The sequence below is a fragment of the Aethalodelphis obliquidens genome, unplaced genomic scaffold (genome assembly GCF_003676395.1).
Source record: "Aethalodelphis obliquidens isolate GAN/ISIS:26980383/991018 unplaced genomic scaffold, ASM367639v1 scaffold127, whole genome shotgun sequence".
NCBI lineage: Eukaryota > Metazoa > Chordata > Mammalia > Artiodactyla > Delphinidae > Aethalodelphis > Aethalodelphis obliquidens.
The window spans coordinates 916,091-988,179 of NW_020838071.1; positions in this window are offsets into that span (position 1 = coordinate 916,091).

A 72,089-nucleotide genomic window follows, 5' to 3' on the forward strand; every position below is an offset into this window, starting at 1 on the left:
CGCTTGGTGTACTGCTGGATGCCATTGCTCGCTTTCCTCCCTGAAGATGAAAATTCCACATGGTTGCTCACCCTCAGGACTCCAGGAGGCTCTCTGTGTCTGAAATCAAGGCTCTCTGACTACTAGGATTTTGTATTTATCTTCTTTGAGATGTTCCTATCTTTCCTGTGCTCTGAGGAAATATCCTTCACCTTGGGGCAGTGTTCCTTTAGTAGTGGAGTCATGCAGAAGAGTAGAGACTTCCCTTCCCTCCTGAGGCTTCCGTTATTTATCTTGTCAAAAGGAGAGCGTAGAGGTATTCCTACTGTTTGACTATGTGACATTAAAACTGCAATTCAAGCTCAGCTCTCTCATCTTCAGAAAATAGAGAATCGATCTTAATTAGTAAATCATTCAGAAACTACTTACTGAGTACCCACTGTATACATTTGATTTTTCTAGAAGCTAAATCTTCCAGTGAAATTTCAGTCCAGGAGGGGATATAACTAAAAGCACATGGAAGCAGTTATATGTGTGTGTGTTCATGTATGTGTGTATAATATGGTTTAAACGTATTTGATATAAATAATTTATAAAGTACTTTTATATAGTTTCATTTGGTGAAATCTGGTCTTTCAGCTCCTCCTGCCCTCCTGCCCCTGACTCTTTTCTTTAATACTGAATTTTGGCAAAGCAGAGAATCTAGGTCCTTGTGGCTGATGCCTGCTGTCTCCTTTGATACCAGGGGCAATGCCCTCTACCCACCTGGCTGCAGCTTACCTGCTGTAGCTATTGTGGCTCCTGAGTTGTTCTCTCTTGCCTTGGTCAGGTCTTGTTGGTTCTCCCTGGCTGAATTGACCTCATCAGAGCTGGGGCTGGCCATATACCCATAAGGGTTAAGCTGTGATATCCATACAGTCCCTGTCCTGACTTTGGAGATCAGTCCCAGCCTCTGCTTAAGGGATCACCTCTCACTGCCTTCATGAACCACACACGAGACCAACCGGCCCTGAAGAAAATGCCCAAACCATACAAGGACCGAAAGTGGCTTGGAGAGATAAACTTGAGAACCTTATTCTGGTGAAAATTGATGCACAATACCTCTGCCCATTAAAATACCCATGAAATATATCTAGAGCCCCAAATTGACGACAGCAACTTAAGACAAAGATCAGAGAAGACATTGAAATAAAATCAAAGTACAGTTTCACTAACTGCATCTCCAAGGGGAATGAATTGAGAAACACATTAAAAAAATATAGAACAAGAGAGAGAACCCTAAGATGGTATTAACCTAATTCCAGAATTCCACGCTGCAGTGGCCAGAGTAATATGCCTGTTTCTCTACCACAAGGAAACTAAATCCTGAAGCAATCATAGCCCTCTCCTCTCCCTCCTTCTTTCATCTGTCACCTATTCTGAATTTAATCAAAATGGTACAATAGAAAAAGGACAGTTAAGGTGATGTCAGCAAAATGGAGGCCCCAGTACTTTTCTCCTCCAAAAAAGCAACAAAAACAATGAATAAACAAGCACAAACTAACGAAAATAGCTCTGGGAAAGGCTCTGGACTACAGTGAAGAAACAGCAGAAACACTGCAGGGCTAAAAACCAAGGATAGCCACATAGAAAAGCATAGGACACGTTTTGCCTCTGTCACCCCATCCCCCAGTCCCAAGTAGCTCAATGCCAAGAGGGATCCCTTTGGAGGGATTTCATTCTACAGGGAAAACAAGGGTAGGAGAAGCCCAGAAAGCCTCACCACTGTGGAAATTTGCAGCCTTTGCTACCAAGGACCACCCTCATAGTCTTCACCAGTGCTGATTCCAGCTGATGGAGCTGCTCAGGGTGTGGCTTCTACGTCTCTTCCCCAGGGTGGGAGTGATACCTGTGGTGATCCTATCCCTGGGGGGGGGGGGGGTTCCAGTTGCTTCTGTGCCCCTGCTTTCTGGGATTGGGATGCCGCAGCACCTCACCATTTAAGGGACCAAAGTTGCCACTGCTCTGTGCACCACCGCCAAGTCCCAAGTCGTAGATTTGACCTGCCATTACTAGGTCTGTGCTGCTGCTGCTCTGCACACCCCTGGGTCCTAAGCGACGACTTTGACTTCTCATCCCAGGGGCTGCACTGTTGCTGTTCTGCACCCTGCCCCTAGGTGCTAAGGCAAGATTTTACCCGCCATCACTGTCCACTCTGCTGCTGCTCTGCACACTGCCCCACCCCAGGGTCTAAATTGTGGCTTTGTCTCAACAACCCTGTAATGGAACCTTTGCTGTTCTACGAATGTCCCCTGAGGCTAGAGTCAGGACTTAGACTCACCATCCCCAGGGTGTGCTGTTACTACAACCAGCACCCAAACAGACATATACAAAACATTCCATCTACAGCAGCAGAACACACATTCTTTTCAAGTGCACATGGACGCTCTGCAGGGTAGATCATATGTTAGGTTATAAAACAAGTCTCAATAAATTTTTAAAAATTAAAATCACAGAAAATGTCTTTTCTGGCCACAATGGAATGACACTAGCAATCAGTAACAAAAGAAAAACTGGAAAATTCATAAATGTGTGGAAATTAAGCAATACATTTAAGCAAAGGATCAAAAACCTTACAAGTAAAACTAGAAAATACTTTGAGATAAATAAAAATAAAAACACAGCATCCTAAAACATATGGGATAGAGTGAAAGCAGTGCTGGGAGGGAAATTCATAGCTGCAAACACCTACATTAAAAAAGAAAAAAAGACCTAAAATCAGTAACCCAAGTTTACTTTGTAAGGACCTATTCTCTCTTTATTCAGAAATTACACATCCTAACATGCAATTCAGAACAAAGTGTAGAGTAACTAGAAATGATCTTTTTCATATAAATATGTTTGGTTGCCTAAGAAGCAGCATTGTAAGCAAGGAAAGACATAGGGAAAGTTTGGGAGTAGTATAAGATAAAGAGTGTAATATTTTAGCTACTTCATTTTTTTCAAAAAAAGAATTGCAAATTGCATCTGAATCATTTGCTGATGTGTGGAACTTGAACATCAAAGTAGGAGAAGATCCAGCTTCTCTGAAGCATACTCTCACTAAGTGTCTGACTTCCTCACTAAATATCCCACTTCTGGACATTCCACGTTGACCCAGGTAGCATGTATATCATCCTGATCTTCAGGTTTGGGTCTTAGAAACTGAAATTGCCCAAGTGTGAAATCAGTGAGCCAAAGCTTTTCATCTCAATTGAGAAAATCAGGGAATGAATGGTTCTCTACTGATTCAAGGTTAAGAAAACTAAACAAAACAAATATGATTCAACACAGTGAATCCAATGCAAAAGATACTGCAGCTTAAGGAATAAGAAACAATGCATAGAAAATTTTGGAAAATAGTGTACTTCTGAAAATGTTTTTCTATAAGAAACAAAAAATAAGGATTCTGACTTTTTGTTCTGAAATATATGCAGGAGGATGTATCTTCTATGAAATAGAATGGGCAGGTGCCTTAATGAAGAAAAAATAGTACAAAAAGCTGGACCTACAATGCTACATAATGTATTTTTCCGTTTACATGACATGCTAGAAAAGAAAAAGCTAAGGGGACTGAAAAAAGACAGGTAGTTGCCCATTTTGTGGGGTGGGAAGAGGGTTTGAGTACAAATGAGCATAACAAGTGAAATTTTGAGGTGATGGAACTGTTCTGTGTTGTGAACACACAACTCTAATCATTTGTCCAAACTCATGTAACTATATACCACAAAGGATGAATTTTCATATGTAAATTAAAAATAATTAGGATATTATGGGAAACCAAAATGGAGTAGACTATGACAAATGAATCTCTATGTATTGTAAATGAGTGCTCTGACCACAGTGAATGAGACGGTGAAGAAATAAGCTGTACCACATAACTTTAAAAAACATTATGTTAACTGGTTACTGTAAGACTAAAGACAAAAAAATTGGTACACAAACTCTGTACCCTAATTTCCAAATTTAAGTATGTAGGTTAGCAATTCTGAAATGACCCTACGTGTATACCAGGTTTGAACAAATAAGTAAATATGTTCCAGCCAGAGTCAATTTCTCAGTCAAAAAGAGGGGAGATGAAGCTAGAATGAACCATGTGTTACTGAATTAGAGGTAAAGGTATCATTCTGAACTCACATATACATAGAGAGATAGATAAATAGATAGATAGATGGAAATGAATAGAGATATGTGTGTATATATGGGTTTCTGTGCAAACAAGTATGGCCCAGCTTTATCCATTGAGAGAACATAGAAGCAGTGACAACTTGGTAGCAATGAGCATACCTAGTTCCCAGGTCTTTGCTTCTAAATGCCATTCTTTTTTTTTTTAATTGAAATATAGTTGATTTACAATGTTGTGTTAGTTTCAAGTGTACAGTAAAGTAATTCAGTTATATATATATATATATAATATTTACAGATACATATTATATATATATTCTTTTCAGATTCTTTTCTATTATAGGTTATTACAAGATATTGAGTAGAGTTCCCTGTGCTATACTGTAGGTCTTTGTTTTTTACCTATTTTATATATAGTAGTGTATATATGTTAATCCCAAACTCCTAAATGCCATTCTTTAATAACAGGAATGAGGGCTCCTTGGATCCCTGATCTAGGGCTGGTCTAGGACTGGGAATGGAAAATGCAAGTCAAGCATAGAGCTTCTGGGGGTATTAGAGGGATGGGAAGTGCTAAACAACTAGATTGGGAGCATGGCAAAAGGACAAGAGGAATCAAATAAAAAGAGTTCCCAGTGGCCAAATCTAGAACAGTTTGTCACAAAATAAATAATGAGTGTCAGACTCTTAACTCTGTGATGGTTAGTTTTATGTGTCAAAGTCATAAAAGACAAGGAAAGACTGAGGAACTATCTATCATCACAGATCGGAAGAGACTTGGGAAACAGAACTAAATGTAATCAGTGTGGTATTCAACATTAGATCCTGAAACAGAAAAAAGGACATTAGTGGAAAGAGTGGTGAATATGCACAAGATGTAGCTTATTTAGATGTAATTTAATGTCTTTTGTTAATTTCTTACTTTTGACAATCATGTTATGGTTGAGTGGGATGTTATCATTGGGGGAAAGTGGGTGAAGGGTGTATGAGAGTTCTCTGTACTATTTTTGTAACTTCTCTGTAAGCCTAAAATTACTGCAGATAAAAACCTGAAAAAGTAACATGTACAATCTATGAGAATTTCAAAACATCTCTTGAAAAATTCTATTCAGATGAAGCCAAATCTGAGAATTCTGATTTCAGCCTCTCTTCTTCAGGTTAAATCATTTCATTTCTTTAAACTTTCTTCACTTTAGACATATCATTCATCTTTGTTTTTGTGGTCTGCATTCTCTTCAGATACTCATCTCTCTTAAGCTTTGGTGAAGCAGTATCCTGACTGACATAGGCCAGAGCATGCCATATTAGCATCAATATTCACTTTACTTTGACCCAGGCTGGGGCTGTGTGAGCCTGTCTTGAAATACTAATGAGAGGGATGTTGAAGGAAAAAGCCTCAGAGTTCTAAAGTTCACATAAATGTAAACTACACTAGAAAGGTTATAAGAAAAATAAAATTTAAGCCTGGACAGACTAAACTGTTAAAAGTATGAATTATAATTAAAATTGTTGTTTATGAATTATTTTTTAAAATTTATTTTTTTAATTAGTAAAGTTGAATTTAAAGTCAAAAGTAAACTTTCTAAACATTTAAAATTTTACATCTAATCCCCAATTACTTGCAAAAACTATCAGTAAAGGTATTACTCATTTAAAAAGATATTACTCATTTAAAATTGAATTTACACAATAGATACTGAAGGGATGACTTTACCTTGATGCAAAATCTGAAACTGTAAGAAAATTTTATATTTTAATATACTGTAAGTAGAAAGAGTTCTACCTTCTAGTTGGGTGCTGTGGTTAGCTGTATACATGCCTTTAGCTAAGTCACTTCAGCCTCTCCAAGACAGCTCCACGATGGTCACATAGGGACCTGCCACCTGTCATTGTACAATTCCAGCAAGGGCTGTTCACAAATTCACTTCAGAGTCTGTGGAATAGCACCCTTGGATTTTTACAAAAGAGTTCCTGGAGTGCAATTATTTGTCCTTTTAGATGAATAAATCAAGTTTCTGGGAGCTTCAGAAATGAATGGAAAAATGAGAAGGTGGCAGCTTGGATTCTAGAATTTGATAGGAAGGAGAATTTCTGGACAGGGATCACAGTTCTGATTAGGGAAGACCATTCCTGGCCTGCCATGGACCTGCTGATTATCTTGATATCTTTCTTATGGCTATTTTTTCATTGGGGTAGAATATATATACAGCCAAATGCCCTAATGTGAAATATACAGCTCAACATACTGTCTTTGAGATTCACCCTTATTGTTGCATATAGCAGTGTTTTTATGTTGCTGAATAGAATTTCAGTAAAGAAACATGCCACTCTGTTTATTCATTCCACCCCGATGAACTTTTAACTGAATTGTTTAAAGAAGCAGTTGTAACTGAACTAAGGCAATTTGGTGATACCCAAATATTAGGCTGTCATGGTAGATCTGGGTAGTCTCCAGCAGTTAGAGACAAGAAAAGGTCTCTAGGTCTCTGCTCTCAGTATCTCACTGCCGGTGATCTACGTCATACCATATTTATGAGAAAGTAGTCATTGCTTTGTCTTTTTAGGCATTTCAGTAAACATTTTGCTTCAAATCTTTATGCAAGGCAGATAAGGCACTATTCAGAATTCTCCAAAGTGGCTCCACACAAGATTCAGACATAACCAGAGACCTGGGGCTCCACTTGTAAAGGTCGTGGCCTCTCTAGACCTCTTATCCCAATTCATGCAAAGGCAGAAATAGAGACAATATTTCTAGCCAATCCACATATGTTGAAACCACTCAGGTCAGCAATTAAGATCAGTCCTTACATTATACTAATTAACAAACCATCTGGTGCTGATCAGAGATAAAGATAGTTGAAGGGCACTGGCAGAGCCTGAAATTTCTGAATACAAACTGTGAAATCCTAAGTAACAAGGCCCAGTAGCGAATGCTCTTGATTTAGGGGCTTCAAATGCTCACTGATGATCTCTAGGGTACAGATTGAAAGGCAACACACATATATATATATTACATAACATAGTATTTAATATTAACATATATATTACATAATATAATATATATTATATATATTACATTTTATATATATATATATATATTACACAAACCACATTTAAAACATTTTAAAGAAAATTGCAGACAATATTAGAAATTTTCTTATGAACACCCTAGTCTAACTTGTCAAACAGATCTAATCTCTACATGAAGGAGTTTGCTCAGGGAGGCTCCTCTTCTTGACAGATTGGTGAATGTCTCTGGCTGTTCAGTTGGTTGACTCTGTCCTAGCTTCTCAGCCTCAGGCCATCTCTGAGGTTTGACTCTCTTTAAAAAATTAAAGGGTGGAAGCTAGTGAGCAAATCGTAAACTGTTATTATAGCATATTGTTGAATTAGACATTTAACTCTGAAAATAATGGGAGCATCTGCTCTATTCATTAGCTCTACCACAACACTCAGTGGCTTTAACAGAAATTTTTATTTTACTGGATCTGCAGTTGGATCGGATGAGTCAAATAACTGAGAGTCACACAATCTAGGCTGGGCTGACTCAGCTCTACTTATGTCTCATTCGGGGCCCAGGCTGAAGGTGCAGCACCTGGCGAAAGCTCTTCTCATGCTGATGCTTGAGGTGCAAAAGGGCAAGAAGAAACACAAGAGGCCTTGTAGGGTCACCTCCACCTACATACCATAAGCCACAGCAAGCCTGTGGACCAAGCAGAAAGTCAAGGGTCAGGGAGGCGCACTCTGCCCATGATGAGGCCACTGTAAGGCAGTAGGTAAGGAGGGCTGCAACATTCGAGTCTGTTCTTCAGCTACCATAGTCTCCCCATGAAACAAAACACACCCCTACCCATCACTGAGTTAAATATTTCCCTTTTCATTTTACCTATTAAAACATTATTGACAAAGAAGGAAGAGGTTTTGTTTTATATATATACTTTTTGTGTACAAGCCTCCTACAAATATCAGTAACTGATGTTGATCCATTTTATAAAAATGTGTCCATTCATTTGATAAATAGTGAGCACCTACTATATACAGACCATTGAGTGAAGCAATATGAGAAATACAAAGATGGTTCAGATGTAGATTCTTTCTCAATGATCTTGGGGTTTGGGGCTTCAGGAAGGAAGCTTGGGGTTGGAGTAGCATCAAGTACTAAAATAGAATAGGGTGGTTAAAACAATTAGTTTTGAACTCAGGCAGACCTAGATTTGAGTCTCGGCCCCAACATTTCAGGCAAGCTATTTTCCTTCTCTTTTAGTTCTACCCATTGACAAATAGACAAAACAAGATCACATACATTATAGATGGAGGATTGAAAATATATAATTTATGCCTGGCATCTATAAATATTCAATTAATAGCTAGCATAGGGCATCACGTTACTTAGATCAGATTGGACACCACCTCCCTGCCAGGGAGCTCTAAATGCGTCTCCTCCTCCATTCTGTCGTCTCAACACTTCTGTGCTAATTTCTGTTTAACAGCTGGCTTTGGGGACAATTTTGTAGTAATGGGGTGTAAAACCCAAACCATGAGAAGTTAAATCTTTCCATGGATTCGTTCTGTACTGAAACCAATTATAAACTATACTCAATCACTTTCCCTAAAGCAATGATAAGGTAAATCCCGACTGGAACAGAACCAGGAAACCTGGATAGAATACTTATGTCACCAAACTGACCCTGTGTCATGTGATTCACAGCACAGTCCAGTTGGTTGTAAAACCATAGAGTTGATTTTCTGACAAGCAGTTGATTTTCTAGAATTTCACTGACTGAGAAAACACATTCTCAATATCAATCAACTAGGAGACATGATAGCTCCAAGCTGAAACAAAGCAAATAAGCAAGCAGCTCATGTGACTTTAGGCTGAGTTTGTATAAGCATTACTCCCTCTCTACACTAGTGAACCCTCTGGGGGCAATGGTCTGTCCCTGCTTGCCCCACCCTGTGAAGGGAATAGGAGGCGGGAGCAATGAAGCAGTTACTTACAAGGACGTTAGCATCATCAAGGGTGATGGAGGAGTTGGGATGGAAAAAAAGAAAAAAAGCTGGGTGGAAAAATCTTGGTAATTGGGCAGGATGAGCAGGAGAGTGAACGATGAGTGGTAGATAATGTTGTAGATGATCGAGATGAGGTTCAAAGAAGCAAAGGTGTTGTTGTTGTTGTTTATTCAAATCTAAGATTTTTTCTTCTCCAAGGATTGATATCCAAATCATTAAAAAAAATTGTGACTGGGCTTCCCTGGTGGCGCAGTGGTTGCGAGTCCGCCTGCTGATGCGGGGGACACGGGTTCGTGCCCTGGTCTGGGAAGATCCCACATGCCGCGGAGCGACTGGGCCCGTGAGCCATGGCCGCTGAGCCTGCGCGTCCGGAGCCTGTGCTCCGCAACGGGAGAGGCCACAACAGTGAGAGGCCCGTTTACGGCAAAAAAAAAAAAAAAAAAAAAAAAATTGTGACTGAGAAATAGTTTAACAACTTGACTTGTTCTGGAGATCTAATATACAGCAATGGTGATGATAGTTAACAATACTGTTATGTATACTCGTAATTTGCTAAAAGGATAGCTCCTAAATTAAATCTTCTTAACACACACAAACACACAAATGATAACTATATGAGTTGATAAATGTTACTAGCTTGATTGTGGTGATCGTTTCACAGTGTATACGTATATCAGAACAACAAGCATATACCTTAAATAAATATAATTTTTATATGTCAGTGATATCTCAACAAAACTGGTAAAAAAAAAAATGGCCTGTAGGAAAATGGCTTTCAGAGGAAACATCAGTGAATCTGGAAAGGTGGACTAGAGACCGGAGGACTTTGTGTAACGTGTTCAAAGATGTGTATGATCACAAATACATACATGTGGTCAAAACAAAAAAAGGAGGGGGTGAAAAATGACAATGTTCTGAGTTAGGATTTCCTGCTCTAGAAAGGAGTGAAGCCTGCTTCTGAAACTAAGCGTAGCTGATCTGAGAGAAATTATTCTCCAAATGTTTGTGTACATATCTATAAGAAATTAATAACTTTTTTATAACAAGGGATTTATAGTTTTCTTTTGGACATATAAAATGAAAATATCTGTATTATCAGATAAAATTTACTTATATAAGTGACCCCTATTTAGCATTAGGGACTCAAAAGGTTTAGCAAGGGACACACCTTCTGTCAAAGATTCAGGAACAGAGCTACTTCCTGGCATAGTTGAAAGTTCCATGGAAGTTAGTCTCCTACCCTGGCCCAAATATGGATCAAAGTGAACGGGAAAAGGACTTTCACTACTGTGTAGGAACATGGCATTTCTCTTTCAATTTTTTTAAATGGACAAAAAAGAGCATCCTTATGATTTCTACCCAGTAAATCTTTTGGTTGTTACTGTTAAGTTGGATGGCAAATACTCATGAAAGAAGCTGAGGACTGGAAAACATTCATGAAGAGGACTCTCTCTGTGCAAGGTGGGCTTTATGAGGAGCAAGCAACTCTTGGCCATAACTTTGTACTCTTTTATCGGTCCCCCCAAAGCCACAGAGTCTCCCTGAATGCTACATTTGTAGACTTCTTAGGAGCTGGCCTGGACATATTCCATCGGACATAAGCTTTTTATTTCTGCATTACCCAGGTCCTTTCCAAAGTTAAAGAAGGGATGTCCCTTTCCTTGATAAAGATGATTTCTACTGAGAGAGTCACTAACTATTTGTTTTTAAACTTAGTAGATTGCATCAATTGATTAGTTGAACCAATGGGTTGGAATTATCAAAGACAATGGCATTTCAGGAAAAGTAACTGAATGTGATAGAACTAGTCTTAGACACAACTGGAAAGTGTAAATTTAGAAAGTGTAAATTCAGTCCTTTCTTCATTTTCTTTCTTGCTTTCTCTTCTCAAATCTCAAGTCCCAAGACCTGAGTCTCCCACTGGCCTTCCAGAAAAACTCTATGCTCTCAACTCATTATTTTTCCCTTCACCCTCCTCACCCATCCACATTCTCAATGCATTTGTGCCTGTTTCTCACTGACTTTTATAGGAAAACCTTCCTGATGTACTAAATGACAGTGTGTTTATTATGTATCAAAAAAAGGCTTTCAAATTAAGGTTAAACTGTGGGATAAGGGGTTGGGGGTAGGACTTCATGAGGTTGTATCCTTCAAGTCAGAATTTCTCAAACAATAGCATGCATCAGAATCACCTGTGGGACTGGCTTACAACACAGATTTCTGGGCTCCACCTCCAGATTTTCTGATTTGTTAAGTCTCAGGTAGGGACTGAGATTCTGCATTGCTAAAAAGCTCCCAGGTGATGCCATTGCTGCTGATGATCCAGGAACCACACCTTGAGACCCACTGCTTTAAACAATCTGAGTGACTGCCTAAGTTTTCTAGACATCCAAATACCATCATGAGCAGGACGCTGGCACATTCTACCCAAACATCTTGCTCAAAATTTGGGATTTTATATCTCTATTCATTCAATAGTAGAGAGTCATAAGCTACTCTTAGGAGAAAAATATAGAATTTGGAATAAGATTTGTATGTTGTCTGCTCTGCCACTGGCTGGAAATTTCTTTAAAATATCCGAGCCTCCCTTTCATACTATAAAAAGTAGAACAGTAATAGATAACTAATGAGAACCTACTATATAGCACAGAGAACTCTACTTAATGCTCTGTGGTGACCTAAATGGGAAGGAAATCCAAAAAAGAGGGGACATATGTATATGTATAGCTGATTCACTTCGCTGTACAGTAGAAAGTAACACAGCATTGTAAAGCAACTACACTCCAATAAAAATTAATTTAAGAAAAAGTAGAACAATAAACCCAGTCTTTCAAGTTCATTGTGGGGCTCAAAACACAAAAATATATGAAGATGCTTGGTAAGTTATCAAGTGCTCTACGAATGGTACAATTGTTCTAAAGAAAGTGGCTTCTCTGAGGTAGCTATTAAAAATGAAATGATGTAGGACCAAACCCTGTTTTCTGAACACTAGAGCTACCTGTGTTCCCTGTGTCACTAACAAAGCTAGTTTCCTCAAAACCTTTATGTCATAGGTAAAAAGAAACACTGTACTAAGTTTTGACATAAGGCTTTTTATGCTCTGGAGAGTCACACATACAGTGCAGATCTTTTTAGAACAATGGGAAACTCTCTGGCATCCTATGCGTTCCAGGAGGGGCCCTAGACCCTGTCATGGAAGATCCATAAGAAAAACACCTGTACAATCTTTCTTAGAGTCGATATATTCAGAAAGCATCAGGATAGAGCTGCATGGACATGATTCATTGAATGTATCCCATTCCATTTTTTACTCCTCATCCTTCACGTGGCACTTAATAATTAGGGGGAAAATATCTCCTGTGAATACAGCACACTCTGCCAAGCATTCCATTTGTTAGACTCAAATCTCATTCTTAAAATCTCTATGCTGCCCCCTCCCCTAGCACCTGAAAATATGCAGCTCTCAAAAGATACGGTCCCAGATCCTGGAACAGCTAGGAGGAGCCATTATTGTGTCACCGTAACAATTCTCACACCCAGAGCTAAGACAGGAACAGATGGTGTCTGCAGGGGACCATTCTAACCCCTTGAAGTCATTCCTTGCTGGCAGCAACCCTTGAAGAAGGCATAAGAGCTGCATATCAGGGGCTGGCAGTTTTTTTTTTTCTCCTCAGCTGGTGAGGTCCCCAACACTCAAAATTTTTCTTTCGCTAACATAGGAGCAAGTGAACACTCAGGTGCTGAATAACGAGATACAGGATTCCATACAGAGCTGCAAAGAACTGAGATCGGGTAGTGAACTCAACTCATGTGATGCTATGGCTTCACCCACCTGTTGACACACCAAATGAGATTGTACGTCCCAACATGCATAGGGAAAGCTCAGAAAATAAGGGAGGAAGTGGGAGAGGAGAAAGCTACTATTTTGCTTCTTGTGTATTTCCTCATCAGAACCTCACCTTGCCCTCTGGAATTCTCTCTTTCAGAGGGGGCAACCCAAAGCGTCCAGGGTCAAACAGTGATGGGTGTCCAAGATTACAGTCACCCTAGATAGCTCTGTGAGGTCAGCAGAGTTGGGGGTGGGAAGTGGGATGGGGTCCACTATTCTTCCCAGCTTTTCTATATTGACAATTTTCTCTCCCTCCTGAAGTTCTAAAGTGATTTAGATTTTTCCTCTCTACTCCTGCCGCCACCCTCCTGTTCTCTGCAAATTCATCTGTAAATATTTTCTGATTATAACATGGCCTTAGAAGGTATGTTGGGAATGCAAGAGTAAGAGATATGATTTCTTTCCACCTTTAGTTCATTCATTAAGTCAACGAATAGTTTGTGTGCATCTACTATGTAAAAGCCATTCTTCCAGATACTAGGCATGTATCACTGAACAAAACAGAAAAAAAAATTACTCCTGTCCTCTCAGAGTTTCTATTCTAGTGGACTTATAATCTGAAATTAAATCCAATCCTCAAATCCTTCTTTTACGCCGAAGTATAAGAGTGAAATGTGTTTATTTTCAAGAGGAATAAATCCTAAGAAGGCCAGTATTTCTCAAAGTGCCTTTTAAGGTTCACCTCCATCAGAATCTCTTAACATAATTGTCCAAACAAACATTAATGGGCTCCACATCAGGCCCACTCAGTTAAATTCTAGAGGGTGGGGTGCAGTAACTTGAACATTCTTAGCATGAATGTCCTCTAACCTTTGAGAGGATCTATCAAACTAAAGGGATTACGTTCAAATAGTGCAGGAGATTCAGTTCTTTTGTTCAAGTTAAAGTTTGAGATCTGCGCAAAAGAGATAAGCTCAAATGGTGGAGTTTTAGGCACCACCAGCTACAGCAATGTTTCCTAAACTTCCTGATAAAATCATCCAGAGGCACCTGTTAATATTGGAGTTTCCCAGACTCATTTCACACAGATTCAGATCTAGTGGATGTGGGGTAGGGCCACAGGTGATTCTTGGGTTAACAGTAAAGTTTAGGAAATACAGAGTTTCAGGATAAGATTGCAAATCAGGGACATCAGACCGATTCCATGCTCAAGGAAAAATACCCGAGAGTGATATATTAGTCACTTTTATTTTTTCCTCCATTTAGTGACTGCTCTTCTAACATGGATTTGCCCTTTTTGCTTTTCCATTTTCTTTCTCTGCTGGATATGTCTTTAAAGCTCAGCTGTGTGAGCCCTGAGCTTGAAGGAACAAGCTTTTATCACAAGACTCGTCAATGTTTACACCTATTACCCTGGCCAGTCCCCTGCTAGATCATTAGATCTTCAAGGGTGGGGACTAACCTTGTCAACCCAGTACCCATCTAGGGCATCTCCTCAGTAGGTACTCAATAAATATTTACTCAATACTAGCCTGGTTAATAGTATTCTGAAGGATTAGAAGGTATTTGGATCTAATTTTTTAAAAATTTTTTTCGGTACGCGGGCCTCTCACTGTTGTGGCCTCTCCTGTTGCGGAGCACAGGCTCCGGACGCGCAGGCTCAGCGGCCATGGCTCACGGGCCCAGGCGCTCCGCGGCATGTGGGATCTTCCCGGACCGGGGCATGAACCCGTGTCCCCTGCATCGGCAGGCAGACTCTCAACCACTGCGCCACCAGGAAAGCCCTGGATCTAATTTAGACCACATTTTGCAATCCTCCTGTAGTCTCGCAGTCAGTTTTTCACCCTTCAGTAAATGAAGCACCAAGCATCAGTTTCTTTGCAGATCACCCTGATGTCTCCTCTCCTCCCTCCTCTCCAAGGACGACAGCAGAATAGAGCAATGTGGACTGATGAACAGAGATCAGAGCTGCACTTGAAAGAGATTACACCTTTTGATTTCTTTTTTGGCTGCTGACATCAAGCTGGGTAACTTCACCATTGCTGTGGCATTTTGGCATTAAATAAAAGTACAATGTATTTGTACTTTTGTACAAATGTATTTAAAGCAAATACATTTATTTTAAATTTTTCGACATTTGAATAAAATCTAATTACCATCCTTTTTTCATTTTTATCAGTATGGCCCATTGAGGTTTAAAACTAAAAAACAGATCATTTGTGGAAAAGATATATGATTAAAAATGGATTAAAATATGTTAAGTAGGTTTAAAGAAAGGAAATACCGAAGAAATGTGGTGTGAATATATCCTCTTTGAAAATCGCTCTGTATGTCTTTTCTGAGCAGAAACTGTGGCTGAGCATAGTGAGCCGAGAGGCAGCTCAGATAAGAAGATAAGAGCAAAGACAGTTTGCAAGATGGGGAAAGTGGAAAAGAGAACAGGCTTTAGAGGCAACTAAACCCAGGAAAGAATCCAGATTCTTACACAAAATGACCACATGATGCTGGGCAAGTCTCCAACCTCTTGAACAATAGCAAAATGTCCCTAAAGGGATTTTTTTAAAAGATTCATTGGAATAAATATGAACAAGACTTGGCAACCCAAGTTTCCTCCCTCTTCACTGATGTGATGTCAGATATCATGAGTTGTAAACTTGTCAACTGGCACAGAAAATACAGCTAATATGGGCCATTAACACTGATTTCAGCTAAGCAAGGTAAACAAATCCCTATCTCAGTTGAAACTAGTTCATCTATTAAAGTTATTATACATGTTAAAACAAAAAGCAGAATAGAAGAAACGAGGAAAAAAATTATATCACACAGGAGATTTTAAAATAGGTTCTTTGCAATTTCATTTTGAATTGAAGTTTAATTTGCATTTATCGCACTATTATGTCATTTGGAAACTGGGTCGACATTTCAATAACTTTTCCGTAGCTGTAAAGTAGGATTTCTTACATAGTCTTTGAAGAGTCTATTAATCGCTACTCTGTGCCTTTGGGGTAAAAACTTCCCTACCTTTTTTCACAGAAAAATCATTAATATTACCAACTACACAGTTTATTTAGATCTAGTGATGGCAACAAAATATTGCTAAATCCCATACTTCTGCCCCAAATCCAGTTTGATGCTTAGTTTATGTTAGTAGATGGGGGCAATAAATAGTCTACAAGTTGTTCAAAACCACACAGGAAATCTGTTTCAGTCCAATCATCTATTCCTGAATTTGTTACTTGGCAAAAAAAAAAAAAAAAATGAGAACATAATTCTACCCAGTTTCCCCCATTTCTGTCTTCCCCAATACAATGATAACATGTAGCATGGACAGAGGTGACTACTGATTTGCAAAGATGAATGCTGAGGTGCTATGGGATGTAGACTTCAAAGAATTCACATGGATGCAGGGTGTTCCTAACATAAATTCAATGAATGTTCAGCTCTAGTCTCTCTTTGGTAACAGATATATATTCCATCTTTGCGTGTAAAACAGACTTTAAACAAGATTAACTGATCTATTATGAAGATCATTCATCTTCTGAAAAGAGATCTCATCCTTCTGAAAGCAGCATGTACAAATATGAAGTCAAGGCATGCATCAGTTAAGAAAAAATATGTTAAAACATCCTACGTGCCATTGAAAAGTAAAATCTTCCAGAAATTGGCCACATTAGAAATTACCTAGTTTGTATATGAAACATAAGAGCTAATTTAGATGAAAGACTGATATCAACAGATGCAAAAGTATCTCTATATTCAAAATGTGATTTCTAACTTGATAATGAAGCAGTGTATCTGCCCGTTACGCTACAAGGAAATTTGAAGCATGTCCTTGCTGAGGAAAGTGACAAAGGAAGAAGGTAGAGACTTTTCAGCTAAATCTTTGCTTGATGTTATACTCTATTAAAAAGTAAAAATAAAGTATTTTCTTATTTGTTAATACTTTATAATGATAAGCACAGAGTTGTTAAGAACTAAAAATACTATTAGGGACCAAGTGGGCTTTTTTGGGGCTGCTTTCTTGTATGTGAATCTTCTATAATTAAGTAGGAGAGTGAGAGGGTCTTAAACGTGCCAGTTGCCCCATAGGCAGGGGGCAAATAATTAAGAATTCTAACCCTTGAGCCAGAAATCAGAAAATAGATTGAAGACTGCTTAATAAACAACTATTTTTTTTATTTCTTATTTTTATTTTTTTGTGGTACACGGGCCTCTCCCGTTGCGGAGCACAGGCTCCAGACACGCAGACTCAGCGGCCATGGCTCATGGGCCCAGCCGCTCCATGTGGGATCTTCCAGGACCAGGGCACGAACCCGTGTACCCTGCATCAGCAGGCGGACTCTCAACCACTGCGCCACCAGGGAAGCCCATAAACAACTATTTTAAGGATGGTACACCTATTTCTTACTCTCAATTTCCTCCAACTCTGAATTTATTGTATATCTTACCAAGGCAGATCTGGCTGTTGTTGATGGTGGCGGGCCAGGTTCCCTGCCTCTTTGGGGAGGCTCTGTGCTCATTATGTTGCTGCCTCTACTACCTCCTTACACGGATGATAAACCTGTATAAAGCTCTAACTGGGTAAACCCTAAATTCAATCCAGTAAAAAATGACAGTGGCTAACTTGGTGGTTATCTGCCCTTGTGGTCTCTGACCCTGTCACCCCAGATCCCTCAGGCAGAGAAATGGGTTAACTTCCCTCCCCCCTCCAGAAAGTGGCTGATGTGTGACTCCATGTAGCACACCTCAGCTTTGCCTTGGAAGCCAGAAAAAATCCTGGGAGGAAATTCATAAAACCATGGACAATAAAATAATTATATCATAACATTCTTCCTCTTTTCTTTCTTTTCTTGTTCCTATCAGTGCAGAATGAGGAATTTGTAGAAGTGACGGGCCTGGGCATTTGGAGTGTTGCAGCATGTGAAGTAGCATGCAGGATTTACGGTTTATTGATTTTACATGGGTGCTCCTGAAGGCAGGTGCCAGCTGTCACATCCCGTCCTCTGGCCCAGCAAAGTAGAAAAGGTGCCCAATTAGAGGGAAAGTTCACTTGGAGCAATCTGGGCACATTCATGAGTGACCGATGCCACAGCCACCTGTTGGGAAGCAGTTTTCCATGGACCACTCACGTTTCTGCCTGTCTTTTGAGCAGAGGCTCTGAGAGTTTTGCCCTGAACTCTCTTTTCAAGGATGTTTGTATAAGCAAATGGCCTTGGATGACAGAGAAAGTGTCTCATACCTTGGTCAGAAGGCAGATTTGTTAGCTCTCCAGGACCATATAGATAATGTCTTCCTTGGGGCAAAGCTTAGGCAGATTTGTTGGCAGTCCTCTGTAAAGGATTCGGGTTCCTCAGCTATGACACAGACCTACTGTGCGTGCACCATCCTCTGGGTCCCTCCATATAAATCCAGTGGGACTTGGGGAACAAGGGGAACCAATGCAACTATGAAGTTCATGCTGCCTGCTGTGCAGTGGGTAATAAAGTCCTTTGTCTCTGACCCAGAAGTAGTTTATCTTCTGCCAACATCCATGAAAATACGGCAGACTAACTTGTAAGCCTGTAAGTAGGGTAAAATCTCACCACTGTGCCACCCCCCCCAATATATTCCCTATGGGTTCCTCTTTTTTTTTTTACATCTTTACTGGAGTATAATTGCTTTACAATGGTGTGTTAGTTTCTGCTTTATAACAAAGTGAATCAGTTATACATACATATGTTCCCATATCTCTTCCCTCTTGCATCTCCCTCCCTCCCACCCTCCCTATCCCACCCCTCTAGATGGTCACAAAGCACCGAGCTGATTTCCCTGTGCTATGCGGCTGCTTCCCACTAGCTATCTATTTTACATTTGGTAGTGTATATACGTCCATGCCACTCTCTCGCTTTGTCACAGCTTACCCTTCCCCCTCCCCATATCCTCAAGTCCATTCTCTGGTAGGTCTGTGTCTTTATTCCTATCTTACCCCTAGGTTCTTCATGACATTTTTTTCTTAAATTCCATATATATGTTTTAGCATATGGTATTTGTCTTTCTCTTTCTGACTTACTTCACTCTGTATGACAAACTCTAGGTCCATCCACCTCATTACAAATAGCTCAATTTCATTTCTTTTTATGTCCGAGTAATATTCTATTGTATATATGTGCCACATCTTCTTTATCCATTCATCCAATGATGGGCACTTAGGTTGTTTCCACCTCAGGGCTATTGTAAATAGAGCTGCAGTGAACATCTTGGTACATGACTCTTTTTGAATTATGGTTTTCTCAGGGTATATGCCCAATAGTGGGATTGCTGGGTCATATGGTAGTTCTATTTTTAGTTTTTTAAGGAACCTCCATACTGTTCTCCATAGTGGCTGTACCAATTCACATTCCCACCAGCAGTGCAAGAGGGTTCCCTTTTCTCCACACCCTCTCCAGCATTTATTGTTTCTAGATTTTTTGATGATGGCCATTCTGACCAGTGTGAGATGATATCTCATTGTAGTTTTGATTTGCATTTCTCTAATGATTAATGATGTTGAGCATTCTTTCATGTGTTTGTTGGCACTCTGTATATCTTTGGAGAAATGTCTGTTTAGGTCTTCTGCCCATTTTTGGATTGGGTTGTTTGTTTTTTTGTTATTGAGCTGCATGAGCTGCTTATAAATTTTGGAGATTAATCCTTTGTCAGTTGCTTCATTTGCAAATATTTTCTCCCATTCTGAGGATTGTCTTTTCATCTTGTTTATGTTTTCCTTTGCTGTGCAAAAGCTTTTAAGTTTCATTAGGTCCCATTTGTTTATTTTTGTTTTTATTTCCATTTCTCTAGGAGGCGGGTCACAAAGGATCTTGCTGTGAGTTACGTCATAGAGTGTTCTGCCTATGTTTTCCTCTAAGAGTTGGATAGTTTCTGGCCTTATATTTAGGTCTTTAATCCATTTTGAGCTTATTTTTGTGTATGGTGTTAGGGAGTGATCTAATCTCATACTTTTACATGTACCTGTCCAGTTTTCCCAGCACCTCTTATTGAAGAGGCTATCCTTTCTCGACTGTACATTCCTGCCTCCTTTACCAAAGATAAGGTGACCATATGTGCGTGGGTTTATCTCTGGGCTTTCTATCCTGTTCCAGTGATCTATATTTCTGTTTTTTTTGCCGGTACCATACTGTCTTGATTACTGTAGCTTTGTAGTATAGTCTAAAGTCAGGGAGCCTGCTTCCTCCAGCTCCATTTTTTGTTCTCAAGATTGCTTTGGCTATTCGGGGTCTTTTGTGTTTCCATACAAATTGTGAACTTTTTTGTTCTAGTTCTGTGAAAAATGCCAATGGTAGTTTGATAGGGATTGCATTGAATCTGTAGATTGCTTTGGGTAGTAGAGTCATTTTCACAATGTTGATTCTTCCAATCCAAGAACATGGCACATCTCTCCATCTATTTGTATCATCTTTAATTTCTTTCATCAGTGTCTTATAATTTTCTGCATACAGGTCTTTTGACTCCTTAGGTAGGTTTATTCCTAGATATTTTATTATTTTTGTTGCAATGGTAAATGGGAGTGTTTTCTTGATTTCACTTTCAGATTTTTCATCATTAGTGTATAGGAATGCCAGAGATTTCTGTGCATTAATTTTGTATCCTGTTACTTTACCAGATTCATTGATTAGCTCTAGTAGTTTTCTGGTAGCATCTTTAGGATTCTCTATGTATAGTATCATGTCATCTGCAAACAGTGACAGCTTTACTACTTCTTTTCTGATTTGGATTCCTTTTATTTCCTTTTCTTCTCTGATTGCTGTGGCTAAAACTTCCAAAACTCTGTTGAATAAGAGTGGTGAGAGTGGGCAACCTTGTCTTGTTCCTGATCTTAGTGGAAATGCTTTCAGTTTTTCACCATTGAGGACGATGTTGGCTGTGGTTTTGTCATATATGGCCTTTATTATGTTGAGGAAAATTCCCTCTATGCCTACTTTCTGCAGGGTTTTTATCATAAAAGGGTGTTGAATTTTGTCGAAAGCTTTCTCTGCATCTATTGAGATGATCATATGCTTTTTCTCCTTCAATTTGTTAATATGGTGTATCACGTTGATTGATTTGCATATATTGAAGAATCCTGGCATTCCTGGAATAAACCCCACTTGATCGTGGTGTAAGATTCTTTTAATGTGCTGTTGGATTTTGTTTGCTAGTATTTTGTTGAGGATTTTTGCATCTATGTTCATCAATGATACTGACCTGTAGTTTTCTTTCTTTGTGACATCCTTGTCTGGTTTTGGTATCAAGGTGATGGTGGCCTCGTAGAATGAGTTTGGGAGTGTACATCCCTCTGCTATATTTTGGAAGAGCTTGAGAAGGATAGGTGTTAGCTCTTCTCTAAATGTTTGCTAAAATTCGCCTGTAAAGCCATCTGGGCTTTTGTTTGTTGGAAGATTTTTAATCACAGTTTCAATTTCAGTGCTTGTAATTGGTCTGTTCATAATTTCTATTTCTTCCTGATTCAGTCTTGGCAGGCTGTGCATTTCTAAGAATTTGTCCATTTCTTCCAGGTTGTCCATTTTATTGGCATAGAGTTGCTTGTAGGAATCTCTCATGATCTTTTTTATTTCTGCAGTGTCAGTTGTTGCTTCTCCTTTTTCATTTCTAATTCTATTGATTTGAGTCTTCTCCCTTTTTTTCTTGATGAGTCTGGCTAATGGTTTATCAATTTTGTTTATCTTCTCAAAGAACCAGCTTTTATTTTTATTTTATTTTTTAATTTTTTAAATTTTTAAATTTTTTTCGGTACACGGGCCTCTCACTGTTGTGGCCTCTCCTGTAGTGGAGCACAGGCTCCGGACGCACAGGCTCAGTGGCCATGGCCTACGGGCCCAGCCGCTCTGCTGCATGTGGGATCTTCCCAGACCAGGGCACGAACCCTTGTCTCCTGCATTGGCAGGCAGACTCTCAACCACTGTGCCATCAGGGAAGCCCCAGCTTTTAGTTTTATTGATCTTTGCTGTCGTTTCCTTCATTTCTTTTTAATTTATTTTTGATCTGATCTTTATGATTTCTTTCCTTCTTCTAATTTTGGGTTTTTTTTGTTCTTCTTTCTCTAATTGCTTTAGGTGCAAGGTTAGGTTGTTTATTGGAGATGTTTCCTGTTTCCTAAGGTAGGATTGTATTGCTATAATCTTCCCTCTTAGAACTGCTTCTGCTGCATCCCATAGGTTTTGGGTCGTTGTGTCTCCATTGTCATTCTAGGTATTTTTTGATTTCCTCTTTGATTTCTTCAGTGATCACTTCGTCATTAAGTAGTGTATTGTTTAGCCTCCATGTGTTTGTATTTTTTACAGATCTTTTCCTGTAATTGATAATCTATTCTCATAGCGTTGTGGTTGGAAAAGATATTTGATACAGTTTCCATTTTCTTAAGTTTACCAAGGCTTGATTTGTGACCCAAGATATGATCTATCCTGGAGAACGTTGCGTGAGCACTTGAGAAAAATTTGTATTCTGTTGTTTTTGGTTGGAATGTCCTATAAATATCAATTAAGTCCATCTTGTTTAATGTATCCTTTAAAACTTGTGTTTCCTTATTTATTTTCATTTTGCATGATCTGTCCATTGGTGAAAGTGGGGTGTTAAAGTCCCCTAATATGAATATGTTACTGTCGATTTCCCCTTTTATGGCTGTTAGTATTTGCCTTATGTATTGAGGTGCTCCTATGTTGGGTGCATAAATATTTACAATTGTTATATCTTCTTCTTGGATCGATCCCTTGATCATTATGTAGTGTCCTTCTTTGTCTCTTCGAATAGTCTTTATTTTAAAGTCTATTTTGTCTGATATGAGAATTGCTACTCCAGCTTTCTTTTGGTTTCCATTTGCATGAAATATCTTTTTCCATCCCCTCACTTTCAGTCTGTATGTGTCTCTAGGTCTGAAGTGGGTCTCTTGTAGACAGCATATATCTTGTTGTATCCATTCAGCCGGTCTGTGTTTTGGCGGGAGCATTTAATCCATTTACATTTAAGGTAATTATCGATATGTATGTTCTTATTCCCATTTTCTTAATTGTTTTGGGTTTGTTATTGTAGGTATTTTCCTTCTCTTGTGTTTCTTGCCTAGTGAAGTTCCTTTAGCAGTTGTTGTAAAGCTGGTTTGGTGGTGCTGAACTCTCTCAGCTTTTGCTTGTCTGTAAAGGTTTTAATTTCTCCATGAAATCTGAATGAGATCCTTGCTGGGTAGAGTAATCTTGGTTGTAGGTTTTTCTCCTTCATCACTTTAAATATGTCCTGCCAGTCCCTTCTGGCTTGCAGAGTTTCTGCTGAAAGGTCAGCTGTTAACCTTATGGGGATTCCCTTGTGTGTTATTTGTTGTTGTTCCCTTGCTGCTTTTAATATGTTTTCTTTGTATTTAAGTTTTAACAGTTTGATTAATATGTGTCTTGGCGTGTTTCTCCTTGGATTTATGCTGTATGGATCTCTCTGTGCTTCCTGGACTTGATTAACTATTTCCTTTCCCATATTAGGGAAGTTTTCAACTATAATCTCTTCAAATATTTTCTCAGTCCCTTTCTTTTTCTCTTCTTCTTCTGGGACCCCTATAATTCGAATGTTGGTGCGTTTAATGTTATCCCAGAGGTCTCTGAGACTGTCCTCAGTTCTTTTCATTCTTTTTTCTTTAATCTGCTCTGCAGTAGTTATTTCCACTCTTTTATCTTGCAGGTCACTTATCCATTCTTCTGCCTCAGTTATTCTGCTATTGATCCCTTCTAGAGTATTTTTAATTTCATTTATTGTGTTGTTCATCATTGCTTGTTTCATGTTTAGTTCTTCTAGGTCCTTGTTAAATGTTTCTTGCATTTTCTCTATTCTATTTAGCCTTTCAGAAGAAGGAAATCCTGTCATGCTATAACATGGATGGAACTTGAGGACATTATGCTAAATGAGATAATCCAACCACAGGTGGATAACTACTGCATGATTCCACTTGTATGCGGTATCTAAAGTAGTCAAACTCTTAAAAGCAGAGAGTAGAATGTGGTTGTCAGGGACTGAGAATAGGGGAACAAATGGGGAGTTTCTGTTCAGTGGGTATGGAGTTTTAGTCATACAAGGTGGAAAAGTTCTGGAGATTTGATCTACAACAATGTGCATATAGTTAACAATACTGTCCTGTACACTTAAAAATTTAACAAGGTAGACTTCATGTTATTCTTTTCACCACAAAACAAAATAAAACTAATAGAAGAAAACATGTGAATATCTGGTTCCCTAGCAACCTTTTACCCAATGGCTGTACTCCATTTGTAGCTGAAGCAATTATTACTATGATCATGGTAAAATAATAACTTTCCAAATTTATCATTATTTCTAGATTTATTAATTGGAATTCTTCTGTGAAGCAGAGCTCTTTCTCCTCTCTTTTCTTATATCATTTTAGTATCACTATAGAATCAGTTTAATGGACTGTAGTTTTTAATTGGTGTTGTTAGTTTTAATGCTCCAGTTTTCCCATATTTGGTCTGTGGAATCACATTCAAATTGGCTTCCATCCTTTTTTTAACATAACCCCATATGTTTGCTAAAGCACTTTCTTTCTTTATGGTGCAAAAACATATCAGTTTTTCCCTGTCCAGCCCTGGAGTCAGCACTGATTCCAGATCCCTGAGTCTTTTCAGTGGGGGAAGGGTGGTTATTACATCAATTATAATACACCTACCATGACAGGCCTCAGCTTTCTTTCCTTACTCCTCCCCCTCCTCTGCTTCATTTCATTCTCACTGACTTTCTCACTGTTTACAAAACACTCAAACCTTATTCTCTACGATGGTCTTCCTCAAATGTTGACATAGCCTTTCCAACCTCCTTCTGGTCTCTGTTCAGAAGAAACCCCTCGTGGAGATTTCCACGGATACATCATCTGAAAAACATATTCTCATGTTTGTCATTCTTTAGCCCCCTTCTCTGCTTGATATTTCTTTACAGCATTCATCATTACATGGTGACACATTATATATTCATCACATATTTGTGAGAGCCTTGTGATTCATGAGATCCTTCTGCCAGGCATCTAAAAAGTACCTGGCACCACATAGGGATTAAATAAATGTGTGTTAAATAAATAAATCTCAAATATTTAGTAATGTATAGGATTCTTTTTCATGCAATTCCAATTATACATGACTTCTAACATCTTTGCCTATTTCCCGTTTCAGCCACTTTCTCTCATATAATAATTATAAATAGCATAACAGAGTTGAGACCAAATAGAGCAGTCTTATCAATAGGCATAAATGAGCTTCACTTTACCTATTAAATGAAAATGATTTTTAATTTGGTTTACAAAGCAAGAAAAATCTCTATGCTGTATATAGGGACACACAACAAATAAAATGATTTAGAAAGACTAAAAATAAAAGGATAGGTAAAGAAAATATTCCAGGAAAATAGAAAATACAGTGGGAGAGTAGTGATACTGATAACAGACAAACTAGAATTCAAAGCAAACATCATTAAATGTGAAAGATAAGTCTAATTTTATTGCTCAAAGGCAAAAATCGTAAATAAGATGAGATAATCATAAATATCACCAATTAGTAGAGAAACAAAATATTAAGCAAATTAAGCATAGTAAGCAAAAAATGTAAAAGATGCAAGGAAACAGAAAAAGAAACATAACAATAGAGTCTTTAACATACCATTATCAGTACAGATACATCAGATGGATGAAAGTAAGTAAGAACAGTCCAAGGACATCACCAAGATGGCCACATAGGAGACCCTGGCATTCATTTCTCCTCAACTCCCCTGAAAAGATCAACAATTAGACAGCTATCCACAAATGAAAACAGCTCTGGAGTCCACTTAAGAAACTTCAGCAACACAGTGGTACAAAAAATCCTGAGAATAACAGCGCAAGAAGAGAAGGAAGCTTCATTTTGCCTGCATTATCCCATCCCCCAAGATGGCATTGCTAAGCCTGAAAAGGAAACTTCCCAGCTAGAAACAGGTCCCCTCACCAAGAAAGGAAGAGTGGGGTGAGCAACCAGCTTCCCCAGTCTTTGGGACACTGAACGAAGGTCCCAGTTTGGTTTTACTCCACCCAGATTGGCAAAACTGAGACATATAGAGATGGCTAAAAACACGGAAGAAAAGCAGAGTCTACAAAGAGCAGCCACACAGCAGGAGTGATTGTGGTTCATGGTGACCTGTTCTGCAGACAAACCAAGCAGACTTTGCCAGTGAAAAAGCTAACAGCCAGCACAGCTATCACAGACCCCCTACCAATTTCACCAGCTTTTCCCCCATCAAGTATTCATCTTTGATGATGCCAGCGACCTGAGTTCCTCCCCCACTCCACTACCGCCCCCCCCAGGAAAGGAATAGCACTGGCAGCCAGCCAGGCCTCTTCAGCTGCATGAGTGAAAAATGCCAGCCTAGACCTCTGCATCTGATCCGCACTGTCATGCACACACAGAGCTAGCTCCTCCAGTTGTGCAACTGCACACCACCAGCTTGACACCTGCCACCAGTGTGCATGCCCAAGGGGAGACTGTGCAGTCACAGGAGAGCATGCTGACAGCCAGGGTACCTGTAGTTGGCCTCAGCCCTTGCCACTGCCCAGGTACCTGCTTCTGGCCCCCATACCAAGTGTGTGGACACCACCAGCTTCAGCCACCACTGCTGCCTTCAATGGTCTCTAGCCATTAAACCTGGAGGTGTTGCTGAGGACCACAACAGCCCTTGAGGCTACTGCAGACAACTTGCAGTGTTTGCCAAAGACCACACAGTTGTCGATGCTGTGGACCCCACAGCCTGAGACAAAGAGACACCAGTCTGCCCCCCCCAAGACCTGGTGCTGCCACACAACCCTGCACTTTGTGCCCTGTACCACTAGAACCAGGGTCACAGCATGCTCTGGCATGGCCCCACCCAAAGGTGTAATTCTTCCTTTACTGAAGTCAGTCCACAAAGTCTAGAAGAGGTGATTGCTTCTTCAAATGTGCAGACACCTATGCAAGGCTACAGGGAACATGAAGAATCAGGGGGAACATGAATCCACCAAGTGTGTACAGGAAACCTTCAGTAACTGACCCCAAAGAAATGCAGATCAGAAGTTGCCTGACAGGAATTCAAAATAATTATTTTAAGATGCTCAGAGGGCTAAAAGAGAGCAAAGGTAGACAAGTTAACAACATTAGAAAAACAGTAAAAGAAGAAAAGAAGTTCAACAATGTGATGGAAAACATAAGAAAGAACCAATAAGAAATTTGGAGTTGAATAATATAATGACTCAATTGAAGAATTTAATAGACACCTTCAATATCAGATTTGATCAAGCAGTAGAGAATCAGTGAACTAGAAGATAGAACTGTTGAAATTATCCAATCAGAGGACCAAAAAAAATAAATAAATGAAAAGGAATAAAGAAAGCCTACAGGAATTGTGAGACACCATTAAGGAAACCAACAAACGTATCATTGGAGGCCCAGAAGGAGAAGGGAGGAAGAAAGCAGCAGGAAGTTTATTTAAAGAAATAAAGGCTGAGAATTTCCCAAACCTGGGAAGACATCTAGACATTCAAGTTCATGAAGCTAATAGGTCATCTAAAAATTTCAATTCAAAATTAATGTTTTCCAAGACACATTATAATAAAACTGTCTAAAATCAAAGAAAAAGAATTTTTAAAGCAACAAGAAAAAAAAACCTCTCATACAAAGAAACCCCCATAAAACTATCAGAAGATTTCTCAGCAGACACTTTGCAGGCCAGGAGAGAATGGCATGGTGTATTGAAAATCCTGAAAGAAAGAAAGCACCAACCAAGAATACTTTATCCAACAGTTTGTTCTTCAGAAGTGGAGGTGAGATAAAGACTTGCCCAGGCAAACAAAAGCTGACAGAGTTCATCACCGCTAGCCCTGTCTTTCAAGAAATGCTGAAGGAGTTCTTCAAGCTGAAATGAAAGGATGCTAATTAATAACATAAAAACATGAAAATATACAACACACTGGTAAAGGTAAGCATATAGTCTGATTTAGAATATGCTAATACTGTAATTTAGTAGTGTGTTAAGTACTTAACTCTAGTATGAAGGTTAAAGGACAAAAAGTATTAAAAATAGTTATAGCCACAATAATTTCTTAATGGAGAAATAATATAAAAAGATGTAAATTGTGACATCAAAAACATAAAAAGGAGGAGTAAAATGACAGAGTTTTGTACAACATTGAAGTTAAATTGTTATCAGCATAAAATAGACTGTTATAAGATGTTTCACTTAAGGTTCATGGTAACCAAAAGCAAAAACCTACAGTATATTCACATAAGAAAAAGAGAAGGGAATCAAAACATACACTAAAGAAAACCATCAATTCATAAAGGAAGGCAGCAAGAGAGGAAAAAAGAAACAAAGGAACTACTTAACAGAAAACAATAAGATGGCATTAGTAAATCCTTACTTATCAATAATTATTCTAAAAGTAAATGGCTTGAATGCTCCAATGAAAAAACAGAGTGGCTGGATGGATTTAAAAAAATACAAGACCCAACTATATGCTGCCTATAAGAGATTAACTTCAAGATTAAGGACACACATAGGCTCAAAGTAAAGGGATGTAAAATGATATTCCATGCAAATGGAAACCAAAAGAGAGCAGGGTAGCTACACTCATATCAGACAAAATAGACTTTAAGGCAAAAATGGTAACAAGAAACAAAGAAGGTCACTATAATGATAAAAGGGTCAATTAATTAAGAAGATATAATAATCATAAATATATATGCACCTAAATATATAAAGCAAATACTAACAGATCTGAACTGAGAACAGTATGCAAATATCATAATAGTAGAGGACTTCAGTATTCCACTTTCTATAATGGACAGATTATCTAGACAGAAAATCAACAAGGAAATGTTGGATTTGAATCATATTTTAGACCACATGAGCCTAGAAGACATACACAGAACCTTCTATTCAACAGCAAGAAAATATATACATTCTTCTCAAGTGCCCATGGAACATTCTCCAGAATAGATTATATGATAGGTAACAAAACAGTCTTTGCAAATTTAAGAAGACTGAAATCATACCAACTATCCAGCTAGAGCGATTATGCAAGAAAAAAAAAAAAATGACACCCAAATTGGAAAGGAAAAGTAAAACTAGCTATATTCAAAGATGACATGATCTTATTTAGAAAGAATCCTAAAGAATCCACAAAAAAATAGTAGAATTTATAAATGAACTCAGAAAAGTGGAGGATACAAGATCAACACATATAAATCAGTTATACGTCTATACACTTGCAATGAACAATCTGAAAATGAAATTAAGAAAACTTTTATTTATAACAGTATGAAAAGAATTAAATATTTAGGAATAAATTTAACAAAAAAGGGCAAAACTTGTACACTGAAAGCTATAGAACATCTTTGAAAGAAATTAAAGATGACCTAAATAAGTTTGAAGACATCGTATGTTTTAGAAAACTTAATATTCTTAAAATGGCAATACCCCAAATTGATCTACAGATTCACCACAATCACTATCAAAATCCCAGCTGGCTTTTTTGTAGAAATTCATAAGCTTATCGTAAAATTAATATGGAAATGGAAAAGGCCCAATTTAAAAATTTAATTTAAAGATACAATAATCAAGACAGTCTGGTACTAGTGTAAGGATAGACATATAGATCAATGGAATAGAATTGAGTCTAGAAATAATCCCATACATATACAGTCAACTGATTTTTGACAAAGGTTTCAAGATAATACAAAGGAGAAAGAATAGGCTTTTCAACAAATGGTGCTGAGAGAACTTGATATCCACATACAAAAGAATGAAGTTGGACTCCTAGCTCACACCATATACAAAAATTAACTCAAATTGTGTAAAAAACCTAAATGTGAGAGCTAAAACTATACAACTGATAGAAGAACTATAGAATTCTTTGTGACTTGGATTCGGCAACAGTTTCTTAGATGTGACACCTGACTACCAAAATTAGAAATTTTTGTGCTTTAAAGGACACTATCAAGAAACTGAAAAAACAACCCACATAATGGGAGAAAATATTTGCATATATTATATTTGATCAGGATCTACTATCCCAAATATATAACTCTTACTCAATAAGAACTCAATGATAAAAAGACAGACCAATTTAAAAATGGACAAATTACTTGATAGACATTTTACCAAATAAGATATACAAATGTCCAATAAGCACATGGATGATCAATATCATTAGTCAATAGGGAAATGCAAATAAGAACTACAATGAGACAATACTTCACTCACACTAAGATGGCTATAATAATAATTAAATGAAGTTAAAAAAAAACACATTAGTGAGGATGTACAGAAACGAGATCCCTCAAACATTTCTGGTGGGACTGTAAAGTGGTTCATCCACCGTGGAAAACAGTTTGATATTTCCTCATATAGTTAAACATAGAGTTACTATACGACTCAGCCCTGCCATTCCCAGGTATATTCTAAAGAGAATTAAAAATCAAATGTTCACAGAAACTTGTGTACACAAATGTTCATAACAGCGTTATTCACAATAGCCGAAAAGTAGGAACAGCTCAAATCCCATCAACTGATGAACTGATAAAATGTGGTATAGTCTCAAAATGGAATGTTATTCAACCATAAAAAGGAATAAAATTCTGATATATGATACAACATGAATGGACCTTGAAAATATTATGCTATGTGAAAAAGCCAGTCATAAAAGACCATATAATGTATGATTCTGTTTATATGAAATATCTACAGTAGGCAAATCTATAGAGACAGAATGTTGATCAGATCGCACAGGGCAGGAGGAGGGTTGAATAGGAAGTATTGCTAATTTGGAGGGATAAAAATATTCTGGAATTAAATAATGGTAATGGTTGTACAACTTTAAGAATACACAAAAAACACTGAATTGTGCACTTTAAAATATTGAATTTTACAGTATGTGAATGATATTTCAATTTTAAAAATAAATAATTATGTTTGAGTAGAAATCCCTCTGAATCTTAAGATGTAGACTTTGCTCCCTATAGAGTTTAGATTTCTAATTCTCCCCAAGGACTTTCTCTAACTAACTAACTCTGAATTGGAAATAGGTGTGCTTCATGGAGGCAACAGTGTAAAATAGTAAAAAAAAAGTGATAAGAAGATTTTTGTGGCTTTTTGTTCAGACAGTTGACTAGTCTGAGTTTCTAATAATGATGAAATTAGATGCAGTAAAGAAAACTGACATGTAGACCAAAAAAAAGGTAGATATTTACTTCCCCCTACCTACTGATGTACCAGAGCCCCCTGATTTCAGCACTAAGGCTCTATGATGATAGAGCAGGAAAAGGAATAAGGAGGCCATTTGTGCCAGTGAAAGATGTCGGCAGATTGCCGTGAATCAACCTTTTAGACTGACATGCACAGTTCCTTTAAAGTTATAGACAGTAGTGAGTTTCTTCTACTTGGAGCCTTCAGTAAGACAGGATCTTATAGTCCATATGGGTTTTAGTGAAATAAATCTAATAGAGCAGTCCATGTTGAGATGATATATCTTGTAATATAACAAGAACTTTTCTATGGGTTGTATAAAGACTTGCTTTGTGAGTTAAGTCTGGCTATAAAGGGAATTTAACAGTGGACTTTCTTCTGAAGTGAAACACACTCCCCCTATGTGTGTCTCTCTCAGGGATGTTTGGTTTATGCTGTATTCTAGTGTGGAGGCTAGTAGGTAAGGTCACACCTCTGTGAGAATAGGGCAGGCAGGGTCTTCCTAGAGGGGTCAGACATCCTAGATGGGTGCTCAGATAGAAAATGGGAACTTAGAAGGTGTGCCTTAGACAGATAACAGGAGAAAGTTGTTCTCTCCACCTCTGTCTCATCCTCATGTGTTTGGTATTGAGAAATCTAAATAAACATGCATGAAGACACTTCTTGGAACAATTATAATAATGACACCTGCCGTTTATTGTGTAAGTAAATTGTTCTAGTGACTGTGTTGAATGACTTTTATTTATATTAGAGCATTTAGTTCATCCAGTAACTGTATAAGATAGATACTGAATTGTCTACACTTTGCAAATGAATGTACTAAAATGTGTGCCATAAACACTCAGACATTGAAAGTCTCACTTTCAACCCTATTTTCTGTTATCTTCTTCAAGCCATTCGGTCACCTAGGATTCTCTCTCAGCTTGTCTTGCCCACTGGGAAATAGTTACTCTGAAATTGTGATGCCTCAGGAAGCCACTACCTGGCCTGTAATATCTGTGATGATATTCATTCTTCAAAATTGCTTTTATATTAAGAAATAACTTGAAGTGCAGATTTCTTTGTGAGAACTCAGTTTTCGTAAGGTGGTTAGATTAGCCATGAGATGGACCTTAGTTTTCTTTTTAAAGTGTAATTAAGATTCTGTATATTTGTCAAATCCTAAGTCTGCTACTTATTAGCTGTGCAACTTTGGGCTAGTTACTTAACTAAATTTCTTCTTTCTACAAAAGAGACCATGATTTGTGATGATAACAGCAAACTGGAACTTCAAAGAACTGTTTTGAGGATAAAAATGTGTAAATTCAGGTGAAACTTCTAGAATAGTGTTTAGTAAAGAGGTAGTCCTTAAGATATGTGCATTTTTATTATTACCACTTGAGTAGGAAAAGCTTCTGATGGTTATGGGGCTGAGGGGGGGTGGGGAGTGCATAGCAAAGCAAAGGGGCAGGGAAATTATTAGAGCCTGAACTGGTGCCCACTGAGGAGAGATCTGGATGAGGTATCGTCGTACAACTCTTGGGAAGGCATGAGGAGCCATATGGTTGCTGGATAACTGAACAAAATGAGAAGCCCAGAAATAGGGATCAATAGGGAACATTAACAAGTAGCCTGCCCCCCAATCTTGCCCAGCCCTGGCCCTTTCCACCTCACTAGCAAAATAATTTCCAGTCATTTCTGTCTCTCTTTTCTTAACACCAAGCAGAGGTCTCAAATTTGGACCCAGATAGAAACAAATAGGTAATGGGAAATTCTTTTTAAAAAATCACCCTAAACCAGTTTGGAATTATTCCTTACACCACAGTTCAGCTTAACACCAACTGGCCGGCAGCTACTAACGCTGTTTGTTCTTTGAAATTGAGGTCTCTTTATTTGACCTTAACAGCTGTCCTCTTTTTCTGAAGTATCTTTGACTTTTCAATCCAAATTTCTCTTACTTGAGGAAAAGCACAAATAAGCAAAATAGAAGATATAAAGACATGGACAGGCCTTTCACAGAAGAGAAAACATATGTAGGGGAAAAACATGTGAAATGGTATTCAGCCACATTGGTGACCAAGGAAATGCAAATCAATGCCAGGATGAGATGTCATTTTGCCCCCATTTTATTGGTGAAAGGAAGAAATCTGATCATACCAAGTTGGTAATACCAAGTGTTGGAGAGGATCTGAATTTCTGTGATTTCTTAGATTGTGGGAGGAAGTATAAATTAGTACAGCCACTTTGAAAAACAGTTGGCAATATCTTGTGAAGATGACAATTCACATACCTGGCAATTTCCCTACCAGCCATATTCCCAGAAGAAACTCTTGCACAGGGAGAAATACATAGGAATTTTCATTATAGCTCTTTTGTAACAGTAAAAATCTAAAAACAACCATTAAAAGAATAAATAAATAAAAACAACATTTTCATACAATGGAATATTATACAGTGGTTGAAATGCCTGGACAGCAGCTACATGGAAGAATATTGATGAATCTTAGCAGAACAATTGGAATGAAAAAAGTAATGCATGAGATCACATAGACTTTATATCTTTTCTATTAAGATACAACTAAAGCTGATAGTATACATATTGGAGGGGTACTATATTTGCTTATGATAGAGTGATGAAAAAAAAGCAGGGGTATTATGATTATAAGACAAAAGATTGTTAATGTTTCAAGTTGAGAGAGTATTGAAGTTATAAATTCCTTTGGTACTAATGCAAGAGAAAATCAAAACATAACTCTAAAAGGTGAAAAGAGAAGGTCAAACTTGTTTGGGACTCCAGAAATGGAGGAAAAATAAAAACATAACTGCTGGGAATTTTATGACTCTCCCACCCAACAGAAAAAGGTTACTGAGGCCTAGTATATCCTGACCCCGTAACTTAAGCTAGTAACTGAAGGCATCCCAGGTTAACACAATGCCCATGCCCACACATCCTTCAATGAACAGAAGTCCCACCAAAAACACCATGTGAAAATGGCAGCCCTGGCAAGGGGCGTAGTGGAGGGCCCCACTAACAACAAGTGGCTACTGGTAGCCTTCATTATTTGACCTATGATTGCTCTCTTCCACCCTGAGATACTGCATAGTAAAGATGTACTAGCAAAGGGGTATAACAGGTAACATGGCTCAGGAAACCTTCCCATTCCCTTAGGCCTAAAACTCCTCTCCACCACCCAGAAACATCAAGAGGGTGGCCAGGGGGGCACAAGGGCTTATTCATGATCATCCACCCTTTGGTTTCCCATTGTCCAAGCCATAGGGTTAATCCCTTTAGAACAGCCCAACTGTCAGTGCAAAGAGTTAACAACCGGGGCTTATGAGTGATCACCAGCCAAAGTACTCTGAGTTCAGCCCACGGGCTACTGCGGTTCCTTCCTGTTTCTATCTAGATAGTGTCGCTGTTGGGCTGAAGAGTGACTGCCGTCCATGTGGACGGATTGCCCCAACTAGATCCGTCTGTATACCCAGGCATCAGCGGAAATTCCCCTAGCTCCCTCTCTGCCTTGAGTCTTCCCCACAGCCAGTACCCTTTACTGAGATTTATCAGTTTCCCCCCTCCACATCAGCAAGGATTGCCCAACATCATCAATATCTTGTCCCGTGACTGGGCTCAGCATGGATATCAGTGCCCCATACCAGGTGCTTTGGGGCAGACTGGAGTATCTTGGCTTTCATTCCTGTAGTGAATGTGGCCCAACTGGGGCCTTCAAAGACAGAGGTGTAGATGGCCTGTCTCAATCCAAACTCCCTAAGAATTTGTTGTACCTCTTCTATAGATTTCCAGGGTCCCACATACCCAGGGAGAGCCCCCTCATTGGGCCACGCCTCCTTGTAGGCTGGAATAATCTAACCTATAAGGGAGCGAGTCCCTTGAACCCTCCCGAGCACCATGCAGGTGCAGCTAGAGGGCAGGATGTGTGGTGAGGTTGCTCATTTTCTCTCCCTCCTACCCAGTCAGAGAAATGCCACCCCTTCCCCCCAACATTAACCACACCTGGATACTTTCCCTGGCCTTGTGCTGGAACTTGGCAACTATATCAATAAGCTCAATGGGAGGATATTCTCTCATGATGAAAATTTCCTTAACTGGGGGCTGCCTTGCTGGCTGGGGAGTTGTTGCTATGTTTTTGCTTTCCTTTATATTAGGGGTCAGATGGCATGGGGCATTTCATCCATTTCACTGTCAATCACCACAACTGCCTCCTCTTCACTCTCCTCACTCTCCCAGGATTCCTCCTCTCAGCGTCCCAATCAGGCTTTGTTACAAGTGCTCGAACCTTAATCCCTGGCAGTAGTTGTGCCCTCCTAGCTTTGCAAAATGGCACATTAAGTTCTCCAACTTAATTTGTTGCTCTTCTACCTTGTCTACTAGCCCTGAAGCTAGCAGGGTAGTGGACATCTGCATGTCCAGCTCTTTTTTTTTTTTTTTTTTTGCGGTACGCGGGCCTCTCACTGCTGTGGCCTCTCCCGTTGCGGAGCACAGGCTCCGGACACGCAGGCCCAGCGGCCATGGCTCACGGGCCCAGCCGCTCTGTGGCACGTGGGATCCTCCCAGACCGGGGCATGAACCCGCCCACCCTGCATCGGCAGGCAGACTCCCAACCACTGCGCCACCAGGGAAGCCCTAATCTCAGCTCTTATTCTAATTTTCTAACTCAGATTTCAGCCTCTAGTCAGGTGTCAGTGTTCAGGCAAACTGCCCACAGGACGGGCCAGACCACTGCAGCAGCAACCATTCATTTCCCTTCAGTGCTACAGTGTGCTATGTGTAGCCCTTCAAACAAGCACATCAAACCAGCTGGCGTTTTCAGAGTGTCCTATACTCATGTGGCAGTCTGCAAGCATCTGACATTCAGACCACCCCTCCCCACATAGAGACAGATGGGCAACTTGGGATTTTCCTTGCAGATACCTCTTTCCCAAGACCCAATTATTCAGATTCTGGGCTGGCTTGCCAATTGTTGATTCGCAAACTGGCCCCCATGCACGGAGGGCAAAAGAGACTGAAGAAAGAGGCAAGCTTAACTTATGATGCTTATCTTGGGTAGCCACAAGATGAGCAGATCTCCGCCCCTGACCACCAGAATCTTAAAAGTCTATATAGAGGCCTTAATGGGGTTCAGTCACGTGTACTATCCAGATGGTTGCAGCAATATATTAGTATCTCAAGGCAGTGTCCTTGGGGCAGCTTCTAGTGCAGGGAAGGCAAGCAGAAGGCACATTCTGAGGACAGAGAAGAGGGTGAGGAGCCTCTGATTGCCCGGGTCCAAGTCATGGGTCAACCAGTGGTCACATCCTCTCAATGGTCTCCTCTAGCAGTATATCATCTTTCAAGAAAATAACTGTAAACACTAAATTTTAGAGCAGGTGAAACTCTCTTTTAAGAATGAAGGGGAAAGAAAGACTTTCTCAGACTAAGAAAAACTAAAAGAATGTGTTGCTATCAGACCTATTGTTAAAGAATGTCTAAAGGAAAAATTTTTAACAAAAAGGAAACAATAAAATAAGGAACCTTGGAGCATCTGGCAGGATTTAAAAAAACAATGAAAAGAGAAGAAATATGACTATATCCAATTGATTACCCTTCTCAGGGGATTTATAAATCATATTTGATGACTGAAAGAGAATTGTAATAACATCTGATACTCAAAACAGTGATATTTAAAAGAAGGCAAGAAGATCCAAATGGAAGTAAGGTTTGCACACTTCACACAAAATGGTAAAATGTTGATACTAATAAACTGTTATGTCATAGATATTGTGATAACCAGAACAACAACTATGAAAAATATACAAAGAAACACACTCAAAGGCACTATAAATCATCAAGATGAAATCCTAAAAAATGTGCAAGTAATCTACCAGAATGCAAAACATAACAATCCTAAATGTGTATGTGCCAGAGACCCTCCAAAAAGTAAAAATGATAGCTCTAAAAGAAGAAGAAAACAAATCTACATTTATAGTTAAGAATTCAACACCTGCCTCTCGGCGACTGATAGAACTAGACAGAAAATCAGCAAATCCCATAACCACTAAAGAATTTGAATTTGTAATTTAAAGGCTCCCGAAAAAGCAATTTCCATGTCCGGAAGGCTTCAGTGAAGAATTATTCCAAACATTTAAAGAATAATTAACACAAACTTTACATTATCTTTTCCAGATAATAGAAGAGTGAGAGATGCTTCTCAACACGGAACAGTATCACTCTCATACCAACACCTGAAAAAAGTACAAAAAAAGAAAACTACAGACTAATATCTCTCATGATCTTAGATGCCAAAAACCTCAACAAAGTATTAATAAGGTGAACCAAAAATGTATAAAAATAATTATATACCATGGCCCAATGGGGCTTATTTCAGGTATGCAAGTTTAGTTCATCATTTGAACATCAAGAGGCTAAAAAAAAAATTATGTGATCTTATCAATTGATGTGGAAAAAGCATTTGACAGTAAAAAAAAGAATGAATGAATAAATTAAAAAAGCATTTTTATTTGTGGTTCTAAAAGCTCTTAGGATGTTAAAATAGAAAGAAATTACATCAACTTAAGAAAGAACATGTAGGACTTCTGGGTTGGTGAAAAGGTGGAAGTCCTGGGAGAGTGGCATGCCTGGAGAGTTCATGGAATGTAATCACCCTTTTCCCAGACCTTGCCCTATATGTCGCTTCCATCTGGCTATTCCTGAGTTATATATGTCATTTCATAATATACTGGTGATCTAGTAAGTTAAAAAAAAAAATTTACAAGAAACCTATAGCTAACTTTATACATTTGTGACAACACAGATGGACCCTGAAGTTATTATTCTAAGTGATATAAGTCAGATGGAGAAAGACATATACAGTGTGATTTCACTCATATGTAGAATCTGAAAAAAACAAAACAAATGAACAAACAAAATAAAACAGAGGACAGATTAGTGGTTACTAGAGGGGAAGGGGTAGGTGAAATGGATGAAGGGAGTCAAACGTATGGTGATGAATGATAATTAGACTTGTGGTGTTGATCACCTTGAGTGTATACAGATGTAGAATTATAATGCTCTATACCTGAAACTTATATAATAATAATAAAAACATTTGTGCTGAAATGGATGATACTGAATAAATTGGGTTTTTTTGTCTCCCTTTATAATTTATTCAGTGGGTGGAAAATTCTCCAGGCCCCTGAAATAAACATTGGAAATGACTTTGGATTGCTCTCTTAATAAAAGGTTATATGGTCATTAAAAAAAAAGAAAAGGAAAGAAATGAAGAATCTCAGTCCCTATCCCAGATTTACTGAATTTGAATCTGCATTTTAACAAGATTCTCAAGTAAGTTCTATACATATTAAAGTTTGGGAAGCACAAGTATAGAAGTAGGGCCTAATCCACTTAAACCTACTTCCCCTCTCTTCTAAATGGCTTCCTAAATACCTGGTTTCTTTTATTTTGTCAACCATTTCCAGTGAATGATCTGATTTTCCATGTCCCTCAGCCACCAGTAGTTGCAGATTACCAAAGTTTTTCTTCTCCTTGGGCCTCTAGAAATAGAATATTATCTTATAAATGTTCTCCCTTCTTTTTATCCCTAAAGAAATCGTTTAGCACTTGGGAGTTTTTCTAAAAGTTTATACTATTAGCTATGATGGAACAATATAATAAAGAAGCCACTTTAACTACCCTTTTCCTCCTTCTTCACTTTTCGTCTTCCATTCCCTTTCTCCTTCCTCTCTTTCTCCTTCTCTCCTCTTTGCCTCCCTCTCTTCCTTCCTCCAAAAGTTAAATTTGAAGAGGACAGTGTAAAAACTTGGATGTTATTGGTGGAATTCTGTGAATGAAGATACTGAAATGCGATTTACCTACATTTAGAAAAACAGCTGGATTAATTAGTTCCTGCCATTTAATTATAAAAATAAGGGCACAGAAAACATTTGGACAAGAGTATTTGGGGTAAGAAATGGGAGTGGGAAGTAAGGAGATACCACTGAGTCTGTTGGCAGTCTCTATACCTGAAAAATATCAATAGAACAGCCCATTTTTCTCATCACTTCTATTTCCCTTCACCATTACCAGACATCACCGTGTAGCCATCACTCTGGGCTAATCCTGGGGTATAATAAAAAGCTGGACCTGTGAGAGAGAAGATGGGATCCTCCTCAAGGACAGCAGAATGAAAACTGATACCAGCTATGTATGAAAGGAAAAGAAGTCCCTATGAAGAGAGACTGAGTTATCCATCTGATTATCTCTTTCTGTGTGGTCATTTATTCAAAGCCCATCAGCTGATCAAAGATGGGCTATTCATTAACATGAACAATGAGCCTTCCCTGGCATATTCATTTTGAAGACAGTGCCTTGCAGTGGGCCACTCAGAGACCAGAAGTCATTTTCCAGCAAGGATCCTAAAACAGCAGTAGTTGCTACATGAGTGAACTTAAATCTACTACAGATTTGCACCATTTAGTTTGGAAAATATTTTGTTTGTACATTTAAATAAGTATAGACAAAATATAGGTTCAAATCTAGTTTAAACAGGGTGAACTAAATGGTTGGCCTTTGGTTTTTTAATTTGCAGGTTTAGTCCACAGTGCAAAAAACTTTCCAGAGTTCAGCAAATTATTGTGGTCCATTCCAGTCTTTGACTCATGTTTCAGTACAATTACAGTTCCTGTTTAATACCCAGGGGTGGTATATTGTAGAGGATGGTTTATTTTTGTTATCTTGGTTTGGAGTACATTCTAATCCATAACATACGAGACCTTTTTTTTTTTCCTTCTCACTAGCTTCCCGGTTAATCCAAAGAATCTAAACAGAAATACAAAGTTCCTTGTGTTGCCAAAACAGGTTCTAATCTTACCTTTGTCAGGCATTCAAAAGACCAAGTAACAAAATGTCAAAGATTGGCATAATGTTTGGATTTTTATCTCAGTTGTGTTTTTTCCCCCAGAGATTCCATGAGGCAAACATTCCCAACTGAAGTTATCTGATGTTAAAAGCTTAGAATGTGTTGAGCAAAGACCTAAATGTGCCTTAGCAAATACCATTCACATAAATTCACCTGGATCCACTTTATTGGCTTGTTATCAATATCTGATTGCCTTTCTTCCCTTTAAACTTCCGGCAGCTCTAATTTTATTTTATAGGCTCTAGTTTTTGCTTTCCACCTGCTCGGACCTAATTTCTGCTGGACTTGGTTTAATGTCTTACATCAATCAGTCCTTCCCAAAGGAGTGCCTTTACTATGCACATTGCAGTATGTGTGAGGTTATGTCATTCTTAAGCTTTTTTACCCTTCCCCAACTTCACATCCACTACTTAGGTCTCTGATAGTGCCCTCTCCACCAATCAGGTCTTTACACGATGTCAACTCCTCAGAGAAACTTGCTAACTCTTTCTCACCTGGCTTGGGTACTTTGCTTTGTGCTTCCTTTTCACACTGAAATAGCCATACTGAGTGTCTTATAACACAGGGTTATCATCACAGGTGCTATGATTGCACCTGAAAGGTTTTTGAATAATGAGACTCTTATCATTTACCATCGTATCCCCAGACCATGGTATCAATACAGTGGCTTTCGAAGTGTGGTCCCCAGATCAATAAACAATAGCATCACCTGAAGAGATGGAATATTGTTAGAAGATTAATACGGTTTAGTTGAATGAATAAAGGAATGAGGTTCAGTATTAGAATATTAAACCCCTGTTTACTCCTGTAAATAATTGGGCAATGATACCTGTAGCCAGTATTTGGGGAGAAGCAGAGAGAGTACTCCTTGAACATAAGAGAAATAATAATGGTCCTTTCAATGTTATTCAAAGACACAATAAAGAGAATATGTGTTATTTAGAGGTAGAGCAGGCCAACAGTGGATGTGTAAAGCAAGGAGAGATAAACTTTGGCAATGATTATCAAAGCTGTATTCAGGGAAGGCACCATTTTGGCCCATGAACTTGAGCCATTAAAGTCCCATCGGCAAGTCTGTTACTTTTGTACACTATCTCAAACTGATGCATGCAATCAACTATTCATAGTATATAACTGCCTTTTGGGGTTCTGATAATTTTCTGTTCTGCTAATTTTTTATTTATCTTCTCATGCATGTCTATGTACTGGGGGAACCATCTCTCAGATGTCAGCTTCCTTTGCCTAGACTGGGCAAATGGAAGTTTGTTCTCACTATTCTTTTGAGTTGTACTCTTAGAAGCCTTTTTTTCATGTTTATCTTCATAACAATCCTATGAGATAAGTATTGCTATTAGCTGTGTATATGAGGAAACTGAGAATCAAAGAGGTTAAGTAATATAACCAAGCTACACAGCAAAAAAGTGGGAGACCCTGGACTTGAATATGGGCCAAGGAAGGAATGGGACTCATAAGTGAAGTGGAAATATAATGGGCAAGAAGGAATACTAGGTTAGAAATGTGAGTGGATTTAGGAAGGTGTGGTAGGAACTCAAGACAAGTAAAGACAACATGAAAGCAAGAGGAACCTGCATATTGAAGAGTCGCTATATTTAAAGTGGACCATAGCAAGTTGAAATATTTTCTTGTTCAGTTTTTAAACCTAATTTGCCTTTGAGTTGACCAGAGTTTGTTCATTTGAAACAAAGGGGAAGGCTATATCAATGATTTCCAACGGTAGTGGTATCACCTCGCCGAGGTGCTTGGGACATGTTGAATGACAATTTTGTTGCCAGAATGATCAGAAGGCACAGTTGGCAGTTAGTGGGAGGAATCATCAATGTTGTACACTGGGCAGCTCACACAACAAAACCTTCCCGCGTTCTCTACACAAATTTCAGTGATCTTACTGAATATTCTTGCAGGTAAAAATCCAGTCTTTGACTACCTGAACCTAGAACCTAATGTAACCTTCTTCAAAGAAAGAATGTGTGCAGTGGTTCACCATTTTTGAATATACTGTCCATGAATATACCAATCATAATTAACTCACCCAACCACATAGCTGTTTCAGACAGTTGTATACACAGTGATTCTCAGTCCAAGAATAAGCATCTGACTACAGCCATTAGGTCTTGCAGTCTGGTTGTGCTGAAGAAAAGAAAAAATTGCTATGAATTTATTTTTCTTTTTACATTGCATTATGGTATTAACACACATATACAAGTATGTTGCAGTTAGATTGTATTACCTAAGAATTTTATTTTAAAGTGATAAAATATGTGTTTTAAATTGAGGAATTAGTTCTGATGGGATTGAAAACCTCTCTCTGAGATACTGTAGTAAAAATCATTACATCCAGCAAAATGTCTTTACATAATTGTGATTGTTCAATCGTAATTTTAAGCAAATAATATTTAAAAGGAAAAAGGCAGCTCTGCAAGAGAAAAAAATCTCTATATAATGATATAAAGTTAGACAATCTCATATTTCTTGGTCAAAAATTCACTTTAGAATTGAAGTTTGTAGTTATGAGGATTAGAATTATTTTTCCTATATTTCAAAGTTAGTCCATGGATATTTTGTTTATAATCGAAGAAAGTTTTAATGTGGCAGCCCACCAGTACCTCAGACTAAGAGCTTTACGTGAAACATATCCACTTATATTCTCAGAATTACCATGTGCATGCTTCCAAAACACAGAGGTTTCAATTTTTCTGCAGTCCTCAATTTAGCAAAGTGAAATCAAAGTAATCTTTGTATGGTAAAAGACAAACTATGATGTGTGTAGGAGAACTCCGCCCTTCAGATCTTCAAATCCTCAAACTGTGGCTCAGGTATAATTCTCTGATGGACCTTGTTAGCCTGTTCCCCAGCATCAGAAGCAAAAGGAGGGTTTATTTAATGTTTTCAAGTCCTGATGGAAGTGACTTAGTTTCCTTCTTCGTGCATATTTATTACCCTTCAGATCAGTGATTTGTAGTGCCAACACATGACTCCACCACAGGATGGAGCACAGGAAATTCTTGTTCTGAAACAGATGATTAGGAAAAATCCACCAGCATTTGAAACAAGAACATGAAAATGAACAAGACCTTCTGAAATGACGTATCACAGAAAGTAGAGTAAAACAACACCAATACTGCTGATTACTGAGAGGGGAATTACGTCAGGTGAGAAAGTAAGAGCGTGAAATGCAGCAAAATGTTTCTGAGAGGTTCAAAACTGGTGTACCGTAGAGTCACTTGGGGACATGTGAAAACTACCAATACCTGGTCCCCAATCCCAGATAGGGCCCAGGTGTCAGTATTAGCTCCTTGGGTGGCCCTAAAATTCAGCCAGCTTTAAGAACCACTGACCAGCCAGTTCATCAGTATCCCTATGGTTCTGACAGAAAGCACCTGTGGGAGATTAGTACTAATTTGAGCATTGACCTTGATCCAGCTGTAGTTTTGCTGCATAACTTGGGGCTATGTGACCATTTTTTCCAATAGTAATAGTATTCTGTCTCTCCCTTCCTTCCTTTCTTTCTTTTTTTTTTCTTTCAACTAATATTTATTAAGTGTTTTGCTGCTGTTGTTACAATGCCAGTCACTGTGCTTGCTAGGCCTGGGGAAATAAAATCTAAACAAGTCCTACTTGTTGTCTCTGAGGTGCTCACAATCGAAAGTTCTCAGAAATGAGCAGAGATGAATAAGGCTATATTGTTCAAAATCATATCTTAAGTCACTACAAATATTGAAGCAGTCCATCAAAACTAACAAATCTCCTAATCACATTTTGTCAGGAAAGCTAAGTTTTTGTACCCTCTCTCTTATTTGTAATATATCTTGATTGGCATTCTCTTATTTTTAACCTGAATTCATGTTAATTCTTGACAAAGAAGGAAATGTCTCATATATAACAGAAGGAAAACTTGGTGTCTGTATCTGTGATTGTAGGAAATAATTTAATGATATCTCAACATTTTCATGAGTAGACGTAGACTCCTCCCAATTAATTGGAAATTGTACATTTATCGTGTTCTATTAAAAAGAAATTAGCCTTGGATCTTTACTGAGGCTATATTCCATATATTATTTAAATGTTGAGATTATTTAGGAATAGTTATTTCAATTCATAAATGGATAGCTGTGCTTCTTTCCTCAATCAGTGCTTTCTAATTTTATTATGTATTAATTGTTGCCCTCTCTTCTCTCAATTTGCGTACTTTCCACAAATACAGAACTTCTTTGAAATTAAAAGACATTTCTATTACCTTGATTGTGGTGATGGTACACGGATGTTTGCATATGTCCAAACCCATCAAATTGTACACATTAAATATGATTAGTTCTATGTATATCAGTGTTTAAAAAAAAGAAACCAACAAAATAGAAGACCATAAAAATGATACATAAAGGCAGTGATGGCAATGGAACTATTAGAAAAAATGAATCTCAGGTAGGGCAGAAACAGAGGTGTAACATGGATGAGATGATGGAAATAGATTTCTATAGAACCACATTAAGAGCAATAAGGAAAGCTGAGTGCTATCAGACCTTGAAGCTACACTTGTATCTGCTGCAAAGATTAGGACAAATGCTTTACCTAGGACCACTGTTCTGATATGTTCTCATGTGCTGGAGCAGAGCTAAGGTTATTAGGCAGGGGAATTGGAATTGTGACCTAACTGCACCCAGCAATCTCCTAAATAAAATTCGACAATAATAAGAATCTAAGTACACTGCTAAGTGCCCTGAAAATGTTAAAAATTATTTGTCTCATCAGATAAAAACTTTTGAACATTCCCCTTAATATATTCTAGTTATATATACATTTACACACACACACACACATAAAAGTATAAAAGGCATAAAAATTCATATAGAACTGTAAAAGACTGAGATAAAAGCTAATATAAATAGAGTTTTATTATTTGCCTTCTGCACTCCAGTAGATCTTCTTTTGCAGTCTCTACTTTGGATACCATTGCTCTAAGTTGGTCTGTTTCTGAGAATGCAGTGGTTAGGCTCAGATGGAAAGAGCTGAATAAGGCTAACTCCTTCCTTTCTAGACAAAAATAAATTTATAAATTTTAAGGAAACTTTTATCAATATTCCAAGGACATCAAAAATACATATAAGACAAACTTTTTACTAGCAACACTTACTATGGCCTAGTCCTGTTTTACCTCCGCACTTCCATTTTTAACTGCTTTGTATTATTCTTTTTAAAAAAATTTTGTAAACATCTTTATTAGAGTATAATTGCTTTACAATGGGCTGTTAGTTTCTGCTTTATAACAAAGTGAATCAGTTATACATATACATATATCCTCATATCCCCTCCCTCTTGTGCCTCCCTCCCACCCTCCGTATCCCACCCCTCTAGGTGGTCACAAAGCACCGAGCTGATCTCCCTGTGCGATGCAGCTGCTTTCCACTAGCTATCTGTTTTAAATCTGGTAGTGTATATATGTTAATGCTACTCTCTCACTTTGTTCCAGCTTACCCTTCCCCCTCCCCGGGTCCTCAAGTGCATTCTCTACGTCTGCATCTTTATTCCTGTCCTGCCCCTAGGTTCTTCAGAAACATTTATTTCTCTTTTTTTTTAGATTCCATATGTATGTGTTAGCATATGGTATTTGTTTTTCTCTTTCTGACTTACTTCACTCTGTACAACAGACTCTAGGTCCATCCACCTCACTACAAATAACTCAATTTCGTTTCTTTTTATGGCTGAGTAATATTCCATTGTATATATGTGCCACGTCTTCTTTATCCATTCATCTGTCAATGAGCACTTAGGTTGCTTCCATGTCCTGGCTATTGCAAATAGAGCTTCAGTGAACATTATGGTGCATGACTCTTTTTAAATTATGGTTTTCTCAGGATATATGCCCAGTAGTGGGATTGCTGGGTGTATGGTAGTTCTATTTTTAATTTTTTCAGGAACATCCATACTGTACTCCAAAGTGGCTGTATCAATTTACATTCCCACCAACAGTGCAAGAGGGTTCCCTTTTATGCACACCATCTCCAGCATTTATTGTTTGTACACTTTTTGATGATGGCCATTCTGGCTGGTGTGAGGTGATACCTCACTGTAGTTTTGATTTGCATTTTTCTAATGATCAGTGATGTTGAGCATCCTTTCATGTGTTCATTGGCAATCTGTATACCTTCTTTGGAGAAATGTCTGTTTAGGTCTTTTGCCCATTTTTGGATTCATTTTTTTGTTTTTTTGATATTGAGCTGCATGAGCTGCTTGTAAATTTTGGAGATTAATCCTTTGTCAGTTGCTTCATTTGCAAATATTTTCTCCCATTCTGAGGGTTATCTTTTCATCTTGTTTATTGTTTCCTTTGTTGTGCAAGAGCTTTTAAGTTTCTTTAGGTCCCATTTGTTTATTTTTGTTTTTATTTCCATTTCTCTAGGAGGTGGGTCAAACTGGATCTGGCTGTGATTTATGTCATAGAGTGTTCTGCCTATGTTTTCCTCTAAGAGTTTTAGAGTGTCTGGCCTTCCATTTAAGTCTTTAATCCATTTTGAGTTTATTTTTGTATATGGTGTTACAGAGTGTTCTAATTTCATTCTTTTACATGTAGCTGTCCAGTTTTCCCCAGCACCACTTATTGAAGAGGATATCTTTTCTCCATTGTATACTCTTGCCTCCTTTATCAAAGATAAGGTGACCATATGTGCGTGGGTTTATCTCAGGGCTTTCTATCCTGTTTCATTGATCTATATTTTTGTTTTTGTGCCAGTACCATACTGTCTTGATTACTGTAGCTTTGTAGTATAGTCTAAAGTCAGGGAGCCTGATTCCTCCAGCTCCGTTTTTCTTTCACAAGATTGCTTGGCTATTCGGGGTCTTTTGCGTTTCCATACAAATTGTGAAATTTTTTGTTCTAGTTCTGTGAAAAATGCCAGTGGTAGTTTGATAGGGATTGCATTGAATCTGTAGACTGCTTTGGGTAGTAGAGTCATTTTCACAATGTTGATTCTTCCAATTCAAGAACATGGTATATCTCTCCATCTGTTTGTATCATCTTTAATTTCTTTCATCAGTGTCTTATAGTTTTCTGCATACAGGTCGTTTTTGTCTCCTGAGGTAGGTTTACTCCTAGGTATTTTATTCTTTTTGTTGCAGTGGTAAATGGGAGTGTTTCCTTAATTTCAGTTTCAGATTTTTCATCATTAGTGTATAGAAATGCAAGAGATTTCTGTGCATTAATTTTGTATCCTGCTGCTTTACCAGATTCATTGATTTAGCTCTGGTAGGTTTCTGGTAGCACATTAAGGGTTCTCTATGTGGCTAAATCTTCCAAAACTATGTTGAATAAGAGTTGTGAGAGTGGGCAACCTTGTCTTGTTCCTGATCTTAGTGGAAATGGTTTTAGTTTTTCACTATTGAGAATGATGTTGGCTGTGGGTTTGTCATATATGGCCTTTATTATGTTGAGGTAAGTTCCCTCTATGCCTACTTTCTGGAGGGTTTTTATCATAAATGGGTGTTGAATTTTGTCAAAAGCTTTTTCTGCATCTACTGAGATGATCATATGGTTTTTCTCCTTCATTTTGTTAATATGGTGTATCACATTGATTGATTTGCATATATTGAAGAATCCTTGCATTCCCAGGATAAGCCCAACTTGATCATGGTTTATGATCCTTTTAATGTGCTGTTGCATTCTGTTTGCTAGTATTCTGTTGAGGATTTTTGCACCTATGTTCATCAGTGATACTGGCCTATAGTTGTCTTTCTTTGTGACATCTTTGTCTGGTTTTTGTGTCAGGGTGATGGTGGCCTTGTAGAATGAGTTTGGCAGCGTTCCTCCCTCTGCTATATTTTGGAAGAGTTTGAGAAAGATAGGTGTTAGCTCTTCTCTAAATGTTTGATAGAATTGGCCTGTGAAGCCATCTGGTCCTGGACTTCTGTTTGCTGGAAGATTATTAATCACAGTCTCAATTTCAGTGCTAGTGATTGGTCTGTTTATATTTTCTATTTCTTCCTGGTTCAGTCTTGGAAGGTTGTGCTTTTCTAAGAATTTGTCCATTTCTTCCAGGTTATCCATTTTATTGGCATATAGTTGCTTGTAGTAATCTCTCATGATTCTTTGAATATCTGCAGTGTCAGCTGTTACTTCTTTTTCATTTCTAATTCTATTGATTTGAGTCTTCTCCCTTTTTCTCTTGTCGAGTCTGGCTAATGGTTTATCAATTTTGTTTACCTTCTCAACGAGCCAGGTTTTAGTTTTATTGATCTTTGCTAATGTTTCCTTCATTTCTTTTTCATTTATTTCTGATCTGATCTTTATGATTTCTTTCCTTCTGCTAACTGTGGGGTTTTTTGGTTCTTATTTCTCTTATTGCTTTTGATGTAAGGTTAGGTTGTTTATTTGAGATGTTTCTTGTTTCTTGAGGTAGGATTGTATTGCTATAAACTTGCCTCTTAGAACTGCTTTTGCTGTATCCCATAGGTTTTGGGTCGTCGTGTTTTCATTGTCATTTGGTTCTAGATATTTTTTGGTTTCCTCAATGATTTCTTCAGTGATCTCTTGGTTCTTAAGTAGTGTATTGTTTAGCCTCAATGTATTTGTATTTTTTACACATTTTTTCCTGTAATTGATATCTAGTCTCATAGCGTTGTGGTCAGAAAAGATACTTGATATGATTTCAATTTTATTAAATTTACCAAGGCTTGATTTGTGACACAAGATATGATCTATCCTGGTGAATGTACCATGAGCACTTGAGATGAAAGTGTATTCTGTTGTTTTTGGGTGTAATGTACTATAAATATCAGTTAAGTCCATCTTGTTTAATGTATCACTTAAAGCTTGTGTTTCCTTATTTATTTTCATTTTGGTTGATCTTTCCATTGGTGAAAGTGGGGTGCTAAAGTCCCCTACTATGATTGTGCTACTGTCGATTTTGCCTTTTGTGGCTGTTAGTATTTGCCTTATGTATTGAGGTGCTCCTAGGTTGGGTCCATCAATATTTGCAATTGTTATATCTTCTTCTTGGATGGATCCCTTGATCATTATGTAGTGTCCTTCTTTGTCTCTTGTAATAGTCTTTATTTTAAAGTCTATTCTGTCTGATTTGAGAATTGCTATTCCAACTTTCTTTTGATTTCCATTTGCATGAAATATCTTTTTCCATCCCCTCACTTTCAGTCTGTATGTGTCCATAGGTCTGAAGTGGGTCTCTTGTAGACAGCATATATGCGGGTCTTGTTTTTGTATCCATTCAGTCAGTCTGTGTCTTTTGGTTGGAGCATTTAATCCATTTACATTAAAGGTAATTATCGATATGTATGTTCCTATTCCCATTTTCTTAGTTGTTTCAGGTTTGTTATTGTAGGTCTTTTCCTTCTCTTGTGTTTCCTGCCTAGAGAAGTTCCTTTAGCATTTGTTGTAAAGCTGATTTGGTGGTGCTGAATTCTCTTAGCTTTTGCTTTTCTGTAAAGATTTTAATTTCTCTCTCAAATCTGAATGAGGTCCTTGCTCGGTAGAATAATGTTGGATGTAGGTTTTTCCCTTTCATCACTTTAAATATGTCCTGCCCACTCTCTTTTGGCTTGCAGAGTTTCTTCTGAAAGATCAGCTGTTAACCTTATGGGGATTCCCTTGTATGTTATTTGTTGTTGTTCCCTTGCTGCTTTTAATATGTTTTCTTTGTATTTAATTTTTGATAGTTGGATTAATATGTGTCTTGGCGTGTTTCTCCTTGGATTTATCCTCTGTGGGACTCTCTGTGTTTCCTGGACTTTATTAACTGTTTCCTTTCCCATATTAGGGAAGTTTTCAACTATAATCTCTTCAAATATTTTCTCAGACCCTTTCTTTTTCTCTTCTTCTTCTGGGACCCCTATAATTCGAATGTTGGTGCGTTTAATGTTGTCCCAGAGCTCTCTGAGACTGTTCTCAATTCTTTTTATTCTTTTTTCTTTATTCTGCTCTGCAGTAGTTATTTCCACTATTTTATCTTGCAGGTCAGTTATCCATTCTTCTGCGTCAGTTATTCTGCTATTGATCCCTTCTAGAGTATTTTAAATTTCATTTATTGTGTTATTCAACATTGTTTGTTAGCTCTTTAATTCTTCTACATCCTTGTTAAACCTTTCTTATATTTTCTCCATTCCATTTGCAAGATTTTGTGTCATCTTTTCTATTCTTCCTCTGAATTCTTTTTCAGGTAGACTGACTCTTTTCTTTTCATTTGTTTGGTCTGGTGGGTTTTTACCTTGCTCCTTCATCTGCTGTGTGTTTCTCTGTCTTCTCATTTTGCTTAACTTACTGTGTTTGGGGTCTCCTTTTTGCAGGCTGCAGGTTCATAATTCTCGTTGTTTTTGGTGTCTGCCCCCCAGTGGCTAAGGTTGGTTCAGTAGGTTGTGTAGGCTTCCTGGTGGAGTGGACTGGTGCCTGTGTTCTGGTGGATGAGGCTGGATCTTGTCTTTGGTGGGCAGGACCACATCTGGTGGTATGTTTTGGGGTGTCTTTGGCCTTATTATGATTTTAGGCAGTCTCTCTCCTAATGGGTGGGGTTGTGTTCCTGTCTTGCTCATTGTTTGGCGTAGGGTGTCCAGCACTGTAGCCTGCTGGTTGTTGAGTGGTGATGGGTCTTAGCGTTGAGATGGAGATCTCTGGGAGAGTTTTCAGTGTTTGATATTACATGGAGCCGGGAGGTCTCTTGTGGACCAGTGTCCTGAACTTGGCTCTCCCACTTCAGAGGCACAGCCCTGACACCCAGCTGCAGCACCAAGGCCCTGTCAGGCACACAGCTTAGAAGAACAGGCAGAATAAAGAAAGAACGAAAGGAATAAAATGAAATAAAGTTATTAAAGTAAAAAATTATTATTAAAAATAAAAACATTAAAAAGTATAAAAAGAAAAAAAAGAAAGAAGAGCGCAATCAAACCAAAAAACAAATCTACCAATGATAACAAGCGCTAAAAACTATACTAAAAGAAAAAGAATAAAACAACAACAACAAAAGAAACAGACAGATAGAACCCTAGGACAAATGATAAAAGCAAAGCTATACAGACAAAATCACACAAAGAAGCATACACATAGACACTCACAAAAAGAAAAAAACATATATATTGTTGCTCCCAAAGTCGACCACCTCAATTTTGAAATGATTCGTTGTCTATTTAGGTATTCCACAAATGAAGGATACATGAAGTTGATTGTGGAGATTTAATCCGCTGCTCCTGAGGCTGCTGGGAGAGATTTACGTTTTCTTCTTTGTTCACACAGTTCCTGGGGTTCAGCTTTGGATTTGGCCCTGCCTCTGCATGTAGGTTGCCTGAGGGTGTCTGTTCTTCACTCAGACAGGACGGGGTTAAAGGAGCAGCTGATTAGGGTTCTCTTGCTCACTCAGATTGGGGTACAGAATGGGGGTTGAGCCTGTGGCGGCAGAGGCTGGCATGACGTTGCAACAGCCCGAGGTATGCTATGTGTTCTCCCAGGGAAGTTGTCCCTGGATCGTGGGACCCTGGCAGTGGCGGACTGCACAGGCTCCTGGGGGGGTGTGGATAGTGACCTGTGCTTGCACACAGGATTCTTGGTGGCTGCAGCAGCAGTGTTAGAGTTTCATGCCCATCTCTGTTGTCTGTGCTGATAGCCACAGCTCATGTCCATCTCTGGAGCATGTTTAAGTGGTGCTCTGCCCTCTGTGGGCAGACAGGGAAGGAATCCCCTCTCCTCATGCACCCTGAAGCAGTGGTCTCTTGCCTCTTAGGCAGGTCCAGACTTTTCCTGGACTCCCTCCCGGCTAGCTGTGGCGCACTAGCCCCCTTCAGGCTGTGTTCATGCAGCCAACCCCAGTCCACTCCCTGGGGTCTAAACTCTGAAGCCCGAGCCTCAGCTCCCAGCCCCCACCCGCCCCAGCAGGTGAGCAGACAAGCCTCTCGGGCTGGTGAGTGCTGGTCGGCACCAATCCTCTGTGCGGGAATCTCTCCACTTTGCCCTCTGCACCCCTGTTGCTGTGCTGTCCTCCATGGCTCTGAAGCTCCCCCCCGCCACCCCCCAGCCCCCCGTCAGTCTCCGCCAGTGAAGGGTCTCCCTAGTGTGTGGAAACTTTTCCTCCTTCACAGCTCCCTCCCAGAGGTGCAGGTCCCGTCCCTATTCTTTTGTCTCTGTGTTTTCTTTTTTCTTTTGCCCTACCCAGGTACGTGGGGAGTTTCTTGCCTTTTGGGAGGTCTCAGGTCTTCTGCCAGCGTTCACTAGGTGTTCTGTAGGAGTTGTTCCACATGTAGATGTATTTCTGATGTACTTGTGGGGAGGAAGGTGATCTCCACATCTTACTCTTCTGTATTATTCTTAATTAATATTTAATACTCTTAGTATGAAAACAAAATGACATTTGTTTGATTCTGGTAAAGAGAGAGATTTTTTATTGATAGATAAGAAGAGAGTTTTGAGAATAATATCATGTATAGTAGAAGTTCTTGAATAGAACCTTATCAGCTTGTGGGAAAAATGAGAGGGCTGAGTGAGCTTTTTCCGGCATGGGTGAATCGCTATTTAACTAATCTTCAAGTCATAAATATTTACCTGTAAATGTTTAAGCACTTCATTTATGAGACATTTTCATAGATACAATCATAACAGTTTTTACACCGGACTCTTGTCTTCTAACATTCTCTTACATTCGCTAACAGGGAAAGTTAAATCCATATTATTCAATACAGCAAAAACTTGACTTCTTTGATTTTTTTTTCACAACTTCAGTTGCAGAAAGTAGTTTAGCTAATACATTTAAGTTATGGCATGCTACACTATCATTTGTCCACTTCAGCAGCATTTTCCTCTTGTTTCCCTATCTCGAACCCCAAAATCTCTTTCCTATTTTCCTCCATTAAACAAATATTCACTGTACTTTGACATCTTGAATATGCTTATAAAATGCATAGTGGTGATTTATGCTTGTATGACTTTTCTTTTATACATTTTGTAGAGTCTAGCTTTATTGCTCCCTAAAGACTGAACCAATTCAACCCAAACTAAGCAGACCATCACAAGCCAGACCAAGATCTTTGGTCTTAGCAAGCCTTTATACTTTTTGATTGAGGCAACTAAAATTTATTTGTCCATGTGGGTTATAGCAGTATACTTTAAAACTGAAAATAATTATTTATAAATTCATTTAGAAATGTTTCTGACTTTTCAGGCCTCCCAGAGAAGTATCAGAAGCCCCCATGTTTTGGGGGACCAACCTTAAGAATCCCTGAGGGCTTCCCTGGTGGTAGTTAAGAATCTGCCTGCCAATGCAGGGGACCAGGGTTCGAGCCCTGGTCTGGGAAGATCCCACATGCTGTGGAACAGCTAAGCCTGTGTGCCACAGCTACTGAGCCTGTGCTCTAGAGCCCGCAAGCCACAACTACTGAGCCTACGTGCCACAACTCCTGAAACCCACATGCCTAGAGCCCGTGCTCTGCAATAAGAGAAGCCAACACAGTGAGAAGCCCGTGCACCACAACAAAGAGTAGCTCCCACTCACTGTGACTAGAGAAAGCCCGCGCACAGCAATTAAGACCCAACGCAGCCAAAAAGAAATAAAGGTAAATATTTAAAAAATCACTAAACTAAGTAATCAATTCTATCTCCAGTTACCATATCTTACATTTTGACACACAGGTCTGGTTATAAGCTCTCCTTTCTATTCCATTGATCTATTTATTTCTTGACCTTTGGTTGTATAGATGAGATGAGACAAACTATGAATTATGTAAAAGTTACAACATACCAAAATTGAACCCTATGTTTCAGAATTGTTATGTGACCACTGTGATTTACCTGTCGCCTCTGGGCATCAGTTCACTAACCTGTATATTAGGAGACAAAGGAGATGTTTGTTAAATACTTCCCTGTTCTCTCATTCTAATCAACATCATAACTCACTGAACACTGAGCAAAATATTTATCTTGCCTTCAACTCACCAGTTGCCATTTCCTTTTGAATGTTAATTTATTCTCAACATTAATGTTAATTTGCCTAGATAGGTGTTGTGAGGATTAAATATATTAAGACATAAAACACTTAGAACAGTAGCTGGCAAAATAAGCCAGACACAGGAAGACAAAGACTATATGATCTCCCTTTAGATTCCACAATCTAAAAACGTTGAAATCATAGAACCAGAGAGTAGAAAGGTGGTTGACAGGGGCTGGAGGGTGGGGGAAATGGGGAAATGTTGGTCAAATGGTGTAAGCTTTCTTTTATAAGATGAGTAAATTCTGAGGGTCTAATGAACAGCATGGTGATTGTAGTCAGTAGTACTGTGTAGACTTCGAGAAAAATGAACAATGTAAGGGTTATAGGTTTAAGTTTTATTCAGGGTCTTACTGAGGACTATAGCCTGAGAGACAGCCTCTGAGTAGCTCTGAGGGTACTGCTCCAAAGAGGTAGGAGAGAAAACATCTTATTTGTGATTTCTGGCTAGGGAATCCATGCAGTCAAACATGCATCTTGGTAAAAGATTACTGGTATTCACAAAGAACAAATATCTCAATTTAATGACTTTAGTGCTTTTCTATGTATGAGAAGATATAAGAATCTGGATTCATTAAAATTCTTCCTGAGATATGCATTGAACTATCTATGGGGTCTGTTTTTCATCTTGAATTCCTCTCAGAGTGCACTGTCGGTGGGCAACTGCAGTGGATTATGACTTAGTCCTTGTAGAACTGGGTCGTGAGCAAAGCTCTTTGTTTCTCTTTGTTTACAACAGTATTATATACTTTGAAATTTGCTAAGAGAGCAAATATTAAGTGTTTTTGCCACACACACACACACACACACACACACACACACACACACAGTAACTGTGTGAGGTGACGGATATGTTTAATTATGAAGTAGAAGAACACACCACTATCACCAATTGAATATTAGGAAATACTCCAGTTCTTCCCTCCTATGTGTCTTTCTCCTTTAATTTACACTACTACCACACTCACACAGAACACTTCAATTCTGACACTTCTGGTCACTAAATGTGGAGTGTTTTCCACGCAATTCTCACAAGCAGGTTGTCTGCCCTACAATTTACAGTAAGTCCCTTACATACAAACAAGTTCCATTCTGAGAGTGCATTCGTAAGTCCAATTTGTAAGTCCAACAAAGTTAGCCTAGGTACCCAACTAACACAATCGGCTATATAGTACTGTAGTAGTTTTATAATACTTTTCACATAAATAATACATAAAAAACAAACACAAAAAATAAACATTTTAAATCTTACAGTACATCACCTTGAAAAGTACAGTAGTACAGTACAGCAGCTGGCATACAAGGGCTGGCACCGAGTGAACAGGCAAGAAGAGTTACTGACGGGAGGAGGGAGAGGAGGTGGGAGATGGTAGAGCTGAAGGATCATCAGCAGTAGGAGACGGAGGGCAAGCTGCAATTTCACTCACGCCTGATGTTGATGGAACACACGTTCACATCTTTGAAAGTTCGCAACTTGAAGGTTCGTATGTAGGGGACTTACTGTAGCTAAATTCTGACACTATCTACCTAGAGTGGCTCACAGAATTCAGGAAAACTGTTGACTTTGCTGTTTACTACTTTATTAAAAAAGGATTCGATAAAGGATACAGATGAACATCCAGATGGAAAAGATTCTTAAGGCCAGCCATGTGTGGAGGGGTGTGGAGCTTCCATTGCCCTCTCTGAGCACGCCACTGTCCCCAAACCTCCACCTGTTCACCAATCTGGAAGCTCTCCTAAACCTGTTCTTTTGGGCTTTTTGGAGGCTTTGTTACATGGGCATGATTGATTAAATCATTAGCCATTGACAGTTGATTCTACCTCCAGCCTTCTCCCTTCCCTGAAGGTCATGGAAGGTGGGACTGAAAGTTCCAATCCTCTAATTTTGGTTGGTTTCCTGGCAACCAACCCCCATTCCCTAGGTTACTCAAGGGCTTTCCAAAAGTCACTTCATTAACATAAGACTCCTTGATTGCTCTTATCATAGAAAATTCCAAGGGTTTTAGGAGCCCTGTGCCAGGAAAGGGGTTGAAGACCCAATACATGTTTCTTTTTACCAATCATAGTATCATAATTAACTTCATCGTGATAATCATTTCACAGTGTACATATATATTAAATCATCACATTGTACATGTTAAAAAATCACATTGTACAACCTAGAAATATACAATTTTTATTTGTCAATCATATCTCAGTGAAGTTGGAAAAAAATAAAATAAGAACTATAATTGGCATATACTATGTTCTCAGGAGTGTAGGGGAGGGAAATTTGCTACCCCAGAATGTCTCTTTGGCATGTGAATTATTTCTAGCTAAAAACAATCAAGGCCCAAGAGACTCAGGAAGAAAATTTGACTTTTCCCCCCCTGCCTAAAGAATGTAGATAGAGGACCCGTTCCAGCAAGGGAACTGGTACCATGGATAACTATAGTATGAACTAAGTTTGTAGACAGGGAGGATCCTAGGAAAGTCTGTTATAATTCCTCTCTGTGTCCCATTGTTTCTGCATGGCACAGCAAACATTTGTTTACCAAACATTTGCTTTTCCATCTCTGTGTCTGTTGCCTTCCTCCCCTTTGAGGTCCCAAACCACTCCCCTCAACATCCTCTTTTGTCTTTAGCTGAATATGGTATTTAACATGAAGTTTTCAGCCACTGTGATGAGTTACTCAGTTCTCCAGGGTCTCTCCCATGTATACGTGCTACTAAATTTTTGTTTGATTTTCTCCTGGTAACTGTCTCATGTCAATTTAATTTTTAGACCAGTCAGAAGAACCTAGAAGGGTACAGAAAAATTTCTTCCTCCTCCACAGTAGATATCAGATATTATTTTTGTTGTTCTCAATGATGTTATTATAATCACATAATTTGGAAACATCTGTCCAGGAGGGTGAAGTTAGAAGGTCTCACTCATGAACCTCACCATTTTTTAATGCATTATATAAATCAGTGATATTACATATTGTCAATTTCACAACTCAGTAGAGTCATATCCCCATGGTACCTGTACGTGTAATTAAATTAAACCTAATTTATCTCTCACTGAAACTAAAACTATTTCCATCATGAAACAAAGGTCTTTTCCTTTAAATATTGCTAAAGTCTATTTGAAATAACATTTTTTATAAGTATGAACATTCTAGGAAATAATTTCTCAGCATGCAGTGAGATTTAATGAAAAAAAAGAGTGAAATGTATAGCTTAGTTAATAGTGATATACCAATGTTAACTTACTAGTTTTTTTATGCATTATTTTTAAAAATTATTTATTTATTTATTTTGGCTGCTCCGGGTCTTAGTTACAGCATGTGGTCTCTTAGATGTGGCATGCGAACTCTTAGTTGCATCCCTTAACTTACTAGTTTTTGATAAATGTACCATAGTTATATAAGGTACTTACATTTGGGAAAACTGGGTGAAAGGTAGACAGGGAACACTGGACTATCTTTACAACTTTTCTGTAAATCTAAAGTTATTTTTCAAAAATCAATCATTATTTGTCCCCAGCCTCTGTGCCTGATATAGGTACTTAATAAAGATTTGAGGAATAAGCAGAAGTACACTTGGTCCTATTTCTTTATGTATACTCTTCTCTTTCCTCCCTTTTTAGGAGGTTCTTCCCTTCTATACCTTTAGTTTTTAGAGGCAAACAGAGAGGCAGTCATGGGCACTCCCAGTGGCACTAAAACTAAGGATGGGTCACCATGATACCCTCCTCCACCAAAGCTTGGTATATGAGAAATAGCATAGCTTTAGAACCACACATACATGGGTCCATGTTTCAGATTAGCCTTTTTTGTGTGATCATAAGAAGGCATTTAACTTCTCTGAGTCTCAGTTGCATTACCTTTAAAGACAGGAATTATATTTGTTTTGCAGAGCTGATGTGAAAATCAAATAAGATACATAATTGATTGGCAAATAGTAGGTATTAATGTTAGTTGCCTTCCCTTTGGGTTTTATGTTGATTCCAGGGAGATGGCTTTATTCTTGGGGAGGAATGACTCTTGTTCATTATGAGGCTAGAACAACGACAATGTGGATCTTTGGGAAACAGTGGATTCCCTCCCTGCCCAAGTATAGGAGATGGAATGTCAGCCTCCCAGCATACCCAAGCTAGATTAGCCAAATGAGGCAAAATGAGAAGGGGCTGCAGTGTTCCTGCATTGTGCTGTCCTGGTTCTATTAGTCCATTCATTACTTCGTTCATGAATCAAACACTCCATATACTTGGGTGCCTACTGTATCCAGGCCAGGGGATAGGTGCTGAGAGTTAGTGGTAAACAGACTTGGCCACTGCCCTCACAGAGCTTTCAGCGTAGTTTATGGATGGAGGTGGAGGGATAGACTGGCACAGATCACAGTAGCCCTAATTGTGATAAGGGCTGTGAATAAAAAGTGTGGGCTGTGAGAAGGAATAACAGGGGGATCTAGCATGTCCTGGGGGATGGGAGGGTTTCCCTAAGGAAGTGACATTGAAACTGATTTATAAAAGACAAACGGGAGTTGGCCAGATGTTAATGGATGAATTCTAGACATAGAGAAGATAATTTTATCCATTAAATACAATGGATGTCTTAGGACTATAAGGCTGAATTCTTTCACGAAACCCTGGTTGAGAAAGGCTGCTATAATGCAAAATAAATGGCACAATAATGATTTACTATGGATTAACCAAACAGTAGTTACTGGCCAGCATTTTGATCTCAACTTTACTATTAACCAGCCATGTATCATTAGACAACTCACCTAACCACTTTTAACCTATTTCCTCAACTGAAATATCAGTGAAATTAACAAATGACCATTAATAAATTTTCTAACTATGATCATTTATAAATGGGGGAAATAATGGTACTTGTCTCACAGTGGTATAAATTCCAAGTGAAATAACGTATAATAGTGTTTAACAAGGAGCCAGTCACATAGTAAGACTCAAATAATGGTTAACGTTTTCTTGTTGTCTGTTATTTATATTTCTGCAAAAGATATTTGATATCTCAAATATACCCAGGAGTGAATATTACATACTAAAACCAGAAAATTCTCCGAAGAAGCAGTTACTAAGATTTTTTTCAAGATAGGTATACCTGTATGTTCTTGTTTCCATACTTGCTGTCAGTCAAGCCCAGAAATTAAAGATTCAAAGGCAGTAATAAACTTCCTTATCAAGTTCAAAATTCTCAAAATGGGTTAAAATTACTCTTTCCTCACTTATGTATTACAGCACTCAAAGGGCTTTGTTCTTCAGAATAAGCACATTCATTGTTGATGTTTTGCATCTTTTCTTTTTTCCTTTCATGGTAGAACACATATTTTTAGCCCCAAGTGAGGCCTGTTTTTAGTAAAAGAAAAGAGCTCAAAAGAAAGAAAAGATGTTTTGTCCTTGATGTTTGCCTGTGATCTCACAGCTGCATAGAAGACAGCTTAATTCAAAGCACATCATCGGAGCTTTGAAAATTAAGTAGAAAATATTAAGTAAATTTAAGCTTCCTTCTTTTTTGTTTGTTCACTCTGTTTTCAATCTTTGGATGGTGTATTAGTAAGGGTTCTCCAGGGAAACAGTCTGAAGTCTGCTGAAGAATTCTCTCTTGCTCAGGGAGGTCAATCTTTTTTCACTATTCAGGCCTTCTGCTGAATGGATGACACTCATCAACATTTCGGAGGGCAATCTGCTTGCTCAAAGTTTAATCTCATCCAAAACCACCCTCCAAATTGACACACAAAATTAACCATCACAGGTAGTATGTAATAGGAAATACAGTTTGCAACATTTATTTCAAAGGAATATGCAGCACAGAATTATGTAATGTAAAGCTTGATATTTCTTAATTCTTATTCCATTCTTGACTTGCTGAATGATGAAGATGCAGTCATATGCATCTTGGAGGATCCTCAGATATAGATGAGCATTTAAAGTTAGATTAAATGAGATTGCCAAGAGAGTAAGCATAGATAGAGAGAAGAACAGATCTGAGACCTGAGCTCCAAAGCTTTTTTCAACATAATTTAGAGATCAAGGAATTCCAACCAAGTTAACAGAAGCAGCAACAAATGAGGTAGTAGGATAAAATAAGGCTGTGTTGTGACCTGGTTGCCAAATAGTTTCAAGAAGGAGTGATCAATAGTGTGAAATGCTACAAGAGGAAAGATGGGAACTGAGTAATGGTCATTGGATTTAAAAATGAAGATATAACAACAGATAACCTTACAAGTGCAATTTCTGCGAGTGGTAGAAATGAGAGAACTGTGGAGTCATCCAATTCTGGGACAGTTGGTATCCCTATTCTTATTTGGTTTTCTCAATTTTATTTTTTGACCACCTGGCATATAAGAAGCTCCTTGACAGAGGGGTTAATCTCTCAAGATATGTTTAGAAACCCTGCATACCACATCTCTCCTTGGAGAGTCATGAAGCAAATGAGCATATTTAAATGACCTAAGAAATCCAAAAATAAACCCATTTACCTCCATGCCATCTAGAAAACTTATTTCTCATAAAGCATGTGTGTGTGTATTAGATCCGTGATTTTTGACCTATGAATGTGAGCTGAGAGTCAAAAAACATAGTTATCTTTGGAGTAAAATATCAATATTAGACGCAAAGAATGTATGAATTCATGCCATAAGAAAATAATATAGGTGCATGCTTTATAAAATAATATCAAATACAATGTTTATCTTACGTATTTTTCTACATATATAGACCATAATTTTTGGAGCAGATTTAGCTTCACAGCAAAATTGAGGAGAAAGTATAGAGAATTCCCACATATTCCCTCCCCTTCCCTCCAACACCGCCTCCTGTACCATCAACATCCTGCACCAGAGTGGTACATTTGTTACAGTGAATGAACTAACACTGATTCATCATTATCACCCAAAGTCCATAGTTTACATTAGGGTTCACACTTCGTATTGGACACTGTGGGTTTGGACAAATTCTATGGCTTTGGACAAATGTAAAATGACATGATTCTACCAGTATGGTATCATACAGAATAGCTTCACTGCCCTAAACACCCCCTGTGCCCCACCTAGTCATCCCTCCCCAACCCCTTAAAAATTCTGACACTTATCTTTTTACTGTTTCCATAGTTATGCTTTTTCCAGAATGTCATAGTTGGAATCATACAGTATGTAGCCTTTTAAAATTGGCTTCTGTCACTTAGTAATATTCATTATTACTTCCCCCATGTGTTTCTATGCCTTGATAGCTAATTTCTTTTAGCACTGGATGTACCACAGTTTATTTAAGCATTCATCTACTGAAGGATATCTTGGTTGCTTCCAACTTTTGGTAATTATGAATAAAGCTGCTATAAACATCTGTGTGCAAGTTTTTGTGTGGACATATTTTAACTCATTTGGGTAAATACCAAGAAGTGTGATTGTTTGGTCTTGTGGTAATATTATGTTTAGTTTTGTAAGAAACTGTCAAACTGTCTTCCAAAGTGGCTCTACCATTTTGCATTCCCACCAGCAATGAGTGAGGGTTCCTGTTGCTTCACATCCTCATCAGCATTTGGTATTGTCAGTGTTTTGGATTTTAGCCATTCTAATAGGTATGTGATGGTATCTCACTGTTTTAATTTGCAGTTTCCTAATGAAGTACAATGTTGAACATCTTTTCGTGTGCTTATTTGCCATCTGTATATCATCTTTGGTAAGGTATTCTGTATTTTAAAAATGAAAACTATAAGTAACAGAAAAACATTGAAAAAATAATTTTGAAGACAAAGGTGCTTCCTCATAAAGACTTAAAATCAATAAACAATTACCAAATGTTTATTTCTTATGACACACATTTAGTGTTATGGGAGATAGCAACATAATAAAACAGCTGCTGTGAATCCCCTGGAAATGGTGGCTAATGGAGTATTCATTACTTTATAAATTAACCAAAGTAGAGCTCTACAGAGCCTCTAGTAAGAAAAGACTGGGTCATAGGTAAACCAGTGCCGATCGATTTATTGAACCATCCTATCTTAGGCTATTGACTTCATTCAAGTGAGTCAGTCAAAATTTTAAAAACTTAAAAAAAAATCCTTTCACTTTTTAAAAAAATTGTATTGGAGTATAGTTGATTTACAATGTTCTGTTAGTTTGAGGTGTACAGCAAAGTGAATCAGCTATACATATACATATATCCACTCTTTTTTTTTAGATTCTTTTCCATATAGGCCTTAAACTGTCTCTCTAGATTCTATGAGACATTTTCCACTCAAATGTGATGAATTGACTCCACATTACAGTGAGATTCAACAGATACAGTAAGGATGTCTAATTTACTAAACAAGGACTAAGAGAGAGAAGTTTTACAGGAATCTGTGATGACTTTGGAAATAGCAGTTAAAATAACTTAGTCTCAGTGTACATGTGGCTCTGGGAGTGGTAGTGAAAAGGATGAGACTGGAAGGGGAGTAATGAGGGCCTCTAATTCCAAAATGAAATATATATATATATATATATATATATATATATACATAACATAAAATGAAATGGGGACCTACTCACATAGAAAATATGAACCAGAAAAGTTGTATCACTGAGGACTTAGAACATGGGATGATAGAATGTCATCCCTTTGTTTTCTCCTTATTCTCATCATGTTTGCTATTGTGATCACATAACCTTCAGATACTCTCCACACTTAAATCATCTCCTTTAATTGGTGGTTCCTGGTGGGCAGAGTTTGTAAATAGTTGATGAAAGTTCTATATGACTAGTGATTGGTTCAGAGAAGCTTCAGGAGTCTTAGGGATGAGTCAGACAGAAGGTGAGATTACGAGTGGTTACGGGAAAGCCTGTGTATGGAATGAGCCTCCACTTAATATCAGGGCACTGCTTTAGAAGAAATAATCTGACATCAACACTTTCCTCAAAGGAAGAAGTTATGGAGATACCATACTAAAGTCTAAAAAATGCGAAACAGCTTTGAGAAATGTTTTCACCAACAATATGCTGTATGGGGTAATTATGCTCTACAGAGTAATTATGCATTTTAATGCTATGAACTGAATTTCATATCTGAAGGTAGTTATTGACTGAAGAGTGAAAGGACATTTGTATGGTTCCTTTTGTCACTGTTCTGTATTGTTCTTTCCTATATCTCAGGCTGCAGCACATTTTTGTCATCCTTTGAATATGTGGCAGCTTCATGAAAACAATCTATTGAACTGTCTGAATCACATGTTGTCTTTCCTAGAGAATATTAGAAAAGGAACAGATACCTAAGTGCCATTTGGAAGACATACTCACTATTTAAATTAAGTTTGATAAAGTAATGAGCAGCTTGAAGGAAGAGTAACACATTTGTCAGCCCCCTTGGTACCCCAGAATGGCAATGGTATCCAGAATTGGTGCTGAGCAGGAACATGAGGGGAGTGGGTGGAGGAAGAAAGAGATGGTTACTCCCTGAAGCCCTTGGGATAGACAAGGGGCCTTTAGCTTGGCAAGACATCCCCTCAATTAATTCTTAATGTTATTCTAGGAGATCACCTTCAAGGCTGTATTTTCTTCGGTTATACTAGAAATCACTTATCATTCATTTTTGGGTGTTTGGAGAGTCAAGAATTTTAAGCATAGAGGCTAGATCAAAAACCTTCAGACAATGGCTATTGACAGCTTGTTTCCCCAGTTAGTTTCTGAGTAGTTGAGCGGTGTTGTGGGAAGATCTTGGACCTTGGAGCAGGAGATGTGGTCCAAGAACTTGGTCCCCTATGTACTGGACCTGGTTAACTGGGACAAAATACCAGCCCTTGCTGAGACTCAGCCTTCTCGTCTATAAAGTGAGAGTGTTTCCCATACCTATCTCACAGAATTATGGAGAAATGCATGAGATGGTGTGAGAGAAAGCCATTTGTACAAGGTAAAACACCACACGAGTACTCATTAAAATTTGTTTTAAAAACTGCTATAAAGCAGGACAAAGATTTGACCAGTATACAGACCTGATCTGCCCAGAAAAAATTGAATTTAGACAGTTATGGTGCTTGTTTTGTAATTTTTGTTTCATCTCCTCTTTTCAAGGGCAAACTGATGGCTTTCTTTGCATACTATACTCATTCTCTATGCTAATCTTTAATTCACATTCTCCCAGGGACCCTAACTTCTGTAACTCACTGTCTAGACATCTGAATGACTTTCTTTCATCCTTGGTCTTCTAATACTATCAGTAAAATGTAATTGCTACCAAGATCTCAAGGAACAGTCTATAATCGATGATAAGTGATACCAATATTCACTGTCATTGTGTACGAACAAGGTGATGCTTTGCCAAAATGCCTTAAAAATGGAAGGAAATGCAATGTTAGAAGGCGCTTCAAGGATTCTTCCTGCTACTGCTTTGGCCTTCAGTCAAGAAAATATTTAAATCAGTCTTAAACACAGATGGTAATTTCATTTTGATGGACCCAAAAGAAAACAGATTACACACACACACACACACACACTCACACACTCATAAACTTTTCAGTAATTAACAGTTCTACAGATTAAAAATTACAATGTTTATACTTAGATGATATGAAAATTATGAGGCCATGTATATCACTATACCTAAGAAATTATGTTAATTTTTAACAGACTTTACTTTTTAGAGCAGTTTTAGGTTCATAGCAAAATAGAGTGGAAGGTACAGAGATTTTCCATACAACCCCTGCCACCATATGTGCATAGTATCCTCCCATTATCAACATCTACGTGGTATTTTTATGAACATATCGAAAGCAGAAAAATAGAAGGGATCATTTTAGGAAGGGATAAGAGATAATAGAGGGACAATTTGGGGGCAAAAATGATTGAAGGAAAATAAAAGGGGAGAAACGTTTGATAAATTATCAGAATGATAATTGAGCAGGGGTGTGGACAGGCAGAACGTTCTGTTTCATCTCCTTTTACACATGCGGTCTTGTGTTTTTCTTTTTTTTTTTTCGGTACGCGGGCCTCTCACTGTTGTGGCTTCTCCCGTTGCGGAGCACAGGCTCCAGACGCGCAGGCTCAGCGGCCATGTCTCACGGGCCCAGCCACTCGGCGGCATGTGGAATCTTCCCGGACCGGGTCACGAACCTGTGTCCCCTACATCGGCAGGCAGACTCTCAACCAGTGTGCCACCAGGGAAGCCCCGGTCTTGTGTTTTTTGTTTTTGTGTTTGTTTTTTTAATATATACTTTTTTTTACATCTTTATTGGAGTATAATTGCTTTACAATGGTGTGTTAGTTTCTGCTTTATAACAAAGTGAATCAGTTATACATATACATATGTTCCCATATCTCTTCCCTCTTGCATCTCCCTCCCTCCCACCCTCCCTATCCCACCCCTCCAGGCGGTCACAAAGCACCGAGCTGACATCCCTGTGCTATGCAGCTGCTTCCCAATAGCTATCTACCTTACGTTTTGTAGTGTATATATGTCCATGCCTCTCTCGTGCTTTGTCACAGCTCACCCTTCCCCTCCCCGTATCCTCAAGTCCGTTCTCCAGTAGGTCTGTGTCTTTAGTCCTGTCTTACCCCTAGGTTCTCCATGACATTTTTTTCCCCTTAAATTCCATATATATGTGTTAGTATACGGTATTTGTCTTTCTCTTTCTGACTTACTTCACTCTGTATGACAGACTCTAGGTCTATCCACCTCATTACAAATAACTCAACTTCGTTTCTTTTTATGGCTGAGTAATATTCCATTGTATATATGTGCCACATCTTCTTTATCCATACATCCGATAATGGGCACTGAGGTTGTTTCCATCTCCAGGCTATTGTAAATAGAGCTGCAATGAACATATTGGTACATGACTCCTTTTGAATTATGGTTTTCTCAGGGTATATGCCCAGTAGTGGGATTGCTGGGTCATATGGTAGTTCTATTTGTAGTTTTTTAAGGAACCTCCATACTGTTCTCCATAGTGGCTGTACCAGGTCACATTCCCACCAGCAGTGCAGGAGTGTTCCCTTTTCTCCGCACCCTCTCCAGCATTTATTGTTTGTACTTTTTTTGATGATGGCCATTCTGACTGGTGTGAGATGATATCTCATTGTAGTTTTGATTTGCATTTCCCTAATGATTAATGATGTTGAGCATTCTTTCATGTGTTTGTTGGCAGTCTGTATATCTTCTTTGGAGAAATGTCTATTTAGGTCTTCTGCCCATTTTTGGATTGGGTTGTTTGTTTTTTTGTTATTGAGCTGCATGAGCTGCTTGTAAAATTTGGAGATTAATCCTTTGTCAGTTGCTTCATTTGCAAATACTTTCTCCCATTCTGAGGGTTGTCTTTTGGTCTTGTTTATGGTTCCCTTTGCTGTGCAAAAGCTTTGAAGTTTCCTTAGGTCCCATTTGTTTATTTTTGTTTTTATTTCCATTTCATTACGAGGAGGGTCAAAAAGAATCTTGCTGTGATTTATGTCATAGAGTGTTCTGCCTATGTTTTCCTCTAAGAGTTTGATAGTTTCTGGCCTTACATTTAGGTCTTTAATCCATTTTGAGCTTATTTTTGTGTATGGTGTTAGGGAGTGATCGAATCTCATACTTTTATATGTACCTGTCTAGTTTTCCCAGCACATCTTATTGAAGAGGCTGTCTTTTCTCCACTGTACATTCCTACCTCCTTTATCAAAGATAAGGTGACCATATGTGTGTGGGTTTATCTCTGGGCTTTCTATCCTGTTCCAGTGATCTACCTTTCTGTTTTTGTGCCAGTACCATACTGTCTTGATTACTGTAGCTTTGTAGTATAGTCTGAAGTCAGGGAGCCTGATTCCTCCAGCTCTGTTTTTTGTTCTCAAGATCGCTTTGGCTCTTTGGGGTCTTTTGTGTTTCCATACAAATTGTGAACTTTTTTGTTCTAGTTCTGTGAAAAATGCCAGTGGTAGTTTGATAGGGATTGCATTGAATCTGTAGACTGCTTTGGGTAGTAGAGTCATTTTCACAATGTTGATTCTTCCAATCCAAGAACATGGCACATCTCTCCATCTATTTGTATCATCTTTAATTTCTTTCATCAGTGTCTTATAATTTTCTGCATACAGGTCTTTTGTCTCCTTAGGTAGGTTTATTCCTAGATATTTTATTATTTTTGTTGCAATGGTAAATGGGAGTGTTTTCTTGATTTCACTTTAAGATTTTTCATCATTAGTGTATAGGAATGTCAGAGATTTCTGTGCATTAATTTTGTATCCTGCTACTTTACCAAGTTCATTGATTAACTCTAGTAGTTTTCTGGTAGCATCTTTAGGATTCTCTATGTATAGTATCATGTCATCTGTAAACAGTAAACAGAAGCTTTACTTCTTCTTTTCTGATGTGGATTCCTTTTATTTCCTTTTCTTCTCTGATTGCTGTGGCTAAAACTTCAAAAACTATGATAAATAAGAGTGGTGAGAGTGGGCAACCTTGTCTTGTTCCTGATCTTAGTGGAAATGCTTTCAGTTTTTCACCATTGAGGACGATGTTGGCTGTGGGTTTGTCATATATGGCCTTTATTATGTTGAGGAAATTTCCCTCTCTGCCTACTTTCTGCAGGGTTTTTATCATAAATGAGTGTTGAATTTTGTCAAAAGCTTTCTCTGCATCTATTGAGATGATCATATGGTTTTTCTCCTTCAGTTTGTTAATATGGTGTATCACGTTGATTGATTTGCGTATATTGAAGAATCCTTGCATTCCTGGAATAAAGCCCACATGATCATGGTGTATGATCCGTTTAATGTGCTGTTGGATTCTGTTTACTAGTATTTTGTGGAGGATTTTTGCATCTATGTTCATCAGTGATATTGGCCTGTAGTTTTCTTTCTTTGTGACATCCTTGTCTGGTTTTGGTATCAGGGTGATGGTGGCCTCGTAGAATGAGTTTGGGAGTGTTCCTCCCTCTGCTATATTTTGGAAGAGTTTGAGAAGGATAGGTGTTAGCTCTTCTCTAAATGTTTGATAGAATTCACCTGTGAAGCCATCTGGTCCTGGGCTTTTGTTTGTTGGAAGATTTTTAATCACAGTTTCAATATCAGTGTTTGTGATTGGTCTGTTCATATTTTCTATTTCTTCCTGATTCAGTCTTGGCAGGTTGTGCATTTCTAAGAATTTGTCCATTTCTTCCAGGTTGTCCATTTTATTGGCATAGAGTTGCTTGCAGGAATCTCTCATGTTCTTTTATATTTCTGTAGTGTCAGTTGTTACTTCTCCCTTTTCATTTCTAATTATATTGATTTGAGTCTTCTCCCTTTTTTTCTTGATGAGTCTGGCTAATAGTTTATCAATTTTGTTTATCTTCTCAAAGAACCAGCTTTTAGTTTTATTGATCTTTGCTATTGTTTCCTTCATTTCTTTTTCATTTATTTCTGATCTGATCTTTATGATTTCTTTCCTTCTGCTAACTTTGGGTTTTTTTTTTTTGTTCTTCTTTCTCTAATTGCTTTAGGTGCAAGGTTAGGTTGTTTATCCGAGATGTTTCCTGTTTCTTAAGGTAGGATTGTATTGCTATAAACTTGCCTCTTAGAACTGCTTTTGCTGCACCCCATAGATTTTGGGTGGTCATGTCTCCATTGTCATTTGTTTCTAGGTATTTTTTTATTTCCTCTTTGATTTCTTAAGTGATCACTTCGTTATTAAGTAGTGTATTGCTTAGCCTCCATGTGTTTGTATTTTTGACAGATCTTTTCCTGTAATTGATATCTAGTCTCATAGCATTGTGGTTGGAAAAGATACTTGATACAATTTCAATTTTCTTAAATTTACCAAGGCTTGATATGTGACCCAAGATATGATCTATCCTGGAGAATGTTTCATGAGCACTTGAGAAGAATGTGTATTCTGTTGTTTTTGGATGGAATGTCCTATAAATATCAATTAAGTCCATCTTGTTTAATGTATCATTTAAAGCTTGTGTCTCCTTATTTATTTTCATTTTGGATGATCTGTCCATTGGCGAAAGTGGGGTGTTAAAAGTCCCCTACTATGAATGTGTTACTGTCGATTTCCCCTTTTATGGCTGTTAGTATTTGCCTTATGTATTGAGGTGCTCCTATGTTGGGTGCATAAATATTTACAATTGTTATATCTTCTTCTTGGATCGATCCCTTGATCATTATGTAGTGTCCTTCTTTGTCTCTTCGAATAGTCTTTATTTTAAAGTCTACTTTGTCTGATATGAGAATTGCTATTCCAGCTTTCTTTTGGTTTCCATTTGCATGAAATATCTTTTTCCATCCCCTCACTTTCAGTCTGTATGTGTCTCTAGGTCTGAAGTGGGTCTCTTGTAGACAGCAAATATATGGGTCTTATTTTTGTATCCATTCAGCCAGTCTGTGTCTTTTGGTGGGAGCATTTAGTCCATTTACATTTCAGGTAATTATCGATATGTATGTTCCTATTCCCATTTTCTTAATTGTTTTGGGTTCGTTATTGTAGGTCTTTTCCTTCTCTTGTGTTTTTTGCCTAGAGAAGTTCCTTTAGCAGTTGTTGTAAAGCTGGTTTGGTGGTGCTGAACTCTCTCAGCTTTTGCTTGTCTGTAAAGGTTTTAATTTCTCCATCTAATCTGAATGAGATCCTTGCTGGGTAGAGTAATCTTGGTTGCAGGTTTTTCTCTTTCATCACTTTAAATATGTCCTGCCACTCCCTTCTGGCTTGCAGAGTTTCTTCTGAAAGATCAGCTGTTAACCTTATGGGGATTCCCTTGTGTGTTATTTGTTGTTGTTCCCTTGCTGCTTTTAATATGTTTTCTTTGTATTTAATTTTTGACAGTGTGATTAATATGTGTCTTGGCGTATTTCTTCTTGGATTTATAATGTATGGGACTCTCTGTGCTTCCTGGACTTGATTAACTATTTCCTTTCCCATATTAGGGAAATTTTCAACTATAATCTCTTCAAATATTTTCTCAGTCCCTTTCTTTTTCTCTTCTTCTTCTGGAACCCCTATAATTCGAATGTTGGCGCGTTTAATGTTGTCCCAGACGTCTCTGAGACTGTCCTCAATTCTTTTCATTCTTTTTCTTTATTCTGCTCTGCAGTAGTTATTTTCACTATTTTATCTTCCAGGTCACTTATCCGTTCTTCTGCCTCAGTTATTCTGCTATTGATCCCATCTGGAGTATTTTTAATTTCATTTATTGTGTTGTTCATCATTGTTTGTTTCATCTTTAGTTCTTCTAGGTCCTTGTTAAATGTTTCTTGCATTTTGTCTATTCTATTTCCAAGATTTTGGATCATCTTTACTATCATTATTGTGAATTCTTTTTCAGGTAGACTGCTTATTTCCTCTTCATTTGTTAGGTCTGGTGGGTTTTTATCTTGCTTCTTCATCTGTGGTGTGTTTTTCTGTCTTCCCATTTTGCTTATTTTACTGTGTTTGGGGTCTCCTTTTTGCAGGCTGCAGGTTCGTAGTTCCCATTGTTTTTGGTGTCTGTCCCCAGTGGCTAAGGTTGGTTCAGTCAGTTGTGTAGGCTTCCTGGTGGAGGGGACTAGTGCCTGTGTTCTGGTGGATGAGGCTGGATGTTGTCTTTCTGGTGGGCAGGTCCACGTCTGGTGGTGTGTTTTGGGGTGTCTGTGGACTTATTATGATTTTAGGCAGCCTTTCTGCTAATGGGTGGGGTTGTGTTCCTGTCTTGCTGGTTGTTTGGCATAGGATGTCCAGCACTGTAGCTTGCAGGTTGTTGAGTGAAGCTGGATGCTGGTGTTGAGATGGAGATCTCTGGGAGATTTTCGCCGTTTGATATTATGTGGAGCTGGGAGGTCTGTTGTGGACCAGTGTCCTGAAGTTGGCTCTCCCTCCTCAGAGGCACAGCACTGACTCCTGGCTGCAGCACCAAGAGACTTTCATCCACACAGCTCAGAATAAAAGGGAGATGAAGTAGAAAGAACAAATTAGTAGAAGTAGAAAGAGAGAAAGAAAGAAAGAAAGAAAGGAGGGAGGAAGGGAGGGAGGAAGGAAGGAGGAAAGGAAAGAAAAATAGAAGAGATAAAGTAAAATAAAATAAAGTAAGATAAAATATAATTAAGTTATTAAAGTGAAAAAATAATTATTAAGAGGAAAAAAAATTACAAAAACGAAAATAAAACTGATGGATAGAACTCTAGGACAAATGGTGGAAGCAAAGCTATACAGACAAAATCTCACACAGAGGCATAGACATACACACTCACAAAAAGAGGAAAAGGGGAAAAAATCATAAACCTTGCTCTCAAAGTCCACCTCCTCAATTTGGGATGATTTGTTGTGTAAAGGAGGGAAGGAAGGAAAGAAAGAAAGAAAGAAAGAAGGTAAAGTAAAATAGTTATTAAAATAAAAAATAATTGTTAAGAAAAAAATTTTTTTAAAAAAAGGACGGATAGAACCCTAGGACAAATGGTGGAAGCAAAGCTATACAGACAAAATCTCACACAGAGGCATAGATGTACACACTCACAAAGAGAGCAAAAGGGGAAAAAATAATAACTCTTGCTCTCAAAGTCCACCTCCTTAATTTGGGATGATTGGTTGTCTATTCATGTATTCCACAGATGCAGGGTACAGCAAGCTGATTGTGGAGCTTTAATCCGCTGCTTCTGAGGCTGCTGGGAGAGATTTCCCTTTCTCTTCTTTGTTCTCACAGCTCCTAGGGGCTCAGCTTTGGATTTGGCCTCGCCCCTGCGTGTAGGTCGTAGGTCGCCAGAGGGCGTCTGTTCTTCGCTCAGACAGGACGGGGTTAAAGGAGCCGCTGATTCGGGGGCTCTGGCTCACTCAGGCTTGGGGGGAGGGAGGGGCACGGAGTGCAGGGCGGGCCTGTGGCAGCAGAGACCGGCATGATGTTGCACCAGCTTGAGGCCCGCCGTGCGTTCTCCGGGAGGAGTTGACCCTGGATCCCGGGACGCTGGCAGTGGCGGGCCGCTCAGGCTCCCTGGAAGTGGGGTGTGGAGAGTGGCCTGTGCTTGCACACGGGCTTCTTGGTGGCGGCAGCAGCAGCCTTAGCGTGTCATGCCCGTCTCTGGGGTCCGCGCTTTTAGCTGTGGCTCGCGCGCGTCTCT